Genomic DNA, 72089 nt, shown 5'->3' with positions numbered 1-72089 from the left:
AAACCACAGCAAGGAGGGAAGTTGTCAGATAATTGTTTTTAAAGATCATCGTTGTACCAGAAATCATTTTGAATTGCACATTTCCCTCCAGCGCAGGGAGTTGGTGTATTCCTTGCTTTTGCTCCTGCACTAAGGCTGCTGAACGTCTGCTGTTGAAGTAAGCCATTGCTGGGGCTGCCTGTCATGAAGGTTTGCTCAAAACCTTCATTGCCCTGCAGTATACAACAATCCTCTGAGCTGATTGATATTGTTAAATTGAGAAAAAGCCCTGTGCATCAGATTTAATTTGGGGGACGGCATGACTGAGATTTAACCTCAGAATTTCAACAATACTAACAGGCGAAAAAGAAGGAAGGAAGGAAGGAAGGAAGAGAAAGGCGGGGAGAAAGGTGGAGAGATTCCCAAAGACTGAAATAAGGTGTGTTTACAAAAAGCTCCCTTTACAAGTTAGTAAGATGGTTCTTTGGGTTACAGCACTTGCTGAGTAAGCCTAAGGACCTCAGTCCTTAAGTGTCCATGCTAAAAAATTTCTTTCTTTGAGCTCATAGGTTTGTGTGAGCCATATGAATGTCTATTTGCCCAACTCTTGGCAGAGTGGCAACAAGATGCTTCATGTAACTGGTGGTGCCGGTGTGGCTTCAAGGTAAGAGCATGAGAGATATCTATAGACCAAGTCACCCAAAGTTCTTCTCTGCCAACACCCACCTCTCACCACATAGGCACAATTACACAAGTGTCATCTGCATGCATAGCTGCACACACCCCATACCTATACGTAATACATGCTCTCACATGTATATGTATCCATTTTGCCCATGGGGGAGGCCATTGATGTTTATAGGTTCCAGTTTACTAGCCGTTAAGATCTAACAGTAGTTTCTTCCTACCAAGAGCCACTGTGATGCCCTCAAGCTCTCCGAAGTCATGGTTAACACACACACAATCATAGGATTACAAACCCCTTCATCTGTAACAAATTTTCAATCAAAAAAATACACCTAACTTATTAAGTTACATTTCCAGCTGACTTTGTATTCCATTTTCTCCCTGCATTCTGCTGGAAGCATTCGCAAATAGCAAAATATAATGCTTCCCATGTTATGTGTTGCCAGGCAATCAGGGCAGAAATAATTAACACGAACAAGTGGACTGCCAGTATCCCGCTGAATGGTTCTGGAAAGAGTTCAAATATGACAAGCATTCTTAGCTGTCCCTTCTGGGACACGTGCTCTGAAATCACAGTTTGAAAGGACAACTGCCAAATCCAGTTTCAAACAGTTTGACAGCACTAGAGAATTTCATTCTAAAAATCTAACTTCCTTTTTATTTAAAGGGGAATTCGTCTCAGCGCATTACATCTTTCTGTGCCTACTCCTGAAAGAATCCTTGCTGCTCTCCTGCCACCTCTATCCAAGTACCACTGTGTAATGAAGCTAATCCTGAGCATGAGATCTTTCTACAGATGTAGACCTCACACTGAATTCAAAGAGAAGCAGAGGTCTCTGAAGAGCTCTGTGTCAGGCAGGCTAAAAGAATCACAAATTTGTTTCTTATCCATCCCTCTTCTCTCTTCCTATGCAACTCTGTTTCTAGAATTGACTCGTTTATAACTTATTTAAAATTATTTAAACACTTTCTCATGGAGAAATTCTCAATCAGAGTAAGAGATATGATAGGTATGTAAATGTATTGTTGAGATCACAGATGAACGGCTGGAAGTCAAGTAAATGAACATTGGTTGTGCAGAATTGATGTAAGCTTGAAAGCCCATTTCAACACTGAAAGCTGGTATTAGGTTCAACCATTTCAATAATTAGTAATCTAGTAAATTTCAACATTTTTCTTTTTTTTTATATTTTTTTTTATTTTATTTTTATTTTTTTTTTATCAGCTACATTTTATTAACTGTATCCCAGCCATGTCCCGATCCCTCATTCCCTCCCAGTCCCTCCCTCCCTCCCTCATCTCCACCTTGCCCCTTTCCAAGTCCCCTGATAGGGGGGACCTCCTCCCCATTCATCTGATCCTGTTTTATCAGGTATCTTCAGGACTGGCTGCAAAGCCCACCTCTGTGGCCTAACAGGGCTGCTCCTCCCTTCGGGGGTGGGGAGACCAAAGAGCCAGTCATTGAGTTCCTGTTAGAAATAGTCCTTGTTCCCCTTGCTTTGGGAAACCAATTGGTTACTGAGCTACCACAGGCTACATCTGAGTGGAGGTTCTAGGTTATATCCATACATGGTCCTTGGTTGAATGTCAGTCTCAGAAAAGACCCTGTGCCCAGATATATTTGGTCCTTGTGGAGCTCCTATCCTTTCCCCATCAGACTAACTCCCCTTCTTTCTTATGATTCCCTGTACTCTGCCAAAGGTTTGGTCATGAGTCTTTGCTTTGAAAACACTGCTAGTTAAGAGTCTTTCAGGTGCGCTCAGTAGACTCCTGTCATACCTTCAATGCACATCCCATCTGTCTTTCTAAACGAGGATTGATCATCTTACCCCATGTCCGCTCAATTGATTATCTTTTTTAGGTGTATAGATTTCATTATGTTTATCATACCTTATAGGTCTATATAAGTGAGTATATCCCATGTTTGTCTTTCTCCTTCTGGGATATTTCACTCAGAATGATCTTTTCTAGATCCCACCATTTGCCTGCAAATTTCATGATTTCCTCCTTTTTGATTGCTGAGTAGTATTCCATTGTATAAAAATACCACAATTTCTGTACCCATTCCACCGTTGATGGACATCTGGGTTGTTTCCAGGTTCTGGCTATTACAAATAGAGCTGCTATGAACATGGTTGAGCAAGTGTCCTTTTTGTGTACTTGAACAAACTTTGGGTATATACCTAGCAGTGGTATAGCTGGGTCTGGAGGAAGCACTATTCCTATTTGTCTTAGAAAGCGCCAGATAGCTTTCCAGAGTGGTTGTACCAGTTTACATTCCCACCAGCAGTGGAGGAGGGTTCCCCTTTCTCCACAACCTCTCCAGCATGTGTTATCGCTTGAGTTTTTCATCTTGGCCATTCTGATGGGTGTAAGGTGATATCTCAGGGTCGTTTTGATTTGCATTTCCCTGATGGCTAATGAGGTTGAGCATTTCTTTAAGTGTTTTTCTGCCATTCGATATTCCTCTGTCGAGAATTCTCTGTTTAGCTCTGTTCCCCATTTTTTAATTGGATTACTTGGTTTGCTGCTTTTCAGCTTCTTTAGTTCTTTGTATATACTGGATATTCATGTAGTGAAAATAAGCAAGCGTTTCAGTAGAATCTATCTCAGGCTAATCTAGAAACCTAGATGGTCTGCATTGAGTATAGATGAGGAATTTTTTAGCATCTTCTGTTTTCTAGATGTTGGTATCAGAGAGGAACAAGTTTACCATCTAGAATACCTCAGTCCCGACTGATAAACCGTCACAAACTTTTTACTTGAACTTTTGAATTTGAAAAATTGATTTCAAGGTATGTATGCGTTTTATTCATTTGTCCATTTATTCATTCAGGACTTACTGTGGTGTGGAATAAAGTGAACAGATTGACATATCAGTTCTAACTCATGGCATGGTATGAAAAAGCAAAGAGCCCTGGGTGAATAACCTAAAAGTGCATTAGGAATCACCCAAGAGGAGGCAGATTTTCCAAAGTCCCACTCTGCATGTGCTTCCGCATTTGCCATTACTTTCCTTTGTTTATTGTTATTTTATGTACATTTGCGTTTAGCTGCATGTATGTCTATGTGGGGGTGTAGATCCTCTGGAACAGGAGTTATAGACAGTTGTGAGCTACCATGTGGGTGCTGAAAATTGTACCCAGGTCCTCTGGAAGAGCAGTCAGTTTTCTTAACCACTGAGCCATCTCTCCAGCCCCTGCCCATAATTTTCTTTCTTTCTTTTTTTTTTTTTTGCACCACTTACAAACTTTTTTTAATTTTAATGTTTATATTAATTATAGTTTATTTAATTTGTATCCCAGCTGTAGCCCCTTCCTCATTCCCTCCCAATCCCACTCTCCCTCTCTCATCTCCTTCCTGTCCCTCTCTAAGTCCACTGATAGGGGAGGTCCTCCTCCCCTTCCATCTGACCCTAGTGTATCAAGTCTCATCAGGACTGGCTACAATGTCCTCTTCTGTGGTCTGGCAGGGCTGCTCCTCCCTGGGAGGGGCAGGAGGTCAAAGAGCCAGCCAACAAATTTATGTCAGAGTCAGTCCCTATTCCCCTTACTAGGAAACCCACTTACATACTGAGCAACCATGGGCTACATCCCAGCAAGGATTCTAGATTATATCCATGCATGTTCCTTGGTTGGAGAATCAGTCGCAGAAAAAAAAACCTTGTGCCCAGATATATTTGGTCCTGGTGGAGTTCCTGTCTTCTCCAGGCCTTGAAGATTGATAACTGCCCCTTCTTTCATATGATTCCCTGCACTCTGCTCAAGCTTTGTTTATGAGTCTCAACATCTGATTTGATACACTGCTAGGTAGAATCATTATTGACTTCAACTCTTCCTCTGTTTCCAACACCTTCTTCCACTGTGCTCTAAAGACATTGTAATCTCTAGAATAAAAGATGTAGGAGTTTTATGAGGTGTTCTGCTATTTTTTTCTAATTATTGAACTCTTAAAAAAATGGTGTAATAGAAGGATAGACACCTTCAGAGCCCAGTTAATAATAGTTTTAATTTTCAACAACACTCAGTAGCAGAGACATGTCAGGACAATCTGTCAGTTTGCTGAGCCTTAGTTTCCCCAGTGAAGTTAGAATAGTAGCAGGCTGAAGTTTCTGTGATTACAAAAGTTTATAGATGTTTGTAAAAAGTCAGCATCATGTAGTAGCTAACACATGAGTTCAAAATGATAGCTGTGAGAACATGGATTTTTTTTTTAAACTGGCTCCAAATCAAGTGATCTATTTGTCAATCAATTTTCAATCTTCCATTCACTGGAATTTGACAATTGTTGAATGCGTCACATGACCTTTTACCAAGAAATGTATCATGCTATAACGTATGCTGTGATGTAATGTAGATCAAGACAGTACAGTCACTCAGTGCCAGTCTTCAGGAAGGCTGGATTTTCTCCAGCTATTGATCCACTTTCAAAGGGAAACCATACTGGTCCCTCCTTGCTTCTCCAATGTACTTCCATAGAGAACACATGCTGTGATATCTCCTCTAGGACCCTTAGCTGCCATCAGGAAGTGCCCACCACAGTTTCTTTGTGTCATTAAGAAACTCTGCTCTACTGGGATCAGCTTACTTGGAAACAGCTTCTTCTTTTATGCAATCATAGGAAAAAAAAATAGACTAGCACTTTTTTAACCTGAAAACTCAAAAATTTAGCTCAATTGTGAAAAGTTACAACTGAAAATTTTATGTCACTTGAGTAAAATATCTATCACCCTCAGTTGTTGGTACATAATGGAACTGAAAAATCTCATTCTAAATGCTTCCAATGTTTAAGTCTCTAAGGAGGCTCATGTCCTCTTATTGGTGTCTATTTCTGAAGTTTCTTTGTTCAAAGTTCCATTTCTTTAATTGATTTCCAGACAGACAGAAATCATTGGAGTCACTTTTATCTTTCCCACATCAACAATTTTCTTTTCAACCATTTGCAATTTCCTAAGAGATTCATAATCAAAACATGCATCCTAATGGATTCCCTCGGACTACTTCCAGTTACTGAATGGACATTTTGCCTCAGATTTAATAGTTGCAGGCTCCTCTATCTGAATTAGTCAAAGCTGCATATATGTTTCATTGTGATAGAATCTCATGCAGTATTTTTGAATGAACAATGAGTTATTCTTTACAACGATTTTCATTTTTTTTGTTTTGTTTTTAAGATATGTTGGCTCCAATTTGATTCATTTTCTCCAGGTAATATGGTTCCTACTGTTTGAAGATTGATAGACGGTTGTTTATACATGTCCCTGTGGGCCAGACTATCAGTGGGTTGCACTGGTCAATGAGCCCTGATGAAATGTGATCAGTAAATTCTCTTATCACCATGGTAACTGGTGTACTCCTTAGACAGTGTCCTTTCTTGGTATCTTGGGGATGGAGCTTGCTGATGCATCACTGTGATCTCCCTTGACATTAACCTTGTTGTCTGATTCACAGTCTCTGGTGATATTGTTTTTCAGCCAATTACAAAGCTATCAAAATGTCCACATCCATCATTCCACATCCTATCTCAAGTGATACCATAAGAGAATCTGACATAAGGATGACTAAAGTCATTGCAGCTGGTATCTTATCTTATTTTAATAATTCTTTACAAAAACAAATGAAATATTTTACGAACTCTGAAACCTTAAGGTAAATCTTAGTGTTTCCTAAGGGTGAACAAAACATAGGTTTAATTGTTTTAATGTTTTCAGTTTCTGCTTCATTCCTGACAGTACACAAGCTCTTCTTCATTTGATTTACAGCTTTCCCTTGTCTGTATTCCCTGAAATAATCAATATATTTAGCCCATTTTCTAATTTGGTGGATAAACTGGTTTTCCATGTCAGTTTCCACATATGTATATATCACTGCATGTTACAGCCCAATTATATTTAGAGATGATTTTAGCCACTCTCCTCTTTTAGATCCAGTAATTTGCAAAAGAATGTGGTAGGGTCATTGTAAGGTATTTGCTGGCTCATTATATGTTGTGGGGGTGGGACAATTGGCTTTTAATTAACTAAGCCAATAATCTCTAAGACTCCAAACCATTGTTTCTCAAATGACGAATAACCTCCAAAAGTTGTATCTGTTTCCGAGACAGTGACCTTATGCAGGCTCTTTCTTAAGGGCATATCTCTGGTGGAAGATAAGCAGTGCACGGGTCTTGGGAGTTCACATTTTGTCAGCATGATAATGTAGGAAGCAATATACTTCACCAGGACTAATGGCTTATCTCCTACAAACCATAGATGGGCATTGGCAGCTTTTCAGCTTTCCACTCAACATTTTTGCAATTTAAGGCAGACTCCCAGCATCACTTGAAGGCACTTTTGGCAGTTTACTTTATTGTTATACAGTGCCACGCATCTTCACGTCACAGCCAAACAAGGTCAGTAATGGAACTCGCATTATTCTTAGCCACATACATAACTCAAATGTTCTGGGCCTTGACCCACTTTGGGGTGTATCCACAGGGGGTTACATTAAGAATGCCAAATGATTTGGTTTATGACTCAAGTTTAGCCACAGTCACAGCTATTTGACTAAATCTCATGGTATGTCTTGAACACTAATGACACTGATCCCTTTGATTCTCTGCAGTGGCCATACTTGCTGCAAGGAGTCACCTCGCCAACGACAGTGTCCTCTCTGAGAAGTAACTTGGCAGCCATGTTTCTATCAAGAGACTGTAGTATTGAAAAATGCAGACTTTTTAAAAATGCACAATTCTAATAGAATTTCATTCTGAGTTGTGCTCCTTGCTTGTTCTTTTATTATTATTAATTAATTAAAATTTCTTCACTTCGTATCCCTGCTGTAGCCCCCTCTCTCATCCTAGTCTCACACTACCGCCCACCCCACCCCCCATTTTGCTCTTCCACTAGTCCATTGATAGGAGAGGTTCTTGGAGATAACCGGTGATTCATATTTTAGCAACTGCTTAGACCTCACCTTAAGATCCTGGGTCCATAAGAAGAAAATTACCTTAGATTATATCTTCTGTATCTATGCCCAAAATCTTTTTCACAAAAATGTGTTCAAATACTGTTATTGCTCTCATAGATACCAAGGAATCGGAGAGGGTGATACAAGCTACTAAGCATCATTACATTGTCTTGCTTTGTATTCTGTCAGCACAATGGATGCAGAATAGTCTTTAGCAAGAAAAAATAATGGGGAAAACAGCAGAAAATTAAACCAATTTTTTCTTGCTTTTTTTTCTTCCTCAGACAGGAGCATCCTTCCAAAAATAACCAAGGAATAGTGATGCTTCTATCTCCTCCAAAGATGGAGGTCACAGCTACACAGGCATCTCTCATGGCCGAATTGTTGCTCAGCACAGGTCTGTTTCCTTGCTCCTGATGAACCTTGGATTTTAGAATTACATGAATTCACCCAGCAGAAGAGAGAACCTAACTCACGCACTATTTGTCAATGAGTGAATCACCTCCACTCGAGTCTAAATTCTGTAATTGTGTCTGATGGATGCCTGAGTGTTTTGTGAGTGGGCTCTGAATATCAGAATCCCATTTGGAAGCCTTGGGAAGCACCTGTAAATGGCTGCTGTGTTACTAAACACACATTTGTATACTTGAAAGTAAGCTCAATTACAAGGAATGGCGTGTGAAACACAGAGTGGTAACAGTCAAAATGATAAACGTTTAAATTACTCAAGATTACATTAAATAGCTGAAATAGTAAATTTTCTAGAAGAAGAAAGGAATTTTTCTTTGAAATGCATCTTAGTGAAGAGAAACGTATTTTTCCCCCTTCAATGTACCCACAGGCATCGATACCCTTGTTTCCTGAGCAATGGATCAAATGATGTATCCCTAGTATGCATTGAGACTATGTTGAATTCCTATGTTCTTTACCCACTGTTGAAACCAAAGAAAGTCACATTAAATGATATGCAAACAGGTCATGGATGCGTGAAAGCCAGAAAGACACAGAGGAAGATAGCCCAACATAGAGTCTGGTCCATGCCTCCCTTCCCAGCATGCAATAAAAAGTAATGGTATTAAGACTGCAGTCTCCAAAATCAGTAAGTCTATAGCCAAAGGTTAGGTCAGCCTGACTAGTAGCTGTCTTCTCATACTGAAATCACAGGTCCTTATGCCAGCCACCATCAGGTGATGCTTTACTGTAATTTCATGCCTCTGCCCCATTTTCAGGGAAGTGGGTCTTCCTCTGTAGTAAGCTGCATTCATTCTTTCATATCTGTAAGGTAGAATGTATATTTTATATCTACTTTTCTAAAATTTCTTAGGAGAAAGGGAAAAACAATAATGAAATAGAAGTACAAATAGTTAACTAAATTTTACTCAGGCTTGTTTATCATTTTGAATTTCATTAAAAAAGAGAGAGAAAAGAAAAGAATTCTTTCATTCTATGTGTGTATGAAAAGCTGAGTCATTGTTAGATTCAGAGACCTGAATTTACCTTGTCCAGAAACTGCACATTGGATTAGCAGTAAAGCACTGTCTACTAGGTGCTGCTTTCTACACAAAAACTGAAACTTTTGCAGTCTATCAAGATAGTCATCGCAGGAAAGTGGTTGCCTTCCAAGCATTTTTAAATTATTTATTTATTTATTTATTACAATTTATTCACTTTATATCCCAGCTGTAGCACCCTCCCTCATCCCCTCCCAATCCCACCCTCCCTCTTCTCCTCCCATTTCCCTTCCCCAGTCCACTGATAGGGGAGGTCCTCCTCCCCTTCCATCTGACCTTAGCCTATCAGGTCTCATCAGAACTGTCTGGGTTATAGTCCTCTGTGGTCTGGTAAGGCTGCTCCCCCATCAAAAGGAGATAACCAAAGAGCCAGCCACTGAGTTCATGTCAGAGACAGCCCCTGGTCCTATTTCTAGGAAACCCACTTGGACACTGAGCTGCCATGGGTTTCATCTGTGCAGGGGTTCTAGGTTATCACCATGCACAGTCCTTGCTTGGAGTATCAGTCTCAGAAAAGATCCCTGTGCCCAGATATTTTGGTTCTGTTGCTCTCCTTGTGGAACTCCAGTCCCCTCCAGGTCTTCCTATCTCCTCCTTCTTTCTTAAGATTCCCTACACTCTGCCCAAAGTTTGGCTCTGAGTCCCACCATCTGCTTTAATACCCTGCTGGGTAGAGCCTTTTTTAAAGCTGAAAAAGGTGAAGGCTGAATTGATACGCTCCCCAGTTTGCACATTTTACAGGGTTTAACTAATTATTTTAGCTTTTACACAATTCTTTAGAAATAGAGAGAAGGGCTCGATCTAGGAACAGTAATGTGGTTTCTCAAATGATGTAAGCCTCAGATATTATTTTTCTATCTTACAGTTAACCTCTTAGAAAATGGTTAAGAATAATGAAATGGTTCAGATGGCAGGATGAAGTTTCAAGAAATAAGTGAATCTGCCATAAATATTCATAATCATGTTAGCTTCACTTTTTAAACAATTTCCAAGATGTTAGCTTGCTCCAGTGTAACTGCTGGTCAAATCAGAGGCACAAAGGTTAGGTTATGCTTCTTTCATTAATGATTTGGCTCAATGCACACAACAGTATAATGTATTTTATGGGTAAGGGAAATGATATTGGTTTGAGAGGTCTCATGTAGCAGTCATATCCTGTCCAAATATAATTTTGAAAACAATCAGAACCATTATGGCTCATCCAGAAAGAATGATAAAGACAGATAGCTGTATATGAGTTTTTAATAAGTAATTCACCCTGGGTCTTGAGACATCAGATTGCCAAGTAATGTTATTAATGTATAAGCATGTTGGTAAAATTGTGTATTCTTTCCATTGGTTAGCTTTAGATATGTTTCCAATGCAAATATTGTGTCAATGTATTGAATCCAAGTTATGCAAATCCAGACTGTAATTCATCTTTCAAGAATGTTACTTGATTATTTCAACATGCCAAAGGAGCATTATTCTGGCAACAGTTTACTGACTATTTATAGCTAACATTCCGCTGGGGAAATTATGTATCTTTTGCTGAATATTGGATATTTATTGTTGAACATATTGATCTCTCAGTCTTTGAGGCTAGTGTCTTGTGAAAGTTTTTATTTATAATAAAAATGCACAGCAAGGGACTTGATATTATTGAGTTGTTTTTTTTTTTTTTCCAAAAAGAAGAATGTGTGTTGAGAAATGAGAACCTAAGCAGAGGCTTAAAAATAAAACATCTTAGATCCAGAATGCTTGACCATCCATCATGTTTCTTGAACAGATTTTAAAGCTTCTCAAGCCTCCATCTGGCCTGAACTCCTGTTCAATAAAACAGAGGGTCCCTGAGAAATACTGGGTCTTCTTCTTAACACTAAAATCTCACTTTGGAGCCTGATTGTGCCTGTTTTCATATTTAGTACCTACTTAATTTATACCCTATGCATGACCTTCAAACTACACAGATAATTTTGTATACAATTGGTGTGTGTGTGTGTGTGTGTGTGTGTGTGTGTGTGTGTGTATGCATGTGTGTGTATGTTTCATTGTTAAATCGTAAGCTCTTTTTGGGCACTTTTCAGGTCTTATTAATCTTTGATGTTTTGCTTCTACCCATGTCTTCCACACATGGTCTTTTTTTCTTTTTTAATTCATTTACTTTTTCATTAACTACAGTCTATTCACTCTGTATCCCAGCTGCAGCCCCCCTCCTCCCCTCCCACCCTCCCTCTGTCCTCTCCTCCCCTGCTCCTCCCCAAGTCCATGGACAGGGGAAGTCCTCCCCCCTCCTTCCAACCCCAGTCCACCGGGTCTCATCATGACCCCCTGCACCGTCCTCCTCCATGGCCTGGCAAGGCTGCTCACCCCTCAAGGGTTGGTGACCAAAATGCCAGCCACAGATTCCATATCAGAGACAGTCCATGCTCCCATCACCAGGGAACCCACCCGGAGACTGAGTCACCATGGGCCACATCTGTGCAGGAGCTCCAGCCCATCTCCATGCATTGGCCATGGTCGGAGCATCAATCCCAGAAAAGACCCCCGTGCACATGCTTTGTACACAGTTAGTAGTCTGACCAAGGTGACATGTATTGAGAAGTTACTGTGTATATTACCATTTTGCTGAGTATTTCAACAAACTTTGGAAGAGCCATTTTACAGATGAGATACTGAACCGCTACCATCAGAATCCTACAGTTGTATTTGAGAGTTTGTCTCTAGGACTTTTACTCTTAGTCAGGAATGCTGATTGTACTCACCATATCCAAACTACTTTAAAAATATACAAACAGTATTGATGATAGCCAAAGCTACATGATTGTTTGCTTTTGGAACCATCTTCAGACATCTTCCTATCACTATTTAGGTAAAGTCATAGTGCAGAATGGCTCCGGGCTCTTCTCATCTACGGGCTGGCCTCAACTCACACACTCATACATCTCTCTATTAAACACTAATTCGTGGCAATAAACTACTGGATTAGTGGCAATACTATTTGCAGAAGAAGAAGGTAAGAAAGCAGAGAAAACAAAGTCATTATGATCAAATCAAGATTTAAGGCTTATATCACTTAAATCTTGCAAGGTGTTTATCAACCTAGAGAGAGCTGAATGTGGAAATCTCAGCTTCTGGATGTTGCCTGGACTGCCCTTGGGTAGTCAGAAGTATGGGATGGCTCCTGTTTTGTAGTACAAAAATCTCAAAGATGTATCTTCTTTTCTTCAATTCCTGCTTTTATTAATGAATGAACATATTTGATATGGCAAGAAAAATATGCCTAGTACCCTAGGGGTTGGCAAGAGAGCTCAGTGGGTAAAGGGTCTTGCCACCAAACTTGGAAATCTGAATTCAATCCCTAGAACACATGTGATGGAAAGATGAACCCTACTCTCATAGTTTATCTTCTGCTTTTGTGTACACATTCCACTCCTAGCACAGGGTGTATGGAACCATGCATACACACCCCACTACACCTCCCCATACACACTCACTCACAGAGACACTAAGTAGACAGATGATGATAGACAGATAGATAGATAGATAGATAGATAGATAGATAGATAGATAGGTGTTATTCTAGTACTTATAGTTAGCCACTTTTCTCAATTTCATGCTGTCAAAAACACAAGAAAATGTAATTTTTTTTCTCCTTCCTAGATATTGGAGGTAATTTTTTTTTTGTCCTGATCTGACTGAGATTCAAGGATCCTTGCTTGGGCCTCCACTGTTACTTAGTTTCTTTGAGTCTATGGATTTGTAACATGGTTATCCTGCATTTTAGTGGCTACTATCTACTTATAAGTGAGAACATACCATGCTTATCTTTCTGTATCTGGGTTACCTCACTCAGGATAATATATTATCATTCCACCCATTTGCCTCAAAATTGCCTATTGTCTTTGTTTTTAATAACTAAATACTATTCTGTTATGTAACTATGCCACATTTCCTATATCCATTCTTATATTGAGGGACACCTAGATTACTTCCAGATTCTAGCTATTATCAATAAAGCTGCTATGAACATAGTTGAGCAAGTGTCCTCGTGGTGTGGTAGTGCATCTTTAAGAGTGGCATAACTAGATCTTGAGGTAGAACTACTTCCAATTTTCTGAAAAACTGCCAAATTGAGAAAAAAAATAGACATCAGAAGTGGATGGAGAGCTGGGTAAGGAAAGGGGTGAGAAAGGGAACAAGAGGAGTCAAGTGTCGGGAGGATAGCAAGAGAGAAAACTGGGAAAGAGAACTGAAATTGGTGGAGAAGGAAGGTCTGGGGTTAGCCAGAACCTTAGAATAGGGAAACTCCCAGGATTCTATGAAGATGACCCTAGCTAAGACTTAGCAACTGGAGATCTGGAACCTGAAATGGCCACTTCCTGTAACCAGACAAGACTTCCAATGGAGAAATGGGGACACCAACCTACCCACAAAACCTTTGACCCAAAGTTTATCCTGCCTACAATATGTACAGGGATAGAGTAGAAGTTGAGGAAATGACCAACTGATGGCTAGCCCAACCTGAGACCCATTCTATGGAAGAAAGCCAACCCCTGACACTATTAATCATACACTGAAATTCATGCATACAGGAACCTAACATAACTTTCCCCTGAGAGATTTCACCCAGCAGCTGATGGAAACAGATCCAGAGATCCACTGTCAAATATCAGGCAGAGCTCAAGGAAGACATAGACAAAGGACTAAAGAAACAGAGAGGTCAAGGACACCACAAGGAAATATATAGTATCAACTATCCTGGGTGCATGGGGACCAACAAAGACTGAACCACCAAACAGAGAGCATAATTTGGATGGACTTAGACCCCCCTACACATGTGTAACAGATGTGCAGCTCGGTTTCCTTGTGGGTCCCCTAACAACTGGAGCAGGCAATGTCTCTGACTCTGCTGCCTGCATTTCCCCTAGTTGAGCTTCCTTGTCAGCCCAGCTAGGGGAGACTAGGAGAAGATGTACCCAATCCTACTGAATCATGATATGCCCAGGCAGGTTGATATAAATGTCTGGCCTACCTTTCTCTGAGGAGAGAGAGAGAGGAAGGAATGGCAGGGAAGGGAGGTTAGAGGGAGGGACTAGGAGGAAAAGGAGGGGAAGTGGCAATCAAGATAAAAGTAAAAAAATAATTAATGTATATTTAAATAAACATTAAATATGTGTGTTCATATGTGTTTGCCATTTACAGGATAGGGTTCTACTTTGTATAGTCACAGTCATTTAGAAGTCTCCCTTCCAAGTTTATTATATCTGCATTTTATTTTGTTGTTTGCTTGGTTGCTTGTTTTAGTTCACTGTCTCTTGAATAACTCCTCATTATACTTCTCACCCTGATGTTCTACACTGAGTGTTCTTGCTCATTAGGTTTAGCTACACATAGTTTCTGATTTTCTCATTTGAACAATCTCTGATCTAGGTTATCAGCAAAAACCTGAATTGTTTTACACTGTGATAAAAATATAGAAACTCTAATATATCTTGAATATCACTCTGGAAGCTATGTATGGATATATGGTTGGATGGATGGATGGATGGATGGATTGGTTAGATGGATGGATAAGAGAGAAAGAGAAAGAGAAAGAAAGAGGGAGGTATGCAGATAGATGATAAGACGCTATATGTTATAATACATGCATTAAATATACACTTATCAGATGAAAAATTAGCCTTTTGTTCAATAGTACTTTCATAACCACATGTCAGTTTTAAGAGGTGTATGTGGAGAGCCGGGGTTTGGTTGCCATGGCGCTGGCTTCTGCCCTCAAAACTGGTAAACCGTTATGACCGTTGGGCAACTGTCGTCACGAGCCCAGCCCGGGGCATCATATGGGGTGATGGGTGAGCAGCCAATCAGGGGATGATACGTCATCTCACACCATGGATGAGCAGCCAATCAGGGAATGATATGTCATCTCACACCACTCTGGTGAGAGCAGGGCTTATATAAACAGTGCCACTTCGGGGCTCGGGGTCTTCCTCCTTTCATCGTTTGACTGCAATAAAGCTTGCTGCAGAAGGATCCTGTTGTCCACATGCGTTCTTGCTGGCGAGACGATTATGCGGCTCGCAACAGGTGTGCATGCCTATGGATACTTGATTTTTGGTAATGAAGCCAAAACCATACAATGGAAAAAGACAACATCTTCAACAAGTGATGGTGGTCTAACTGGATGTCTGCATGTAGAAAAATGCAAATAGACCCATATTTATCACCCTGTACCAAACTAAAGTCCAAGTAGATCAAAGACCTCAACATAAAACCAAACACACTAAATCGGTTAGAAGAAAAAGTGGGAAAGAACCTAGAACTCATTGGTACAGTAAACAACTTACTGAAGAGAACACCAACAGCACAGGCTCTGAGATCAACAATCAATAAATGGGACCTCATTAAACTGAAAAGCTTCTGTAAAGCAAAGGACACTGTCGTCAGAAAAAAACGACAGCCTACAGATTAGGAAAAGATCTTCACCAACCCTATATCTGACAGAGAGCTAATACCCAGAATATATAAAGAACTAATGAATTTAAAAATCACCAAATCGAATAATCCAATTAAAAATGGGGTACAGAGCTAAACAGAGAATTCTCTGTAGAGGAATATAGAATGGCAGAGAAATACTTAAAGAAACGCTCAATGTCCTTAGCCATCAGGGAGATGCAAATTAAAAAGACCATGAAATTTCATCTTACACCCATCAGAATGGCTAAGATTAAAAACTCAAGTGGAGAGGATGTGGAGAAAGGGGAACCCTCCTCCATTGCTGGTGGGAATGTAAACATGTACAATCACATTGGAAATCAATTTGGTGCTTTCTCAGAAAATTTAGGAATAGTGCTTCCTCAAGATCCAGCTATACCACTCCTAGGCATATATCCAAAAGATGCTCAAGTACATAACAAGGGCATTTGCTCAACCATGTTGGTAGCAGCTTTATTCATAATAGTCAGAACCTGGAAACAACCCAGATGTCCATCAACAGAGGAATAGATACAGAAATTGTGGTACATTAACACAATGGAATACTACTCAGCAATTAAAAACAAGGAAATCATGAAATTTGCAGGTAAATGGTGGGAACTAGAAAAGATTATCCTGAGTGAGGTATCCCAGAAACAGAAAGACACACACAGTATTTACTCAGTTATAAGTAGATACTAGACATATAATATTGTATAAACCTACAAAAATCTGTACACATATAGAAGCTAAGCTAGGAGGACCCTGGGTAAGACGTTCAATCCTCACTCAGAAAGGCAAATGGGATGGACATTGGAAGGAGGAGAAAACAAGAAACAGGACTGGAGCCTATCATGGAGGGCCTCTCAAAGACTCTACCCAGCATTGTAGAAAAGCAGACAATGAGACTCATAAGCAAACTTTGGTCAGAGTGCAGGGAATCTTAGGAAAGGGGGAAATAGTAAGACCTGGAAAAGACAGAATCTCCACAAGCATAGAAAATATCTGGGCACAGGGTTCTTTTCTAAGACTGATACTCCAGCCAGGGACCATTCATGGAGATAACCTAGAACCCCTGCTCAGTATCCAACTCAGTTTCCAAGTGGGTTCCCTAGTAAGGGTAACAGGGACTGTCTCTGACATGAACTCAGTAGATGGCTCGTTGAGCACCTCCACCTGAGCGGGGAGCAGCCTGGCCAGGCCACATAAGTGGACAATGCAGCCAATCCTGATGAGACCTGATAGGCTAGGGTCAGATGGAAGGGTGGAGGACCTCCCCTATCCTTGGAATTGGAGAGGGGCATAGGAGGAGATGAGGAAAGGAGGGTGAGATTGGGAGGGGAGGAGGGAGTGGGCTACAGCTGGGATATAAAGTAAATAAACTGTTATTAATTCAAAAAATAAAAATTTAATTAAAAAGAGGCCTCTCTGTGTGTGTACTGAGGCATTTATTTATGGGATTTTGTGGTTGTTATTTGTTTAATTTGAAGATTGGGGGAGGAAGAGAATATCATATCTGAGTATTATAAGTAATCTTTGGTTCTATGAACCTGTGACCACTAGGTGACAGAAATTGTTTCTTAACATTAGAAATCACCTTCTTTTTGCCGGTACCACTCATTTTATCTTCTTACCAATAATCACAGCTCCATGCCCACCTTCATTCTCAGCTAATGTCTCTTTGGTTTTTCTGTGGATTCCATTCCCTCCTATTTTCCATTTGATTACTTTTCAGCTTACACTCTGCTCTCAACACTGGACACTCATGCTTCCTGAAATCCACCATTATAAATTCATTCTTTTGGATTTGAAAGCTTCTGTTTTCAAGAGTACTTCACAAAAATGAAAGTTTTGAGGTAGAAGAAATTCTTTAGAAAAGCCCATGAGGCCACAAGACAAGGTACAACATGGTGTACAAAAGAGAAGGCCAGATACAACCTCACTCACTCTGACAGTGATTCTCTGATCATCAAATGCCAACAATAAAACTCATCTTGTTAACAGGATGCTTCTACATGAATATGCATAAGTTCTAGAATTTTTTTCCCTGTTGATATGATAAAATACCCAACCAAAAAACAGTTTAGAGAAGAAAGGTTCATTTTCACTCATAATTCCAGGTTATAGAACGTTATTATAGGAAGTCAGAGCAGCAAGAAACTTGAAATAACTCATCATAACAATCAAGAGGCGAGAGAAAAGAATACATAGATAGTAATAGATCAGTTTCTATACTCACACACAGTTTATTTGGAGCCTAGGAATTGTTGCCTCCCATACCTGGCTGAGTCTTTCCATAGCAATTAACATTACTAAGACAATTGCCCCACAAAGATACCTACAGGCCAACCTAAAGTAGACAATCTTTTATTGATCTTTCATTGACATTATCACCCCAGGTGAATCCAGTTTGTGGCAAATTGGCAAAGCTAAACATCACTGTGGATTTTGCTAAAATTAGAAGAGAAAATCTAAAAAGGTCTCTATTTCTCGTTCCCTTTGCAACGAAACACAGCAAAGTATTATTGAAAGTACTTGGACCCAGAAGATGAGGCCAGAGTTAGGTCTTCATGTCTTTGCCAAATTATGAGTTTGGGGGCTGGAAGCAATGTTGGAAAATATCACAGAAATTTTATCTTCCATTCACAACAGGCACTAGCATCCAATTTTGTTACATGTACACATTTAAAATGAGATGAAAGGCTCCAACCTTCCACTATACGACAGCAAGGGAGATTCCAAAATCTGAAATTTAAATAAAGTAAAACAAAATCTCAAACACCTCAGCTGAGGTTGCAATGATCTGGAATTCTATGCATATGCTGGTTTCCTGTGTTTTAGGTTTCTGTTTTGTGTTTGTCTTATCCATCCTATTAATAGTAGAATACATGGTGCAAAGGGGGGTGAGGGTGGGAAGAGGCTTGCCCAGCATGTTCCTAGTTTTCTGAGGATAAAACTTCAAATTGGTCATAACAGAAACTGCAGCCTGTAAAGCTTGGTACAGGATACAGACAGAAAATGGAAAACTAGGAAATCTAATTGCTGTCTTTTTTTAAGACTAATTCTGTTGCAGTTGACTATAATAAAGACTACAGCCTCCCCTACTATTTTATCTACGTGCTCACTTGGTGAAAGATAATTTTTCATTATTCATGCTATACTAGGTGCTGCATACACGCACCTCTACTACACAAACACACACAATACAAAAATAGTGCAGTGTTCTTCATTAAAAGCACAACTCAGTGGGAACCCCCTTTGGAAAGCTTCTGGAGCTACTCCAAGCAGAGCCAGTCCGTGTTTCTTCTAGAAAGCATGGTCGTTCTCACAACTTCCTACCACGTGCTGTCATACATCAAAGCTCTATGCACTTAACAGGTGTTTAAGAAATAGCTCCTTCGGGGATTCTGAGACAATTCATCAGGTAAAGGTGCTTTCTGCAAATGTCTGGTGACTTGACTTTGATCCCCAGAACCTACAGGAGATAAGGAATAAACTGAATCCACAGACTATTCCTCTGATCACTACATATGCTCTGTGGTACACATACCTATACATAAACATAGCACATAAACACAGTAATGAATAAACAAAAAAATAAATTTTAACTAGATGACAATATAGCAACTAGATTTTTGATGACATTTTTATGTAACAAAAAAAAAACAAAAAAAAACAAAAACTCAAGTTTATTTTGCCAGGTAAGTGAAAGTCTTAGAAGATAGCTGAGAAAACATTGGCATTAAGAGACTGATGGAACAATTTGTTATTTTAGCTTAAGAAGCTTCTTGGTCGTAGCATAAGTTTTATGTCTTTTGCCAGAGTCATGGATTCCAAGTTTTGTGGGACTGGAAAAGGAAGAGACATCAGAGTTCAAACTGCTCACAGATGAGCAGAGACGATGGATATTTCTGGAAAAAAAAAAGAAGAAGAACAAACACCTTTCTCGCTTGGACTGGATGTGTTTCATTCAGTATCCATGTGTGAATAACAGGCATCTGTGATCTTGAAAGAAATGTCCAAACAGTAAGAAACCTGCAGGACTCTCATCCTACCCCCTCATGTTCACGATGTGTATGCAATGAATGCAAAATCAACCGCGAATACCCTTGAGAAGATGATGCACTACAGCCCTGCCAAATGCATTCAGCTCCAAAGTGAAGAATCTTTACTGTTCTTCCTAGTTCATTGACTTAAACCTTTCAGGATATCTGAATTAGCATAACTGTATGTTACATATTCCCCCCCCACCATTCTCTAATTTGTTAGAGTTGTGTTAACCCTGAAGGACACTTGACGTCTTAGTGACTTTTCCAGTTGCTGCCACAAAATAACCCCGCAAAAACAACTTACTGGAGAAAGGGCTTATTTTGGGTACAGTTTGAGGGTGTAGTCTATCATGTCAAGGAAATCAAGGTGGGAGGAGTTTAAAGCCAATGATCATATTGCAGCTGCAGAGAGAAAGTAGACAGCAGTAAATGCTTGTGCTCAGTTTATTTTCTCATCCTTACAGAGTGCGGGATTCCAGCCAAGTGAATGGTGCCACCACATCTAACCTAATTAATATAATCCCCAATAAGCATGCCCAGTTTCCCAACTCCTAGGTGATTCTAGAGATTACCAAGTTAACATCACAATTTACATAACTTACTATAACTGAAGACTTGTGAAGCAAAAATTTGACTTGAATTTTTAGCCAGAATTATATTCTATAACTAAAAAGAGAATGGTTTCTTTCAAGATGGATAATTTTATTTTACCTTTTAAAAGGATTGTAGGCTCAGAGATTAAAGTGTTGGCCACACAAGTATGAGTAGAGTCCTCAGACCGTGAACCCACATGCGTGGTGGTAGTGATCATGGTGCCCTTCCTGTAATTTCACCCTCCGAAGACAGAGACAGAGATCCCAAGAGAAAACTGGCAAGCAACACTACTCACGTTGGTGCACTCTGGATTGGATAGAGGGAACCTTTCTCACTGAATAATGTGAAAGGGTGATCAGGGATGATGACTTCCATCAACCGCAGGTTAACATGCACACATACATGCACACTCATGTACACAGTCACTCACACACACACATTGCAAACATATATACCAAGGTGCGTACTGACACAAAAAAAACAGGAAAAGAAAGTAGAATCTAAACATCTACATATCTGTATTACCAATCACAGTAACTCTGTAAGCAAGGGAATCAAGACAAACAGTGTGGTGGCAATTCTATTGCATACACTCTAAAATTTCCTTGGGAGTTTACTTGTTTATATTTTTAACATGGCCTAGAGAGATGGCAAAGCATGGAAGCAATGGGCTTGGAGCAAGCTTAAAGCTGGCACACTGTGAAAGTGCACAGCAGTGAGTCTCTTTTAGTGGCAAATGCTTCTTTGGGTATCACTTTTAGTAAATTTCCATACATGAGTTGATGCATTCTCCACATAACCAGCAGTGTCTCTGTCTATCAGTGGCTGTATTTTCATCTCTCATTTATTTACATCTAAAATCTTAGTCACATACACAAAGGTTGAGAGTTTAACACGGACAGAGTGCTACATTATTGAATGATTCACCATGCAAAAGAGAAAGGTAAGTTGTAATAATAATGATGCATTGAGTTATACAGCTGCAACATAAACTTCAATTCTGCTTATTTTAGGCAAGTGTTTAAAAGTTACAGTATATCTCGTTGATAGGTACAATGAAAAAGTACAGGCAGTCTGGAGAAGCTGGAGAGATGTCACAGGATTCTCAGGTTCAGAAGGGAAGTGACATCTCTCTTGCCTTAAAGCAGGCAGATGGCTCAGAGCCCTGGACAGTTGTCTCGCTGCAGCTGCCAATGCTGAACCCGTCCTTTCTGTCTCCCCCAAAATGTGGTTCTCCTGACTAAACAAATAGCAAGCAGTTTGCACTGTGTTAGTATCCCTGTACATAGTGTCTTATCTGCCCCAGGAGAGACAAGACCAACTGCTAAATGTTTGCTAACTTTAAAGACAGTCTGAGAAGCAAGATTTTTTAATCATTGGGACACTTACATAACGCTACATTTTCATAACATTTTAAATGATAGCCTAAAGAAAGGAGAGAGACTGTCTGCATTTCTGAACAAATAAAACCACCGTCCCCCAAACCATGTTTTAGGTTGAGACACTGTGCTTTTCTTTAGATAAAAGAAACTTCTGATTGAAACGATAAGTTTTATGTTTATATTCATATTGTCTTTGTGAAAGCATAGATGAACAATTTTAAAGATTTAATTGTCCACTAAAGTAATATATTTAAATGCATTTATTTAAGATGCTCAATATTGATTGTTTTTAGTGAAACACACATGAGCCCTTCAGGACACCTGAGAAACTGCTGTGGCAACCCAAGCTGGCTTGGTGGTGTCAGTGCAGATTGTACTATGATGGAGCTAGAACCCAGCAAGAACTGGAGCTTCCAGTAATCTCAATTAATATCCCCCAAATATTGGTTTTTTTTTTAATAATGAATTTTTAGCAAAATCGACTAATGAACAGCAGGCCAGAATGTCTTACATTTTTAAGAAGATACAGACGATATGAACATTCCTTTAGAGACTCAACTTTGATGACAAAAGAATTGTTATTTATGTCAGTATGTCCTTTTTCTCTGCATGTCTGGCTGTGCTATAAAAAAATAAGTCATTGCATGCAAGTTTTATGTAGAGATGAATTCCCATTTTAACATCCTTTGCATCCGGGGCTGGAAAGATGGCCTTGAGGTGAAGAACATTTGCTGTTCTTACAGAGGACCCACATTCCATTCCCAGTACTCAGAAGGTGGTTCTCAATCATCTGTAATTCAAGTCACAGGGAGTTCAGACCCTTCTTCAGACCTCTGCAGGCACTACACGCACATGATACACATATGTACATGCAGCTGAACGTTAATACTCATAACACTGAAATAAATGAATATAAAAGAAAATCCTTCTACCTTGTGAAAATTGTTACAAGGGAGCTTTATACATTATCCCAACCAAACTATGTCAGTTTAATGATGGTGGATGTGTATTTATTCCTGTCAATAACATTTAAAATGTGATTCTCTTCATTTTAAAATAGTCAATATAACTATTCATTCGTTAATTAACATTTGGGTTATGTACAAGTTCACATGATGAAAATATTTTTTGAAAAAGTTGACAATGGAAATCAGTACAAAGCTTCCATCTCCCTTCACACCCACTTCCCCTCCCCCCCCAAAAAAAAACAGAATTGCCACACAATCCTACCATATACCACATATGGGTACAGAATTGAAGGATTTAATGTTCAACAGAGACACTTGCACATCCATAGCTTCACTATTCACAATAACCAGGAAGTGAGATCAGCCCAGATATCCATCAATAGATGAATTCAAAGATAATTGGTATATATATACACAATGGAATTATAGTCAGCATAAAGATGTCATATTTATTCTTAAAAAAGACAGATTAAAGACAAATACTCTACACTTCCTATTATATGGTTAATCCAGACTTAAAATTACATAAAATACATATAAAACATAAGTATATAATGTAGATATATAACATGGTAGAGTTGTGTGCGAAGGCTATCAAACTAGAAAGTCAGGGTTCTGAAAAGGAATAAGGGTGGCAATGGAATGTATGTGATGTAAAACCAAAAGCAGGGTAGGAGGAAAAGAATCAGCCTAAGTGGGGCAGGGCGCTGGTGGAGAGGAAAGTGAGGACAGAGTATGAATGACAATAAAGTGAGAAGACAGATATGTGTGAAGAGGCATAAACCATTACTTTGTATATCAGCTTAAAGACTAAAACTGTTTTAAAGGCTGAGAAGGCTGAAGGTTCTCAATAAGCTTTTCCATAGCATTAAACGATGGTTATCAAAGCAGGGATGGTAGGATATGCCTACCAGTACCTGAGGCAGGAGAATTACAATGAGTTCAAATCCTCATTCACTTGGGCTCACATAATGAGCTCCAGAACTGCCACAGTTGCAGAATGAGACCCTGTATTATGAACAAATAAGTAAGTGAAAAAGGCTGGTCATTTACCACAGTCTAGTTATAGCATCTCCAGTCAGCCAATTCATCCGAAATTGGAACAAGTCTGTGAAAAGGTAAATATAGAGAGACTACGATAGATAACTCAAAGAGCTGTCTCCACTTCCATATGAGTCTGAGGTTTGCCAGAGAACTTTGGGTGAAGAAGTCTTGGTCAAGTGCCAGTTTTGCTTATAAGCCATGTTTGCAATTTGCCCCTGAAACAAGAAAGCCTTGAACTGACAACGACTTGGAATTCTCCATCCAAAGGAGACCTTCATTTCTAGAGACACAGGGGGCTTCTCTGATCTTTCCAGAGGCTTGTTCTTAATTAAAGCCCAGAGGGGTTGAATCAAAAAGTGTGATGTAAGTAAGTGTGAGGTTTTTCAGTTAGTCATGACAGACAATTTTGGTGACAAATTCATGTAACTTGTACTTTTTGCTCTGCTCACAGGAACTAATTATCTCTAACAGTGGAAATTCTTCAAAGCTTGTGTGAAAGTGGCACAGGGAGGAAATACTTGTGTTTCTTTTCTCAGAGATGCTGTTTACTTGTTTGTTTGCTTGTTTACTGTGAGTGTGGCATACCAATAAAGCACATGTTGCAGGTCAGGGAACAACTGATTTATGCACGTGGGTTTTGAGGATCCAAATCTGCTTGTGCAGCTTAAGAGAAAATGGAATTTCTCTGTCTCTCTGTCTCTGTCTCTGTCTCTGTCTCTCTCTCCCTCTCTCTCTCTCTCTCTCTCTGCGTGTGTGTGTGTGTGTGTGTGTGTGTGTATGTTTGTGTACATATACACCTGTGGGAGTGCGTGAGTGACCAAGGACTCATATCCATGAGAACTCCAGATGTAGATGACCAATATCTTTCTTAGTTGTTCTTCATGTTATTTTCTTTTTAAAGAACATATTTTGTGTATATCAACATAGAATAACCTGAAATTTTCCAATTTTCTTGCATTTAAAGCTATATCTAATCAACCTTTTACAGTAGTACTTAATGTGTGAACTGCATGTCTATGCACCTTATTTTTAAGCTGAAGTCTCTCACTGCAGCAGCTCACTGATGAGGTTTAGCGATGTGGGCAGTGAGCCCTGAGACTCATCCCACTTCTACCTCTTTCCTTCCCAGAACTGGGCTTGAAAGCATTTATTACTGTGCTTTGATTTCTATACGGGTGCTGGGGATTTGAACCCACACCAGAACTCCTTCTATGCTTTGTAGTCATGGTTCGTTTCTGATTATCTGCAACTTGTGTAACGATCCCTAATTTTTCCTCTACATAAAGACAGCTTTAAACCCTTTTGGAGATTTTTAATAGCTGCACACCAGTAGGGCCCAAAGTATTGTACATGAGGTGGCTAAAGTATGAGAAAAAACATTTTAATTCAATGTAGTGAGATCTGCATTGCGTGAGTTTGCTCACGTGTAATTGCTCACACATTCTGAAAGAGTATGAGGCCGTGGTCAACTACATAACTCATACCTGATTCCTTGCATATCTTTAAGGAGAGAGACACTGAAGAAATGCTCATGGTGTGCATTATTTTAACACATTTAAAAATAATAAGTTAGCTCTAGGACATCCCATGCCCCTTAGCATGTGAATTTCATAGCAATAAACACAAAATTTCTTTTTGGTTAGTTGGCATATGTTGCCAGTAACGTATCATAAATGTGGGGTAAGTTTTCTCTAGTTGATGCCATTCAAGAGAAGAGCTATTCCAGACATGCATGACAATTGCAAGCATCCAATTTAAAGACATGTGACTACAAAAGAACTGAGATGAGAAATACTTTTGGCTCAGAGAATAAAGAGAGATTAATCAGCCATCCAACATATCAATCAGCAATTCCATAATAACAGCTCTTTGAAATTTTCCCTTTGTTTTCACCTGAAGATTCTTCATCACTTTGTCTTGGAGCTTCTAGGATACTAATATGTGGACTTAAACACTTAGATAATTCTATAACTAAAATTTCAAGTTTCATGATGGATAGTGTCACCATCATATTCATACTAGATATTTTTGTCAATGAACAAGCATCAGTCAGAATTCCAAAGATGTGAAATGATTTATGACTGTGCCCCAGTGTCACATTTCACATGTTCCATGAAAATCTATGTCTGAGGATAACAATATTACAGATAAAAGTTCTTTCTAATTATGCAAAATTGATGTAAAGCAATCTGGAGAGCAGAAACTGTCACTAATGCTTGACCTAATGTTAATCTATGTTTCTTAGATGAATGGCACTAATTCATTTACTTCTTCACACTTTTCAATTACCTCATTTATATTCCTGCTCTACGCCATGCTTAACAATTTAGCTATTGAAAAGTGTCCTGAATTGGGGCAGAAATTATGATGTCAGAGGTAGTCAGAAAAACTTAAGCTAGCTTTTTCATTTGTTTGTTTTTTCATTTGATACACCAAAGAAAAATGACAGGAGAAACAAAATTTCAGTCATAAAAAATTTAATAGCCTTCTTCATGAAGACTACCCAGGCCTGTCATCCCTTCATAGACTTTCTATAGAAAATCTTTCTTGAATATAGAAAACTTTATACGTGCGTACTTCTTCTTGCCCCTGGGCACCACAGACTCTCAAAGACACCCCTCGTGACTTTGCATGAACCACGCTTCTGAAATTCTGGGTGTCTGCTGCTTGGACTACTGTTTTGTGGAAGTTCATTTGTACCTTAACTGAACTTGTAAAGCTCTCTGTACCTGACATCCTGACACCAGAGTCACATCTCTTCTGCATCCTACGTGCTTTGAGAATTACAGAACACACTTTGGAAAACAAACATACAACCAACAAACTAAAAACAGACACTGGTTTCACAAGAAATCCTGGACTAATCAGCCAGCAACGTCAAGTGGAACTAAGGAAAAGAAAATTGGATTTTTTTTATTGACTTATACATACAATATTGTTCAGTCTCCTCAGAACTTTCTCTCCACCCTTTTAGTATCTAACGTTGGCTAATCTATTACGTTATCTTGTTGTTTCATTTTTGAAATATACGATTTATAGAGTGTTTCTCTGGAAATAGAATTCCAACCTTCCCGAACATAAAAATAGAAATGTTGCTTCTGGGTAGTAAATAAATTTGCTTATTCATGAGAGTCATATCTTCTTTTAGAGCATCTCAGTAGCGTTTTCCAGGTTCTGGTTGAGAATAATGTTTGCTTTCCCCCCTTTGACACCTCACTACCAGGGCTTTACGGCACAACAGGGTACGCTCGGCTGGTGTGTTAATATCACAGTTTGAATGCAGCAAGCCATGAATTCAAAGGAGAGAAACTACAAAAGACCAAAAAGTGTATTACTGGTTGAATAAAGCACATCCTGAAGTGGTAATTCAAGTTTTATTTTGTCACTTTATTAACGATACTCATTACATTATAGGGTATTACAATACATAAAAGGAATCATATGCCCTCGACTGTAAATGGATAAGCCTGTAATTCCATCAAGGCACTCAGCAATGCTGCAAACTACCTGAACAAAGCCTTCATGGCTTGTTTATTAACACCAGAACCCGGGACGGAATAATAGTTCTGATTTCGTATACATTGGGGATACATTCTGTACCACGATATAGTTTTATATACGTCAGATACACAACATGAAATTGTGCAATAAAATAATCAATCACTGCCTTATAAGAAAATAGCCACACATCTCTTTGGAGACTCAAATCATTTGCTGTTTCTGACCGCCAAAAATCAGAAGTGCCAGAGAGAAAAAAAAAATAATCAGATGCTTCCTGTCCGTATGAGAGAAGAGAAACTCTGTCCCCACAACAACAATCGTAGTGGGTCTGGAGCTATGGTTTTCTGCACTGTGAAGAGAGAACACCCAGGAGTGTGTTGAGTCTTTGCGTGCTTGCGATGATGCTGCTGCCACCAAGGGGCCTTGCATAATTTGGGGGACCAGAGAGAGATTAACATATTTCCCATCAAAATCTCAGACAGCTTTACTGAGTTGAAAAATAAAACACAGCACCCATTAGGAAGGATTGGGAAATAAAAGCAAATTCTTGCTGTAGAGCAACAGCAGCCTATGGCAATACATGGAAAAATTATGGAAATAGAAGCTAGCATTTGTTGAGTATATATGGTGCCCTTCAGAGGCCTAAGTGCTTTGTATGCCTCATCTGCTTTAATCTTTTAACCTCACGAGTAGGTGCTATTAATAACCACACTTACTAGAACACCAAAACACAGCCTGAAGTGGTCACATGGCTGGGCTAGCACTCCAGTGCCTGCACACAAACATTAGAGTCCATCACTGCGCACAACCAACATCATCACTGCGCACAACCAACACTCTTCTGGCAAATCAGGGAAAAGTGTTTTCTCAGCTTTTCTATATAGAGGAATTTCTCCAAAGGAAGAATGATGAGCACTTTTGTATCCTTTTCTGGAAAACTTCTGTCTTGTACATGAGTGCTGGAAAACATTGCATTCTAAACTCCAAGAATTCTGGATTATTTGAGGAAGCCACCCTTTGATCTCAAGAAACTTAAAGCAAAAAAAAAAAAAAAAAAGAAATTAAATAATTAATTAATTAAAATCTATTGTGACTTCTTTCTAGAGGTGTTTAAACAGAAAGGAGAAGTAAAGGGAAGAATATTTAGGAGGCAGAAGCCAAACCCAGATGATTGGACCCAAGCTCTATGCTGAGAGAGTCCTTCAAGGAAACAGACTGAAGAGGAGGAACAGAACAGTACATCACTCAGAGCCAGAACAGGTCAGAGATAGGTTAAGGACAGATATGCCTTTATTTTTAGACAACTCTAATAAGCACAATGCATACACCATTAGGGATATTCTATAGTATGTCCAAATCTGTTTTATCAGTCTGTGGCACCCCACAGAGTTGTCCTCTGGCCTCCATGCTACAGCAAGCACGCCTACACACACCCATGTGTGTGCACGCACACTAAATAAACAAACAAACAAACAAATAAACGTTAAAACTGCAATGCAAATATCTAAGACTGGAAGAGATGTTTTCAGTGAAAATGTTTAGCCAATGTTTAAGATTTTTTGCACCCACTCAATGCTACTCTCCAAAGCCATCCATGGGAATGAGAAATCAGAAGGAGTAAACTCTAGCATTAGATTTGTATTTCTGGTCTATTTATTTACTAATATAATACTGTGAAGCCATGCACACCATTGCAATACTCAAAAGTGGTCTCTCTCCACATATATGTACATTTCTGCTAAATATGAAGATACTACTAGACCCATCATCTGATTTTTTCATATTAAGGTAGAAAGCAATGTAATAAAAAAGATGCAAAATCTGGATTTCAAAGCCAAAGAAGAGTTCACTGTGATTCCTGGTATTCTTCTACTTCTGTCTCTGGAGATGCAAAGTTCCTTTTGGAGAGGGCCTAAAATAAGTACTGAAATGATGAAGAAAACATTCTGTCTTACAGTCCCATGCCAAGTCCACAGAGAGCACTAATGGTCTGATACAGAATTACAGCCAGCCAAGCCTCCTTTCTCTCCAGGTCTCTGGTCCATAAATTTGGTCTAATTCTAACCTAGAGCTGGTGAGTCACAGTGGACAGCCCACATGAGCCCATGGACCACAACCTTTTTCTGATTTTATGCTAGTTGAAATGGCAAGGCAGGGAGTTTGTGGCCATACCTGAGCTGGATCAGAAGCCAGAGTCATACCCTGCCCTCTCCTGCTTTGGTGAGTAATTGGAATAGACTGGTCATTTAGAGAATTGAGTCTTCCCCTACCAACCTGAGGATCTGTGAGGGTGTTAGGCCCCTTGGTTTATCTCTAAGAACTTTGCATAGTCATATCTGCTGATCAAAAACAAATATGAACTTACTCTTCTGTATGATAGATTTGTTCAGCTCTTGAGTTCCCACACGATTAGACAGACTTGCAATGCAGTATTTCTCAGACAACACAGAGAGTTATCAGTGCCATGCAGAAAACTGAAGAACACATGTTGAATCATGTAAACATTCCAGTTGGGGTATTATAAAAATGCATACAATTTTTCTACCTCTAGCTTGCCTAGTAGTTTAAATATGTGATTTATATGACCACTTAAATCATATCATTAAAATTTTAAATGTAGAGACTAGGTTAAAGACAGTAAAATTTAAAATTAATAAATTACTAGATGTGCTGTCATATGACTCAATTCCAGCATCTGAAATGTAGAGACAGGAGAATCATTTGATTGTCTTTGGCTGGTTGGTTGGTTGGCTGGTTGGCTGGTTTGTTGGTTGGTTTTGTTATTATTGTTATTTTGCTAGGAGAGTCTAATTAAGAATCCTCTAGGAAAACATAAAAGAATCTCAAGGCTATCCTGAACTCTATGAATTCCTGTCTCAAAAAAGCTAGTAGCTAAAAGAAAATAAATACATTAAGCAAGTACTGATCAAGAACAATCTCTAGACTGCCAGATGGAAATTAACATAAGTATTTTCTTTAAGTTCCCTACCTACAGGAGGAAGAAGAAGTTTGTAGGTCACCAGACTAGTTATGTGACTGAATGAAGGCAATTCAGGTAGCTTTAAGTGATTTCCAATGATTGTGAACTTCAATAATTATCACAGCTTAACAGGTATATATAAACCAAAAAGCCAACCAAAAAAAAAAAAAAAAAAAACATTCGGCAAGTGACCCTTCATGGACTTGTTTTTCCTTTCAATTCCATTGGAGTGGGAAAAAAAAGACTCCAGACCACTAAAGGTGGTTTCTCCTGACTTTTCATTCATAAAACCACAAAGTGGCTGTGGGTTCACATCATTTGGTCACTTGCCCCCTCTATAATCTCAGAAGTTGTAGTGTCACTACCACTGACAACTATGAAATCCATCCTTCCTTCTCCTATCAAACACATTTAAATCAACTATCCACTTTCTCTAATTCTCCCTTTCCCCTATTTATAAGAAACATTCGAGTTTCTTGAGTTGAAAAAAGCTAAAAATCTGTGTGAGTTCACACACACTTATCTGTAAAATTTTGCCCCAGATTCACAAAAGTTCAACCTGCCCTGCATACCATCTTAACTCCCTACCCAAGCTACCTTCCTCACAGCATGACTGAAGATGCTCTCCCACATTCACCAACAAGCCAGAGATCTCCCAGCACAGTGGTCATCGGGCCAACTCTTTGCTGAGGTGTCTGCTGCATCTGTCAATGCTGGGATTCTCCTTCTGCAATGCTCTAGTCTCTAGTCTACTTCTGAGACTACCATGCCTCTCTCTATGCCTCTATGTGGCTCCTCTGATTTCACTTGGACTCCTTTCATCCATCTGCCATTTAAATGTCGATGTTCCCTAGGGTTTTGGCTGTGCTTCTAGCTGCCTCGCCTCCCCTGCTCCTGACTGTTTTCTAAATTCCAGGCTTCCAGTTGCATCTGTGAGCGCTACAACACCTTTCAACAACTACTTTTATTTTCTGACTAAATTAGCCAGAGTTGGTTGCTGTTGCTAGGAACAGAGAATGGAGGATATTTGGCTTAAGTGCAAATCAGGTAAAAATAGAGCAGGAATGCAGTCGTATATGAGGAAAATATAAGCAAACTAGAACCACCATATTAACCAACACTGAACAAGAAAGCAAAGCAGCAAGCATCCCCTTGGACACTCAGTGTTCAGATGTATCAGTACCATATCCCCACTTTGCTATGCAACATGGTACGTGGCCAATTTAGGGCCTTGGAGTTAAACAACTATGTATTCAAAAATGTGTATTGGATTCTTTGTGAATTATCACACTAGTCTACAGGAATGCAAACTAAGGAGCATCCTGATATTCTGAAATTTACAGCAAGAGAAAAAAATATATTTAAGTCTTTGAGTGTGAAGATACCAGTAATCAAAAAGCAACAGAGAAATATTTCTTCCTTGAGAAATATTTGGGGAGTATGTCAATGGAACAGAATAGAAAGGGGACTATTCTCAGTAGAGTCAATGGATTCGGAAGAAAATGAAACAACATGTGGATGAATGAATAGGGTTTAGGAGACCAAGGAGACCCAAGAGGAGAATGAAGAGGAACAGTGCCATCTTACCAGCAAAGATCCACTCAAAGTCAAACCTTCAACATTCATACTTTTCATAATATCCAAAGACCTAGAAACCATTTCAGGTTGGTCAAATGAGGAAAATGGGATGTTCTTAACTGTAAAGAAATATAACCACTATGGAGTGTAATCTGATAATAAAGGCCATCAAACGCTTCGCAACATGTTTCTATGATTCAGAAACACTTTATCAATGGTTCGCTCCAAAAAAGGGGAGAACATTTTATGAAGGAATTAGGTTCTAAGTCACTTACAGCATTGCACAAACTGTCTAGAAACGTCCAAAGTGAGTTATTTGAGTAGAGATTTCGATTAGGTGAACTTGTTTATGCTGTTTTTCTACGTTAGGTTTGTTGAGGACCTATCTGTGTTCCTCTGAACACATTTCCCGCTGAAGCGGTAGTTCCTAAAGCACTGTCTGCTAACGTGACGAGAGCTGGCTCCCTTTAGCCATGAAAAGGAGCGTGCACAGTGCATCATGAGTTATTCATGTAGCATAGGTGTGCCCAGTTCCTAAATGAGCAAACAACTACATTTCTGCTTGGGCTGAGGGAGCCAAGGTTGTGGATTATGTGGATTCTTTACTGGCTCAACAAGCCATGTACAAACAAACAACAATATCAATAAAGATTACAGCAGTCTCCAGTTCCAGTCATAAGATCCATAAGGTCCCACCCACCCACGATGCAATACTAGTATTCCTTCCCTGGGGGTCTTCAAACTCTCTTGAGCTCTTTGTAACCTTTCCTTTAACAAAATCTGTCTCAGCAGCTCCACTCACTCCCAGTCTTAGTTTCATTATTATTTTTTTCTTTTCTTCTTTTTTTCTTTTTAAATGTGAGACAACTAACTATGAAGTTGCTAGCTTGGGTTACCTTTGAATGGCCTTAGCTAATCTCAGACCCCAGGGTAAGCACACCAAGATGGAAAAGGGCTCCACTGTTTTCAAAGAATCCACATCACTAAGATGTTGGGCAGCAGAAATAGCTAGAAGAGCCTGTTAATCATTTCTCCTATAGGAAAAATTCCTTCCGGCTTCAGACAGGAATCCAGACTTCTAACAAGGTTTAGCTTTGACCCTTTTCCGCTGATTGCTGCCTTTACTTCAGCTAATCAAATCTTCCTATCTTGCTATCTTCCAGAATCCCTCTTAGTCTGAAGGAATAAAAACATCCATACATTGGCATCTCATCAGAAGGTTTCTTACACCTAAGTAAGTTCCTTTATTCCATTCAAATTTCTGTCTTACTAATTTTCACTTTGTTTCTTCAAATGCAGCCTGTCCTAGGTTGTATTTTCAGAACTGGAGAATCTAGCCCCTCCTTTTTATTTATTTATTTTTTTAAATTTCTCTTCAATTAAGTGTATCAAGTAATTCTAAACCTAAATTAGCCATGAATTCTGTTTTCTATGAGCTTGCAGCTTAAACCCTGAAATTAAAGAAAGCTGCTTCGGTTTGTGTTTAAATAACCACATCAGCTGATCATCCTGAACTCTGTTTGTGTCTCTTGTCACAGTCATTAATTTTCTTTAGGCAGTTCCCATTCCTGGGTTTGGGGAGGGGGGTGGACAGTTCAAGGTTTCTCTCTGTTCAGTTCAGGAGTCAAAATTTTCCCAGATGATCTTCCCTTATATTTATAAGAAAACATGAGAAGATACCCTTTCTCTCTACATTCATCTGTAAGTCTTTGCATTTTGGCCAAGGGTGTGATTTTAAGTCATGTTCTTATCATTATTATGGCTTGCATATCTCAAACTAACATTTCCCCTGAAATTAAGAAATGTTCCAGGAGTGTTGGCTCAGTGGGTAGGAGCTCTGGCTGCTTTTGCAAAGGACCAGAGTTCGATTTCCAGCACTCCTACAAAGACATGGACCTGCTGCTCTTCAGAGATATGACCTCTATGGGCGCTTACACTCATGGGCACACCAATACAGACACCCAGTGTACAAATAGTTAAAAATAGGAAAATAAAATATTAAAAAATATTTAGGGGCTGCAGAGGTGACTCAAAGGTTAAGAGCACTGACTGCTCTTCCAGAGTTTCTGAGTTCAATTCCCAGCCACCACATAGTGGCTCACCACCATCTATACTGTGATCTGTTGCCCTCTTTTGGTGTGCAGGCACACGTGCAGGTAGAATGCTGTATAAATAGCAAATAAATAAATAAATCTACAATTTCCCCATTTCTATATAGAATATATTTAGGTGTGTGTATCATATATATGAATATATATATTGAAGAAAAAAAATTTAAGGTCATAAAAAGACATTAAAGGTGGCTTAACTTGTAGGAAGACAAACATAAAGGCTTGAATTAAAAAAAATTAGTAATGGAGTAATGGCAAATAGTAATAGCAGAGAGGTTGAAAAGAATCAATGTCATGACTAATATTGACATGCCTGACCTCAGGCACCTGGTTCCTACTGCTTCAAACGCTGAATAGCTCAACTGAACACACTGAAGCTGATTTTCCAAATCTCTTTTGCAGAACAAATGTCCTCTGTCTGTCTGCTTCAGGAATCAGAAACGTCTGATTTAAGGTCACGTATTGGTGCATCTCATGGGCCAGAACATGATAAGATATTGCTTTCCAACTCTTTGGAAAAAGTGTCTTAGGAAAGCAAATCTTTAGCTTTTTTATTAAATGGCTTCTACCATACCACTGGGAGGTTAGATCTCGGAGGAAAAAAAAATATGAACATGCTTTATATCCAGCCTATGGGTTTCTGAACATGAAAGTCAATTTTTTCTCTCAATTTTTATTAAATAGATTTTTCAGTTCCTGTTTCCCTTGCCATTTCTCTTACTTTTTCTCACTTTGAATGTATCTCATTATTTGTCACTCCTTAATGTTTAAGCTATCCACAAATTCAACACAGATGTAAATCTCAACAAAACACCTAAGACAAAGATAAGATAACAACAATGCTCTACAAACACCAGGACACAAACTCCCGTGCCTGATCATACCAAGGCTTTATGTTTAATTTATGTATTTTAATCAAATATCCGGAACTTGCCTAAGTGCATTAAAATCTGTGCCCACCATAATACGTGTTCTGTTTTCATTGTTATTGTTTATTTGGTTGCCTGGTATTGTTTCCACTTGTTTTGTTTGGTTTTGTTTTATCTTTGAAAGAGGGTTTCCACATGTATTTCAGGTCAGCCCCAAACCTATGGTCCTCCACTTGCATATCTATAGTGATATAATTACAATGTGTGTGTCATCATACCCAGCAAAACTACATTCATTATTTACAGGGCTGGTAAATGAGCTATCACAAAAGAAAATGTATGGATAATTTTCAACTTGGTATATTTTTCTTATTATTAAACCAAGAAAGGAAAACGTAGAAGAAAAAGGCGGCAACTCATGTCCTGGGGGAACTGTGATAGCAATTACAACAGCTGCTGGGAAACATCAGTCCCAATAGATAATTACTGAGACTACATGATCTAATGATCTATAGCTTCACCCACAGGCATAAAATGACAGGAAAGGGGTGTAACCAACACAGAGTGTAGGTAGAGGCACTACACCAGAGTATTCACAAGAAATGATTTGCCCCAAATTTATTACTTTGAAACCAACAGGTGTCAACTAATACATAACTTCAGAGGGGAATCCAGAACTGCTGGCAAAAAGCCCTATACCTTCATACTCAACGATTTGTCCCAACCGGGGTCCCCTGCAGCTTCAGAGCTGGCATACCAGACAGCAGCTCAGTAGCAAAAGGCTTTTTCAAACTGCATTTTTTCCCCTGCAGTTAAATCTGAGCTGTAACATTTGGCAGGTTTCCTTGCTAACATTTGGCAATAATTGTTTATCAAATGCTAACAAGGAATGCTGCCAAATGTAACAGCTCTGACTGAACCATCTAAAATATAATATTGAGGCAGCAGTCCATAGACATGTGCTCTATCTTTTCTGACTAATCCTAGAATGAAATCATGTGCCATTGGTCATCTGACCATAGTGGTCCACAGCAGGGGGACCAGAAGAACAGATTCCCTTTCTTCTGCATAGCATACCCTATATATGGATTTCTAATGGAAGGGGATGGCGTGGTGATAAACACAGGCAAGGACAGCTATAGCAGGCTAGGGACCTCATGTGTGATAACTTCCTCAATCTGGACCCAAAATTTGAAAGACGATCAGTAAACCAAGACTGAATTACTTTTGATGGGCAAGTCATTTTCAGTCATCCTAACCCCTGACTGTTTCTGTTATCCTCTCAAAGACTGTATTCTCTGTCCATTTGGTTCCCTTTTTGTTTCTTCTTCTTCTTCTTCTTCTAGTCTCTCTAGTCTTTGCTAAGCCAATCTTTAAAGGACTCTTTCAAGTTACACCTCCTTTGCAGTAAAGGCTTCTTTACTGAACCTTGACATGATTATTTTCTATTTCTCAGGTTCTTTTTGTTTTCCATCTCTATTGCCTGGGGTTGTTTTGGCATTTAATACTATTCCTTACCACATGCAGAAAGCTGAGTGTCTTGATTTTTACATGGCTCTTGAAAGCAGCCTTTGGCTGTATAACTCTCCCAAATCTTCCGAAATGGAGCTGGCTATATAAAAACCCTCTGCTTAATGACTGAGTGACAACTTGGTACCTGATACCAGTCAGAGTAGAGCAGATCATCAAATTCTTTGGAAGTACTCACAGCCTGATGGGCTCACTCTGAGTTATAGTCAGTTATGATACTTCCCAGGATAACTGTATCATATATACGTTTGCTAAGTTTGGCTAGCTAGCCATACCTGAAAGGAAGCAACTTGTCTTCTTCAGAAGAGTTCTATGATTCAAATGCATAAACATTCAGCCATATCCTGTTGAATGTGAGCTCCCTACTATATACTGGACCATTGAAATGTAAAAACAGCAAAGTCACTGCTATATTTCCCCCTCCTGAGAAACTACAAATGAAGGCCAAATATATTAAATAATAAAAATAACTCAATATTAGTTGAGGGATCAAAAGAGCTCACAATTTCCTTTTGGTGTTTATTAAAACAAATTTTCACTTAAGATCTGCCCTAAGTAATCTTGACAATATACCTTATTTTATAAAAATATATATGTCACACAAACTCTAGACACATAAACCAGTCACACACACACACACACACACACACACACACACACTACTCCAAAGGACCTACAGAACAGCTTGGAGCAGATTAAAAAAGAAAACACATAAGAACAAGAGAAATGCAAGTTCATCTCACTTTCTAGTTTAGATTTAAAGTAAAAAATAAAACATCCCAGAGATCCCCGTAGTGTCAGCTTTTCTGTCTCCTCCCTGAGAAACAGAGCATTTTATTAGGTTCTTAGTTTTCAGATCCCAGACTATGGAAAACAAGGATAATCTGTGTCTTTCTTGATCTAGGTCAAAGGCTCCTGTCAGATTCTCTTCACATGTATGAGCGTGTGTTTCTTTATTTAGAAAACCAAGTAAGATGAGCTCTATAAAGGTAAGAGTCATCTAAGGACGGGTGATGATCACTATTACATTTTATGGATGTACTCTAATCCTGAACTTAGCCTGGGAATAAAAGCAAATTCCCTTTACCTCCATAAAGAGAGAATTGGCTTTGCAGTTTACCTTGAATTTTCCAAGTCATGATTAACATAGGTCATAGCTGGCTACCTGCCATATGGATACCTGCTCAGTGCCTTGATCAACCTTAATTCCCCATGAGAAAGGCAACAAGTCAGTGACAACTAGGAAAAAAAGTGAAATCTCACACAGAGATTTTATTTTAATCCAATAAAGCACCGAATTTGAGCAAGACTTTTCAAATCAGTGGCAATATGGACTGATTAAAACTTGTAAGATGGAATCTCATAGTCATTTTTATTTGCATTTCCCTGATGACTAAGGAAGCTGAGCATTTCTTTTTTTAATTATTTTTGGTTTTTTCTTCACAATTTATTCATATATATTACAATTGAAGCCCCCTCCCTCAACTCCCTCAGTCCCATCCTCCATCCCTCTTACCCTTGTCCCCTTCCACATGATCATCTCTTTAGATGCTGAAAATGCATGTGATAAAAATCCAACATTTGTTCATGTTTAAAGTCCTGGAGAGATCAGGGATACAAGGCACATACCTAAACATAGGGAAGGCAACATACTGTAAGCCTATAGCCAACATCAAACTCAACGGAGAGGAACTTAAATCAACCCCACTGACATCAGGGACACGTCAAGGCTGCTCATTCTCTCCATATCTCATCAACACAGTTCTCGAAGTCCTTGCTAGAGCAATAAGACAATTAAAAAAGATAAAGTTGATTCAAATCAGAAAGGAAGAAGCTGAAGTATCACTATTTGCAGATGATATGATAGTATACATGAATGACCCCAAAATTCTACCAGGAAACTCCTACAGCTGATAAATGCCTTCCACAAAGTGGCTGGATACAAAACTAACTCAAAACAAAACAAAACAAAAAAACAGTAGCCTACCTGTATACAAAAGAAAACTGGGCTGAGAAAGAAATTTGGGAAACAATACCCTTCATAATAGCCACAAAAGATATAAAGTACCTTGGTGTAACTTGAACCAAGCAAGTCAAAGACTCGTATGAAAAAAAATAAAAAAAACTTCAAGTTGAGCATTTCTTTAAGTTCTTCTCCACCATTCAAGATTCTTCCGTTGAAAATTCTCTGTTTAGCACTATATCCCATGAATTATTTGGGGTGTGTGTGTGTGTGTGTGTGTTTAATTTCTTGAGTTCTTTGTATATTCTGGATATTAGCCCTCTGTCAAATGTAGGGTTTGTAAAGATTTTTTCCAAAGCTGTAAACTGCCTTTTTGTTCTATTGATAATGCTCTTTGCTTTACAGAAGCTTTTCAGTTTCAGGAGGTTACATTTATTAACTGTAGATCTTAGAGCCTGTACTGTTGGTGTTCTTCTCAGAATGTTATCTCCTGTGCCAGTGAGTTCAAGGCTCTTCCCCACTTTCTTCTCTAGTGGATTCAGTGTACCTGGATTTATGTTGAGATCTTTGATCCACTTGGGCTTGAGTTTTGTGCAGGGTGATAAATATGGATCTATTTGCATTTTTCTACTTGCAGACATCCAGTTTGACCAGCACCATTTGTTGAAGACACTTTTTTCCACTTTATGGTTTTAGCTCCTTTGTCAAAAATCAGATGTGCATAAGTGTGGGGGTTTATTTCTGGGTCTTGGATTCAATTCCATTGATCAACCAGCCTATTTCTATGCTAGTACCATGCAGTTTTTATTGCTATCTTACACCTATCAAAATGGCTAAGTTCAAAAACTCAAGTGACAACACATGCTGACAAGGATGTGGAGAAAGGGGAACATTCCTCCATTGCTGGAGGAAGTATAAACTTGTACAACCACTTTAAAAATCAATCTGGCACTTTCTCAGAAAACTGGGCATAGCCATACCTCAAGACCCTGCTATACCACTCCTGGGCATACACCCAAAAGATGCTCCACCATACAATATGGACATTTACTCAACCATATGCATAGCAGCTTTATTCACAACAGCCAGAAACTGGAAACAAATTAAATGTCCCTCAACCAAAGAATAGATAAAGAAACTGAGGTACATTTACACAATGGGATACTACTCAGCCATTAAAAACAAGGAAATCATGAAATGTGTAGGCAGATGGATAGAACTAAAAAAGATCATCCTGAGTGACATAACACAGACCTAGAAAGATACACATGGTATATACTCAATTATAAGAGAAGTTTAATCATGTAGTACAGGATAGATATACTATAGTGAACAGACCCCAAGAAGATAAGTCTGATGGGCATCTTAGGCTTCTTATTGGTCCATTAGTTAAGTGAGTAGGGGATATCTGTGACATGGAATATGTTGACTGCTATTTGATCACTTCCCCCTGATGGGACTTCCCTATCAGGCCACAGGGGAGGAAGTCAACACAGTCTTCATGTGAATAGATGAGCAGGGCTGTCCGGGTAGAGGCGCTCCTCTATATTGCGGAATAGGGGAGAGGAGATGTGGGAGAGAGGGTGAGACTGGGAGAACAGGGATAATAATAATAATAATAATATTAATAATAATAATAAACTTGTCAGGGCTTGACTTTCTCACAGTTATGTAGGTTACATTTTTCAGTATACATAGGATATGATTTCTTCCTGAACCCCTTGAACCTAATAAGACCCAGCAGTCGTATGTGCTCTCACACCCCAGACTGCCCTTATGGGTACTGCAGAGTAGAGTCTGTGCTAGCCTGCTGACACCTGGAGACACCTGCCTCTTTGCTATAAAAAGAGACCATCACGGTTTTCCAAACCACGTTTGGTAGAAAGACCATCTCCTCATTATTTTTTCAACACATGTCTTAGTGAAGCGTATTTTACTATTTATGTTAGCCTGCTATAAAACATCTGAGAAAACTCAGAATAACAATGAAAAATGATTGTTCACAAAATCAAGTAAATCCAATAATATTTCTGACAGAATTGATTACAGTAATGTCAAACACCCCTCTCCTCTCTTTTCAAAGTTATTTCAAACATAAAGATAATGAAATATGTTGCCTGTCACTTGTAAATTGTCTGCTGAAAGACTAAAGAGATAATTTAAAGATTTCCAGGTAGAACAATGTACATACTTTATTGTATTTGTCAGAGAAATATATTAGCTAGGAACTTTACACTGTACAAAGTTGGGAACCCAAAAGGAGGAACAGATATTTCAATTAGAATATGAAATTTCTTCATGAGTCACAATTCCTGAATCGCAGAGGCTTTATTGGTGTATGTGGTGTGAGCGAACTGAGCGAAAGCTGACAACTACGGTAACATTACAATATATAATTCTGATATAATTGATATTAAGGTGGTATTGCACAGTGGTTCTGGACATGGATGTTAGTGTTAAAAATCTGAGAGCACTTATTAGCTGTGGGATCAGAGAAAGTGTTATAACTCCCCTAGTCTTCTTTTCAACAATAATCACTGTCATTGTTGCTTGGAATGGCACTTTTGTTTGTTTTCAAAAATAGTCTTCTAAACGTATTTCTTCAAATATCTTTTCATCTTAGCTTTATTTTATTAATTCTAGTGGTGGGGTGGCGTTTTAATGCATGGATGTGTGATGCATGTTGGGTCACAGGTGTGGAAGTCAGAGGACAACTTGAGGAAGTTCTCCTCCTGTGGGATCCCGGTATCAAATCCAGGTCATCCAACATGTGCAGTCAGCACTTCCCCTTGAAAAGCCATCCCACCACGGCCTTTGTTATTGTTGTTGTTTTAATCCTATAATTAGGTAGGACAGTTGCATCTGTATGAATGAATTGCACATTGGTGGCATCAAAAAACTACAAATTGAAAATATTTTACTTTCAGAAGGTTCTGAAAAGTAAAAATGGAAATTGTCTGATGTAGAGCATAATGGTGAGATGGTATGGATAAGGTGATGGGTAGAAATAGAGACCCCTGCCATTTCACAGGCCCTCAGTCTCTTTCTGAATATTTAAGCATCATTTACCTACCACATACATAAGCGTTGAAAGTTTGTATCAATACCATACATGTACAGGCTATTTTCTTGTCATTATTCCCTAAACTATTTGCAAACTACTCACACAAAATTTGCACTGTGTTTGGCACAATCTATTTGAGTATACAGAATGATGTGTGCAATTAATATGTAAATGCTATTCCATCCATTTGTATAAGGAACTGCAGCATGCTTGGATTTTTCAGAGAAACAGACTTTTTTTTCAGCCGGAAGATATACATTTATTATTAAATGCTAATTGTTTTTATACAGTGAAATCCAAATAATTAAGATGTATCATATTTTCATGTGGCTATCTATGTAGGTGAGGATCTGGCTTGCTTCCATGTATGTGGACCTATCTGCATTGCCCACGTGGCACGCTGGGGTTGGCTACCCAGAGGCTATTTAAGCTGTGGGCTGGCTTTCCCCAGGGTCAGATGATTGTTCAAGGTTCCTGAATAAACTGCATTGAAAAAAAAAAAAAAGAAAGAAACAGACTTTTATAGAGCAACTGTACATCCCAAAACCGTTCTTCTGAACTTATATGCCTTATGGATAGTAATAAAAGATATAGTTTCTTAATTCTGTATTAGTGAAGTACCTTATTTTCTGTCATTCCCAATACATATAAACACTTCTTGGAGCTGTCTCACCCACATGGCGAAGTGCCCTATAGGCTAAATAATTGTATATCATTAAGCTTTTGCACAGATGAGGAAACTAGGGCTCTGAATAATTTAGTAAAATCAATTTTTTCAATTACTAAAGAAAGGAGCACAGATGTGATAATCCACCTTCCTATCAGATACTTCTTCTCTCCCTAACCCTCACTGTCCTGTTGAGCTTAGAGTTTCAGAAGATGCACTCTGCAAATTCAACTCTCATGCTTCCCTAAAATATGTTCAAAGCACACCTTCATGGCAAACAAAAGGGGCTACAATAAATCTCTGTTAGTATAGTCCTTTGGATACCAATATCTGACATTCAATCCATTAGGCTATGATTACCTGGGGTCTTCTGGAACCAGTGACTTTGCCATCAGGGGCAGGTAAGAGGAAAGTAGTCAAATGGCCAGGCAAACATATGGTGATGAAATGATAGAAGAGAACGAAAGGTTTCTACATCGTTCTCTTTGGTAAGAAATAGAAAGGGGATTTCCTCAGGAAGCCATGGGACATGGTGGGGAGTAGAGCCAGTTTATTTATGAATGCTCATGCATTTTGTTGTCAACAACTAAATGTGTTACACACTTTGACGCTTCATTGTCTAGCTTTCTTTCTTCCATATATTGGATCTCCATTTCAATATCTTTACCTTTGATAGTAACAAGAACACACAGTTGGTAATAGGTAGGTGTGCTTCTCACTATTAGTATCCATCTATTATTTTGTTTAAAATTCATCATATCCTCAGGTAAGCAAAGAAAAGTCTAGTGTGACCCACCTCATTTTCCAGATGACGTCATTGGAACAAACAAATACTGTGTGAGTACTCTGGTCATCACTAATCTGTGGCTGCAGATCTACATGTCTGGAGATCAGCCCCTTCTTACTCCACCCACATCAATCCAAACCTTTGGCAGTTCTACTAACAAACTGACTTAATTCCAAAGCATTCTAAAAATCAGTCAGATGTCTGGTGTTCATCAGAGAGTGTGGAAAGTGGACATAATGCTAATTTCGCATAAGCTTTTGTTTTCTTATAATAAATTCCTCAGCTAATATCAGCAGACAGGTCACTTAATCGCCTTCATATGCTTATTTGAGAGTTTCAATTTTTCTCACTTTTAATAAAGTTCTATAGATTTTTTAAAGAAGAAAATCACCACACTGAGAATACTTGAGGGTCAATCTCTAAATCTAATTAATATTCCCACATGAACACATCCACTGATTTCTGGGACTAGCATTAACTCTATTTACCCTGCTTAGAGCCTCACTGTCCACACCACTCCGGTTGTGGATTTTTGCAGGTCTGCTATGAATCACAGTGAACCCATTGGGTGCCAGTCAGTATGACCTACTGTTTATTAAGCAACCACAGCATTTTGGCACTGACTTACAATATAAAACTCATTCTGAAGAAATTCTTTTCTGCTCTTTTGCTATTCTTTGCTCTACAAGAAGAGTTCCTTCAAGAAAAGATTATTTCGCTGGAGAATCTGATTCATATTCAAAAAGGCAGCATAAACTGATTAGAAATGTTAAGAAACAAAATACAACGTGGTCTTCCTGTGGCTGTGTTCATGGCAAAACAGAGTTTTTCTGTGAACCCCTGAATTCCTTTAATATAGGGAGGGGAACCACAATCGGGATATATTATGCGAGAAAAAAGATTTTAAACAATCGATTTTCAGTTAAAGGGGGAAAAAACCCACAACAACATAATATCAGTGTCCTAGAAGAAAACATCAAGATACGACATGCATTCCACAAATGTGGTCAAATTAATAGCTATTTGATAGGATACCAAAAGGCCACTTGGTTTGCTCATTTCTTCTCTGCCCACTGAAGAGAACAGGCTTTCAGTATCACAGCACAGTTTCTTATGAAGTTTTCTATTTCCTTTAAAAATGTGTTTTGTTTTGTTTTTTTAAGAGGAAGGATTGGGACATCAACCCAACCACGAAACTTTATATCTACACTTTACTTTGCCTGCAGAGTGTTCTGGAACCAGAGTCTAAGCAGATTCCTCATCAGAAGACTTCATCTAGCAGCTGATGGGAGTAGATGCAGAGTCCCACAGGCAAACGTTAGGTGGCGCTCTGGGAGTCCTCTGGGGAAGAGGGGAGGGAGGATCTGAGGAAGCAGAGGAGGCAGGGACACAATAAGAACATAGCTCACAGAATCAACTGACTGAGACTAAGGTGGGCTCCCAGAGATCAAGGACCTTGTAGGAGTCTCACCTATGTGTTCTGCATATATGTTATGGCTGATTAGCTTGATGTTCTTGTGGGAATACTAACAGTGGAAGCAGGGGCTGTCCCTGACTCTTTTGCCTACTTGTGCGACCCTTTTTTCCTCTTGGGTTGTGTTGTCCAGCGTTCAAATGATGGCATGCACATGGTCTTATTGTGGCTTGTTATGCTGTGTTTGGTTGATGTCCCTGGGAGAAGGTCTATTCTTGTCTGAGGGGAGGCAAAAGGGAGCGTGTATCTGGAGAAGAGAAAAGATGGAGGAGGGGGAATTGAAGGAGGGGAAACTGAAGTAGGTATGTCATACATGAGAGATGAGAAAATAATAAAAAAAAAAAACATTAAAAATGCGAGTTTGGGGTTTGGTTTGGTTTGGTTTGGTTTAGTTTAGTTTGGTTTTGGTAGGGGAAGGTCACAAGGATGGGGGAAGGCAGAACTTTGAGGACTGGGAAGTGAATGTGATCTGGGTGCATTGTGTGAAATTCCCAAATAATCAATGAAATATTATGTTGGGAAAAAAGAGAAGGAAATCAGCTCCAAAAGGAAGTTGGTGAGATTTTCAGTTGCACACCACTATACTCACTTTGGAGGCTGAGGGACTATGAACTATTCACATAACCTCCCTATGCTAAGAGGATACTCATATTTAAAACTTTTTTTTTTTTTTTGCCTGAGGGGGAAGCAGCCTTACCAGTCCACAGAAGAAGACAAAGAAGCCAGTTCTGATTAGACCTGATCGACTAGGGTCAGATAGAAGGGAAGGAGGACCTCCCCTATTGGACTGGAGGAAGGAAGAGTGGAATTGGGAGAGGAGGGGGAAGGGGGCTACAGCTGGGATACAAAGTGAATAAATTGTAATTAATAAAAATTAAAAAAAAACACTTTTCTCAAGAACTAACTTTCTTGATACCTGAATACTATATATAAGCTTCCTAAAGAGGGAAACAACCAAGACTTGTACACAGCTATGACACCTGTGAAGCCCAACAATGGACAGCATGACACAGTAACCCCACAGGTTCACTGGTGGCCACATAACTTGGTGATAAACAACAGCTCTTTAATTGGACTGAAGATCCACTGAACAAGTAGGAAACCATGCCTGATACTGGAAACTTAGGAGACAACACTTTCATAACAAACTCCTAATGCCCTATCTTTTTCAATCTCCACACCCCCTCTTTGGCAACAATCCTCAAACCCTGGGTATGGAAGCTGTTTTCTAGATGCATCCATAGGGGCTGGGCTCCACAACTGTGCCTTTCACTAAACCACTTTACTAAATTAACATAATTGCTACATTCTAAATACACACACACATAACTATTATCAGCAACAAAAAAGTTTTTTCTCTTTGCAACAGACCCCACAACCAATCATAGTGCAAGTCTATGTATGTCTATGTTACATACATATCTGTGTATGTGTGTTCATATGTATTTATATGCTACATACATGAGTATATGTATGTAACATATGTGTATATGTTTGTAACAACAGTTAAAATGTAAAACAGAGGCCATAAATTTAAAAGGGAGCAAGGATTGATATACAGATGTGTTTGGAAAGAGTAGAGAGAAGGAAAAAAATTGTATCATTATATTATAATCTCAAAAAATAAAGCTTTTTAAAGGTTACATATTTACATATGAGAGAAGAGTTCATACCTGATGTATTCATGACCACAGAGAGGACTGACTTTACTTACATCATTCGTATTCCCCAACACCTGGTTGGAGCTTTCAATTGGCCATTGCTGTAGCCAACATGCAATGGAAGGGAAAGAGCACAGTTCAGCTCCCACAAGAGTGCAGTGGCAATTTCAACCCAAGGAGCAGGCCCCAATTAGATTAATTTGCAGATATGAATGTAGGCCATTCTGTTGAAATGGTCAATTAATTCCAAAGATCTGCGTCTGCAGAAGGACAAAACTCCACCAGAAAATAAAATCCCCTTTCATGTTGCTCTTAGCCAGGAGCAGATGTCTGGCCATATGAAAACATTGTGGATATTTTTGCAAATGAGATCTTTCTTTCTGCGGGCAGCACTGCAAAGCCTAGCTGAGGGAGATGATTAGGATCTGTGTTGTGTTTACAGCACTCTTCCCGCAGCTGCCTGAGCAGACACTACGACCTCTTTATAGGTGGAGGACTTCCTCAGTGTGCAGTTTAAGGGGGTTACAATTCATTGGTCTTAAACAACAAGCACGCTCTCACACTCTCCTTTTTAGAAGTCCACTTAGCTCCGATTGTCTTCACACCAATTGCCTTCTGTCCTCCTTCCTCTCCACTCCTTTTCCTATAACCATAGCTACGCTCTACTATTACACCACCTGTATTGAATTTGTCAAGCCATTTTCCCACCTAATGTTCCACATCAGTATTCATTTGGAAAAGGCTGTGGTGTAGCTGTGCCCACTTACAGTAGCAAAGAGTTGCTTTGTCTAGAGTTCATTAGATAGTAATTCCAAGCACTTTGTCTGTATGCATTATTCAGTGTTGCCTTACTTATTGTAGTGCAGACCAAATTACCTATTACCTGAGCTGAGGAAAACATCTCAAACAAGAGCGCTGACTCACAACACACATGCTCAGGCATACTCATCAGCCCCCTTCTCAGACACCGCCTGGCACTGCTACAGAACACAATGCGATTTGCTTGTTTTAGTCACTTCTCTTTGGTGCTAACCTTTGACAGACTCTGGATTCTGTAGAGAAGAAAGATAGCTGTGAGCAGGAAAGAAGGGTCTCATGTCATCCGGTGTGAAAAGAGGGATTCACAGAATCGTGACCAGAAGGGTCGTAAAGCTGAGGTATAATATAATGTTCCCTCTCTCGTGCTGTATTTCAGATCAGACCTTTGCTAAACAAATTCACATAGCAAATGTCTAAACCTTGAAACTCCCTGCTTTTCTCCACAACCGCCATATTCCAACAATGATATTTCTTTTTAACTCCTAGGACTGGATCTATGGAATCTTTAGGTTTCAGTTTCTTTATTATTTTTATCAAGGTTGTAACTAAGAAGTTGACTTCAAAGGCAGAGCTGATATGTCTTAGAACGTAACAACCTTGTATGAAAACATTATCCCTAGATTCTACAAAGCACTCACTACAGTGTCCATGCCACTCAAAAGCTCAAATTCATTGACAAATATGACAAATGTAACATTGGATACCAGACCCTGAGCAAAGCAATTTGAATTTTTGTAGATTAATTTAAAAAACTCAGCCTCCAAATTTCATGATTTCCTTGTTTTTAATTGCTGAGTAGGATTCCATTGTGTGAAAGTACCCCAATTTCTGTATCTATTCCTCCTTTGATGGACATCTGGGTTGTTTCCAGGTTCTGGCTATTAAGAATAAAGCTGCTACAAACATGGTTGAGCAAATGTCCTTGTTGTATACTTGAGCATCTTTTGGATATATGCCTAGGAGTGGTATAGCTAGATCTTGAGGAAGCACTATTCCAATTGTCTGAGAAAGTGCCAGATTGATTTCCAGAGTGGTTGTACAAGTTTACATTCCCACCAGCAGTGGAGGAGGGCTCCCCTTTCTCCACAACCTCTCCAGCATGTGTTGTCACTTGGGTTTTTGATCTTAGCCATTTTAATGGGTGTAATGTGAAATCTCAGTGTCATTTTGATTTGCATCTCTCTGATGACTAAGGACTTTGTGCATCTCTTTAAGTGTTTATCTGCCATTCTATATTCCTCTACAGAGTATTCTCTGTTTAGCTCCGTACCCCATTTTTTTCATTGGAATGCTTGATTTACTGCTTTTCTAACTTCTTTAGTTCTTTATATATTCTGGATATCAACCCTCTGTCAGATATAGGGTTGGTGAAGATCCTTTCCCAGTCTATAGGCTGTCATTTTGTTCTGACAACAGTGTCTTTTGCTTTACAAAAGCTTTTCAGTTTCATGAGGTCCCATTTATTGATTGTTTCTCTTAGAGCCTGTGCTGTTGGTGTTCTGTTCAGGAAGTTGTCTCCTGTGCCAATGAGTTCTAGGCTTTCCCCACTTTTTTTTCTAATCTATTTGGTGTATCTAGCTTTATGCAGGCAAATGGTGGGATCTAGGAAAGATCATTCTGAGTGAGAATGATCTTCCCAGAAGGAGAAAGACACACATGATATATACTCACTTATAAGTGGGTACTAGATCTATAAGATAGGATAAACATACTGAAATCTGCACATCTAAAGAAAGAGGACCTTGGTTAAGATGATCAACCCTCACTTAGAAAGACAAATGGGATGGACATTGGATGTAGGAGAAAACAAGTAACAGGACAGGAGCCTACCACAGAAGCCCTCTGAAAGTCTCTACCTAGCAGTGTATTAAAGTAGATACTGAAACTCATAACCAAACCTTTAGCAGAGTACAGGGAATCATATGAAAGAAGGGGGGTTAGTATGACCTGGAGAGGACAGGGGCTCCACAAGGACCAAATATGTCTGGGCACAGAGGTCTTTTGTGAGACTGTATCTCCAACCAAGGACCATGTATGGATATAACCTAGAACCCCTGCTCGGACATAGCCCATGGTAGCTCAGTAACCAAGTTGTGTTACCCTAGCAAGGGGAACAGAAACTATTTCTGACATGAAATCAATGGCAGGCTCTTTGACACCCCCTCACACCTGAGGGAGGAGCAGCCCTGCTAGGCCACAGAGGAGGACTTTGCAGCCAGGCCTGAAGATACCTGATAAGCTAGAGTCAGATGAAAAGGGAGGAGGTCCTCCCCTATCAGTGGACTTGGAAAGGGGTAGGGAAAAGATGAGGGAGGGAGGAAGGGAGGGAGGGACTGGGAAAGAATGAGGGAGCGGGATACAGCTGGGATACGAAGTTAATAAATTGTAACTGACATTAAAAAATAAAAGTTTAATTAAAAATAAAAACTCAACCTCCCTTTTAAACATGCAAATATTGGTTGCCCAGCAGGGCTGAACTAGTTTCCAGCCACCCACATGACTGAGTTATTTCAATCAGAATCTTTTCAGATATCTACTGCCCAGATCAGTTTTGCTGATAAGAATATGGTTGTGAAAAGGGAACAAAGAATCATAGAAATTCCAGAAAGGAGTCATTGACTAGAAATAGGGAAATAATCAAATACAAGGTGTCTTCCCATCTCAGTTTTCTATTTGATGATGTCTAGAATAACCTGAGAGATGAACTTGTAGGTCTGTCTGTGGGTGGTTATCTTAATCACATTAGCAGAGAAGGGAAGACTGGATCACTGATGGAGGTGCTATTCCCTGCACTGAGACCCTGGACTGTATATAAAGGAGAGAGTGAGCCAGGCACAAGTATTCATTGCTTTTTTTTTTTTCCTCTTAAGTGCAGATGCAATGTAATCAGCTTTCCAAACTCTATGACTTCATGTATGACTTTCTTTCCATGATGGACTAAACTGGAAAATGTGATCCAAAACAAATTCTTTCCTTCTAAGGTTTGTCATGAAGGAATTCTTTTACAATGACAAAAAAGTAACTAAGATCTAGGGTCAATATTTGACTGAGTATGATACAGAAAATCATACAAAGAAAAGATAAAAATATACCAAGAAAATAACAGCTGCCAGTTTATTTTTACAGAATAAATTGTATTGTATAATTTAAGGTACATAATACAGTATTATGGGATCCATATAGGATCTACAGATGGCATAAATCTTAAAGGTGTTTCAGTTTTACTCTCTGACATCTTGTCACAGAGGAGACCTATAAACGTGTTCATCCTGAATCTGCTGCTTGGTACCTTTTGATGTGAAATGACAATTTAATCATTTTATTCATCTCAGAGACAAGCAATTTTTCTTCTACAACGTCCATCCATGTCCTGCTTTTAGAACTGGTATCATCGGCTATGACTTCAGAGGCTCTAGGAGATTTCTTCTAACCTTCATCACTACTTAACTCATGCACCAAACACACATAGTGAGTTATATTCCTACCTCTCGATGAACACACATGCATATATGCAGAGTCCAATATATTTCCAAGCTAACTATTCATGAAATTCATTTAAGATTTACAAGATCTCCTCTTCACCAGTAAGTGTATCACAACAACGTTGACACTAAAAGCCTAAAGAACAATTAATTCACTTATGGGCCTCTCTGTAGGTTCTTGTTTCTGAATTCACATTTAATACTGTTAATATGCGTCCCTTAAGCCAGGTGGTGCTGGTGCATGCCTATAATCCCAGCACTCGGGAGGCGGAGGCATGTGGATCTTGGTGAGTTCCAGTCCAGCCTGGTGTACAGAGTGAGTTCCAGGACAGCTAAAGCTACATAGAGAAGCCCTGTCTCGAAAACAAAATGAAACAACAACAACAAAAAACTTGTCACTGAATTATAATACATTGACAGTTCTCAATTTTCTATGACAATTCATTTCAGCAAGGAGATTTTAAATTTATAGTTTCACTTTATACACTAAAATATCACTGACATATTCTAAAGGTACCGCCAAGTCATGCTCAGAATTAAATGGTTTGGAATTCGAAATCTACATCCTCACTAAGAAGTCTAGAATTGTCAAGTTTCTGTGCGAGGAGCACTATTTTGGAGGGACAGCTACCAGTGTGGCTTCCTTCCTTAGAAGGATAAATGGAAACATCCTCTCTACTGTCTCAATAACAGCAATGTGACTGCTTTGTTTCACCTGAAGCTTGAAGGAGAAGTGGGCCTGTATCTGTCTGAGAGATTTATTGGAAAGAGTCTTAATGTGGGGCACAGATAATTAAACAGATGGGTATGGGCACACCACATGTGACTTTTTCAACTGGCTGTAAGAGCAAGAGTTTTATAACTGTGGTACAAACTAGACAGAAACTGGTGATAATTTGTTTAGAAGACTGTCGAGAACAGCAAGTTGACTCCAAGTGATGTAACATAATGTGGTAGAATGACAACATAATATATTGTCCAAGTGTCCAAAGACCCAAGTCTTAGGAAGTAGTGTCAGTGGTTCCCAGTAAAAATGTCTAAAGAATGAACATAATCTTCTCAGAGGAGGAAATCTTCCAATGTATGCCAAAATGGATGAGGCTAAATGACAATATTCTAAATGCAATAAGCCAGGCACAGGGAAACTGCCATGTTCTCACCTGTATGTGGAACCTATTGTCAGTCACAGAAATACTGGATGGAATGCAAGCTGATGGAAAGTAAAGGATAGAGAAAACAAAGCTAGGCAACAAAGTAGAAAAAGTTCAAATTAGATAAGTTTTGTGATCTGCTGCACTGCTTGTAACCATGTGTCACATATTTAAAAATTACTTCAGAAGATTTGTGATATTGTCACTACACATGTGCAGATGATGAATGAGTGAAGTGACCGCTGTGTTAAGTAGGTTTGGTCAACTCTTTCTGTTGTGTCAACATACATCAACCTATCCTGTTTTACTCCAGCAATAAGAATAATTAATAAAAACAAGTGTTTTTCTAAGATTAGTGAATGGGAGAAATAGACTTACACCCTCCATGTGACGTTAGATCAGTTTCAGCCAAGTGTTCTGTCTAGTTTTGTGTCAACTCGATAATATAGGTTAGAGGGGAAGAGGAGACCTCAGCTGAGAAAATGCCATGTAAGCATGTAATACCTTTTCTTATTAATGATTGATGAAGGGCCCACACCACTGTGGGTTATACCATTCCTGGGCCAGTGGCTCAGGGTGCTGTAAGAAAACAGTAAACAAGCCATGAGGAGTGAGCCAGTACGCAGTGTTCCGCTATGACCTCTGCATCAGTTTCTGCCTCCACTTTCCTGTCTTGAGTTACTACCATGACTTACTTGCTTGGATGATGGAAATAAACCATTTCATTCACATGTTTCTTTTGGTCATGGTGTTTACGACAACAATCAAAACTGTAGCTAACATACCAGGTAAGACTTTCTTAACCTCCTCCTCAAATTTCCTTCTAGTACAGCATTCTAAACCTATTCTCAACCCTTTAGAGGGCAAATGACCCTTCCACAGGGGTTACCTAAGACCATTAGAAAATGCAGATATTTACATTATGGTTCAAAATAGCAGCAAAATTACAGTTATGAAGTAGCAATGAAACAATTTATCGCTGGGTCGTCACAACAAGAGGAACTTTATTAAAGAGTCACAACATTAGGAAGGTTGGGAACCACATTGCTCCAGAGCATTAGCTCTGGCCAGATAGCCAAAGAGTATGTAGCAGTAGCAATCAGAGAGGTCAAAAACTGGGCACATTCCACTTGGAAAGGAAGAATGCCTATAACCATGAAGTTGGGAGTTGCTTATTACATAGAGCTGTAGGCATTTCTGACTAATCAGTGGGAACTGGGATTTCTACTTAAAATGTCTCTATGCTTTTCAGTACCTAAGTATAAGTAGAACATAGGATTGTATGGCTTTCCATATAGGGTCAGAGGTGTTTGAGTTTATACACAGGGTTAGAGAACTAACTTCTTCCCACCGAATAAATTTTGTTAATGTAGTAAGAAACAAAGCAAAGCTTCTTTCAATTACATCCTACAAGTCATAGTCACTGAATAGATCAGTTATGCTTTTTAAGAGAGAGGGGATTGCTTTAGGGAATACATGATTATTCTTCTCAATAACATATTTAGAAGCCTCTAATTCATAAATTCATTAATGGGTGAATCTTTCTTGCCAGAATTAACAGTGGAAAAATATCTCTGCTTGGTCATTAGCTGTAATTTAGATATAGCCTCACAGTATCAAGAAACATTCAGAGGACAGTCAAATGGCTCTAGACTTTATTAACATCATTCTTCAATAAAATATTCTGAAAGCAGAGCCCTTTAGAAAAAAATGCTGAAAACAGAGAATGAATGCACTTTCTTAAAGGATTTGTCCAACTCTTGTTGTCTCTTTTCCCAGTTCATCTGCATGATCTACCTCTTTTGTCTTTTACTGATAACAAATCTTTGTGAGATTTGCTCAAAGCTAGCAACCCTATTTTTAAAATAACTTATTTTATTATGTAACATTCATCCCTGTCACACTGACTATGCCACCATTACTTAATAAGTCCATGATTTGTTTTATTTTTATTTATTCTCTCTCTCTCTCTCTCTCTCTCTCTCTCTCTGTGTGTGTGTGTGTGTATGTGTGTGTGTGTGTGCTTGTGTGTGTGTTCTCTTTTGTTAATTGGAAAAGTTTTTTTGTTGTTGTTGATTAGAGTGATATTTTTGTTTCTTCTCTGAGAGATAATCTCATATAGCCCAGGTTGGCTTCTCACTCATTATACAGAAAAGAACTCCCGATCTTCCGATCTTCCCAACTCTACCTCCCAAACATTGGTATTATGGACATGTAACACCATGACCAGCCTACATTCCTAAACAACAAGGCATCAGTACTAGGATGATTAGAAACTGTGTTCCCATGGTTAAAATATGGGACTAGAGCTATACAGTGAGAAAATTCCATTGAGGAAAAAGATCAAAGAAATATGTGGTGGGAACAGAGAGCTTAAAATGACCGACTCCTCTTGGAGAGTCAAGGAATAGAAAGCTCAGAACATGAGATCATATGTTTTAAATCTTGACACATAAGTCAGGGCTCATCAAGGAAAGAATGGTCAACTTATATTTAGGGGACTGTGTGAATGAAGGAGTCTGAGAAAGAACATGGATATTCTGCACACTAGATGGGACTCCAAAACTAATAGTAGCAGGGGACATACATTGAGGTGACAATGATAACATTAGTTGTGTTGTCTGTCCTGCAGGGTGGATACTCTATCCATCTTGTAAAAGAAAGGGTGTCACTGAACATGAATATTAAAACCATGCAGTTGATGGGACTGAGAGACACAAGGGAAAATTAGTAAAGTACACATCTAAGCATTTCTGTGAGGATATTTCTATTGACTTGGAGAATAGAAAAGAGAGAGATCTGCCCTGAGTGTTGGAGGCAGCATGAAATAGGTCAGGTGCCTATATAGAACAAAAGCAAAAAAGGAAGCTGGATGATACAGGCATGTTTTCTCTTCTCTCTGTGTCTCTGTCTCAGTCTCTAATCTGTCACTGTGCTTCTGTCTCTGTCCCTATGTCTCTTTCTACTCCCTGGGTGCCACAAAGTGGTAGCTACATCTTTCTGCTGCCGTGATGTCCTGCCTCATCACAGATGCACAACCACAGAATCGGCTAACCATGTACCCAAACCCCTAAAACCATTAGCCAAAGCAAATCTTTCCTCCCTGTAAATCGTTTCGATCAGGTACCCTATTGCAGTGATGTTAGCTTGACTAACCTAATCTGTTACTGGCTGACAGTAGACCGCAGGTGGAAAAGGTGGTGATGACTTTTCGCCCATGACTAACACCCAAATCTTCTCAATTTCTTGTCCTACTTTCATTTCTGTTGCTGCGATAAAACACCATGACGAAAAGCAACTTTAGCAATAATGGCTTTATTCTGGCTCACAAACTCAGGTTACAGTCCCATCATAGAAGGAAAGTCAAGGCAGGCCGCTGAAGCTACTAGTCATAGCCACAGCCAGGAGCAGAAAGAAAAATTGAATGCATTCACGCTTTTTGCTCAGCTAGATTTCTCTACTCTTGCAGCATCCATAGCCCCAAATCCTGGGTTAGTGTTGCCTACTTTCAGGTGGGGTCTTCTCACCTCGGTTAAGGCAGTCAAAAGAAGGACCCACAGCCTGGCTCACAGGTCAGTCTAATCAAGACAATCATTAAGGGAGAGTCTTTACCCAGGTGTTCGGATATTGGATTAAGTTTGTTTGTTTGTTTTTTTCCTGAGGGAACATGCAAGAACGATATCAAGCTGTTTGAACATGTGAGCATGGCTGTACACTAGCTTCCACCTGTAGACTAACTCAAAGAATGATCTAATTTCTAGGTAACATGAAAAAGAATGAAATTAGTGCACTTCACTTGAGACCACCGTGTACATTCTTTTAGGACAACACGTGTGTGTGGGGGGGAGGTTATTGTCATGTTCTCATGGCACAGGCACAAAGCATAAAGTCTAAAACACAAAACCTGACCCTCTCCATGTGATAATAATGTACTCAAAGGCATCCAGAGAGTTGTGTCTTGAACTTTTATGCTTTCTTGTGTCTCTCTCAGTTTTGTATCTTTCTCGATAACTCTTGCACTCTTGTTATGATTTGTAGTTTCTTTGCAGTTTGGCATATGTCAAGTCTTGTCAACAAAGTCAAACTTTTGTTCTACTATATATGGGTTTACGAAGTATTACCAAGTTGTTTTTTCTAGTGTATCAAATTGCATACTTTTGATCTCCCCAGCTCCCTAAAATGTTACATTATTAATTATTTGTAATAATACTATAGATGTGAACTTTAATAAAGTGACAGGGATTTTCTCATATTCTCATTTTCTACAGTTTCTCTTTTTCTACAATTTAGCTTTTACGTCCATAACAATCAAATGATTATATCAGTTTTATATATTAAAATCCTTTCCTGCAATATAGTTTCATTATTTATGGGTTTCTTTCCACTTTAAGTAATGTCAAAATACTTTAAAAAGATATTTATCAGATTTATATTTTGGTAGGTCCAGATGTGATCACAGGTTTCATTGTTTACTGTGATTTGGGGGAATCATTTAACTTTAAAAATGTATGTATTTGCAAACACATGTGCAAGTCCACTTCAGAGGCTGATAACAGGCATCTTCCAGCATCATTCTTCACCTTATCTTTTGGAACACAGTCTTTCATTGAACCTAATATTCACTTACTGTCTAAACTGGATGACCAGTGAGCTTCAGGGAACTATCTGTCTCTGGCCTCACAGAATTACAGACAACGATGCTTGGCTTTTGATTTTTTGTTGTCGGTGGTGGGGTTTTGGTTTTGTTTTTTTTATATAATGTAGTTACTACGAATCTGAACCCCATGCTTGCATGGCAGGTACTTTAACTACTGAGCTGTCTCTGTAGTTCCAAATCAAGTGTTTGTACTCTGCCTCACTGTATTTTTTTGTGAAGTAGTAATGCCAGTGTTATATTCGCAGGGACACTAGTAACTTGTCTTGTTACTAGGATGAAATTCCTGGCAGTAAGCAACTAAAGGATCCCTTTTTTTGGTTTATAGTTAGGGAGTGGATACAGTCTATTAAGATTGGAAGGAATGGTGGCAGCAGCAGGAAAAAGGTGATCCCATTGTGTCTGTAGTCAGGAAGAAGGCAGAAAACAGAAAGTTGAGCTGGTCTAGAAAACTGGAAGGCCTATTCCCAGTGGCCCATTGCCTCCCACTGTGGCTCTACCTCCTAAGGGCTCTACAATTATCAGCTGGGGACCAAGTGTTTGAACACAAAGGATTGGGCAGCATTTCATGCTCAAATCATGCACAGTGTTTTGTGAGAACTGAATCACACAAATAGTACATTCATTCCAAACATATTCATTTGACACATATATTATGGCAGATACATATTGTATAAATGGTACATTGAAGTAAACAAAGAAACAGAAAGCGGTGAAAGAAATCATTTGATTACTTAGGTGTGTCAAAGGGAGATGAATATATCTTTCTATTTGGCTTCTGTGATTATTTGGCTTGAAAATATGTATTAAGGATATAGAAAAATACTTGTTTTTTAAATCATGTATACATACTTAAAACTAACCTGCTCTCTACGACATCTCTTCAATTTTAAAGAAAAGTTAAATGATGAAATTTCAAAGTAAGACATGCAATTTCATCATACATTTGTTGCAGAAAATAGGTAGTAGATCATGGCATAGTAGTAATTGTCAAATAGTAGTTATTTGACAATTAACAATCTGAAAATAAATTAATAGGTCACCAACTATAAAAATATGCAATAAATAACCACAATATTATGTGATAATTTCCTTACATGTTCAAATCAGATTATTTTTAGTCCTGGAGTTATCACTTAAATTATCTTTAACTTGTCATCATTTTCTTCATTCTTCTGCAGTATCAGTAGTCCCCAAAATATGAACTACCACTGCAGTGACTATCTAACTTTTTTCTCAAAAGTTTTTAGACTAACAAAACTCATTTACTTATGTAGAAATTAGAGATGATATCTCTTGTAAATCCACATTCATAGACATATCTCTATTCATATTGTTGTTAAAAATATGAAACATAGATGGTGATAGAAAAATTGATATTAGCTGAAATAAATTGATATTTGCCAGACAAATGTGAAGTCTTGCTCTGTAGCCTGTGAAATCTAAGGAGAGACTGGTTAGAAGGTCTTTAAATCTAACCAGTTACTCTTTAATAGTGATTTGTCACTGTTAGAAAAGATATTTAAACAAGTTTGAAATAATATACTTGGCATGCTCAAAATGGATTCTAACAGAATTTAGTATGACACAGTGTTCCTAGAACACATAAACATGCAACCAACATAAGAACTCTGGATGAACATTATTATTGTCAAACATTGCCAGATTGCTTATTTCCTTTATTCCCCATCTCAGACAGTCACAGAGAAGAATACCTGGAGAGTATGCAGGAAGGCTGTGGGTGGTGACTGGGAAAGTCTGCCAGAGTAGCATTATTCCATGAATCATCCTATACATATGACACCCTAGTGAGAAAGATGCCCCCACACACACACACACCTCACAAGCCAGGTGTCTGCTGTCCCCATGGATTCATGCATTTTTCTCATTACTTGCAGAGGAATCTTACAAACTTATCCATACCCTCTTTTTTCGTCTCCAATTGTCATGGCTTCTTCACCTAGTTTGAGCCTTTGTTGCTTACCTATTAGTGTAGCTTCAGGTTTCAGGGATGGTCCACTATGGTGACAATGTCAAGGTGACAAGAACTGATGTCAAGCTGGTCATATGACATTCACAAACAGCAAGCAGAGAGCAAAGCATACATGCAACTCGATGGCTCCCATTCCCAAGTGAACAGTCTAAGATCCCAACCAGGGAAGGGCACCAATCACACAATATGCAGGTCTTTCCGTCTCATGTAACAAAATTTACCTAGTGCCCTAGAAGCTCATCTCCACTGTGACTCTAGATTCTGTCAAGCTGACGATGAACACCTATCGCAATCAAACACCTATCCATTCTTCATTTAAACGAGAATAACTTGCTCCTTTTAATCCTTCAACTTCTTAGGATGCAAGAAGTTGTACCCCCCAAATTTTCAGAAGATTCGCTGACATTTTAGTCTGAAGTATGAAGGATAACGAGGATGGGCAACATGCAGGGTCATTAACGTATTTAACACTGGGCACCTGTGTCATGGATACATTTGTTTAGTGAACCTGTTAACCCACCAACTCTTTTTGTTTCCTTTAAGATGGCAAACATTCTCAAAGATTTGCAACATTAGGCTTACATTTCTGATGTTCTTATCCATCCTTCAACTTTTCAATAGAGCACACCTCCCTCTCATATATATGTGTGAGTGCACGTGTGTGTGTGTGTGTGTGTGTGTGTGTGTGTGTGTGTGTGTGTAAGACATGGCACTCAAAGAAAGCAAATTGCCAAGTTTTGAAAGATGAGCATGAATCTGAACAAAGCAGATTTCTTATACAATGAACTTAAGCATTTTTCAATACTTCCTTAAATTTCATTCAACCATTTTTGCAACATTAAAATTAATATTACTGAAAAACTATTCTTAAATCACTTTCTCTCTTCTGCTTTACTGTTTCCTTAAAACTAGAGAGGAAATTCTCTGCTCTATTAGAATTGAAAAATCTTCTATCTATCTGCAATCATTCTTAGGAAGAATGTATTTTAGACATCCCCATGATGCAACTATTTTAGTATTTAAACCCCTGGGAAGTTATGAAACTCTTCATAAACCTATGAATCCAAGATTCCATCCCCAATCAAGTAAATTTAATCATTCTGGGCCACAGCTTGGGAACTGGATCATTTCCCAGGATCACCAGGTGACTTGAATACACTACCACTCATCAATGTTCTCATCACTGCAAAATTGTATCTAATGTAGGCATAATCTGTTTCAACAGAAAAAAATGTCAAATTAATCCTTCAAAGAACAGTACGTTAATCATGTCTGATATTCAGAACTTTTAATGTCCAGCCAACCAGATTGAAGAAAATGGGAACTTTATCAGGTTTCAGCAACACAAAATACCATAAAATTTTGGGTTCTGACAAGTCTTTGTTCCTTGTGCCTTCCTCCCTCCGTTCAGTCATATAATTAGCCAACTTTTCACATCCATGTGTCAGGGCGAGATTATTGACAGCACTTAGTTTTTCATCTCAGAAAGGATCAGACATCATGGAGGCACATAAAGGTATGTGTCACCACAAGTATTAAGACTGAACAGAAGGTTCTAAGAGAAGCAAAGGTGACTTGCCTAATTCAACTAACTTTAACATGAAATGCTGCTAAAGATTTCTCAGATAAAATGACAAGGAGGAGAGACATCCAAAAGTTAAGGCAGCATGGCCAGCCTGTGATGGTTAAGTGAAAGAAATATCGTCATTTTTTAAGTATGGAAATCATCACATTTTGCAAGGAGGATAGTTTGTAAAATACATATAATATAATATATATTATATATATTAGGTATATTAAATATCAATGAGACCAGACCACATTCAGGATCTCATCTTACACACTACACCTTAGTAACTCCTCAGTAACTGAGAAGCTTGGACATTATCCTTATATTCCCATCAGGGGGTAGTGACAAAAAGAAGGCAACATAATCTGTGTCCAAGATATTTCTGACACCCCTAACTAGTGAGCTAATATGAAGCCTAAGACGCCTGTTGGACTTATCTTCTTGGGGTCTGTGCATTGTAGTATGTCTATCCTGTAATATATAAGTAAAATCCTCTTACAATTGAGTATATACCATGTGTGTCTTTTTGGGTTTGTGTTACCTCACTTGGGATTATCATTCCTAGTTCCATCCATTTGCCTGCACATTTCATGATTTCCTTGTTTTTAATGGCTGAGTAGTATTCTACTGTGTAAGTGTACCACAATTTCTATATCCATTCCTTGGTTGAGGGACATCTAGAACATCTGTTTCCAGATTCTGGCTATTATGAATAAAGCTGCTATGTACATGGTTGAGCAAATGTCATTATTGTATGGTGGAGCATCTTTGGAGTCTGTGCCTAGGAGTGGTATAGCTAGGGCTTGAGGTGGTGCTATTCCCAATTTTTTTTTTTTTTTTTTTTTTTTTTTTTTTTTTTTTTTTTTTTAGAAAACACCAGATTGATTTCCAAAGTGGTTTTACATTTTACAAGTTTACACTCCCACCAGCAATGCAGGAGGGTTCCCCTTTCCCTACTTCCTCACTAGCATGTGTTGTCACTTGAGTTTTTTATCTTAGCCATACTGACAGGTGTACAATGGAATCTCAGGGTCATTTTGATTTATATTTCCCTGATGACTAAGCACATTGAGCATTTCTTTAAATGCTTCTCCACCATTCAAGATTCCTCTGTTGAGAATTCTCTGTGTATCTCTGCATCCCATTTTTAAATTGGATTATTTGGTTTGTAGGTGTTAAATTTCTTGAGTTCTTTTTATATTCTAGTTATTAGCCCTTTGTTGGATGTAGGATTGATGATCCTTTTCCAATCTGAGTAAATGGGCAGGAAACAATTTTTTATTCATTTCAAACCATGTGAATGAGTCGTTTATCCATAGAGATGAAAAACTATTGAGCACTTATATATTCTATGTGGTGGTTTGTGTATATATAGGTATCATTTGGGATAATGGGAAAAAGCATTTTCTTTTGGAAACCAGGGAACTGGTTTTAAGCTTTTACAGGGAGTTATATTTCATTGCCTCTAGTTTTTATTCTAGGTTACATAAAAATAAATAAATGGCAAGTCTTTTGCCATTTTAATAAAATGATTGATATTTTAGTATTTTAAACAGACTATAACTAAAGATAAAATAGTTTAGAGTATATCTGAATTGGATAAGAATGAATAGGAAGTCTATAAGCAGATAGAGTAGATTTGGTAGAAATAACGAGAAGCCCAGAGTTAGAAAGGGAACATGTCCCTAATCTATGTAGGGTCCAGCTCAACACGTGAAATTGTTGATTGTGAATTGGCCCCATTGCATTAGGTTTTTCTTGAATTTGAAAATGTGGGAGGACTGTTCACTCATTATTGAGCTTGCTAAACAAAGTGTTATTATAATATGGTAAGTGATTATTGGGCTTGACTAAACATTGGCCAAAGCTTTGCACTGGAGAATAATAAGGGGGCAACAGAAGATTGAACAAGTAAAAATCAGTACATACAAAGTGTGTTTTGACACAGAGTGTAGAGGGGCAGTTCAGTCATGGAGTGTAGGTTCTATAAAGAAAGGGCTCAGACAAAGCGTAAGGGAGTTGGAAATTGTTCAATGACATGCATTATAAGAGTTCTGTCCCCTGACTTCTCCACGTTTGACCCAGTGCCCCAAAGACAGGCTTCATTTTGATGTCTTGGGATCTGATGCTATTCCTCCTTCCTGGGTTCAAAACTGTCTCTAGGGCATAGTTCCTTTATAATGCTGGAAAAGTCCCTATGCCAGCTTCTTCATTTATCATCTCCAGAATCTAGGGAAGCTGCTTCAATTTACCTGTCTATTTTCTATTAATAGCAGAGTTAAACAATTAAAATATGACAAAATGTGTTCTAATTTGGGGTTGTGAATTCAGGGATGCTAAAATGTGAGAAAATACATGTCGTTGATTTTTTTTTTCATTATAAAAGCTTATTTCCTTGTCATGAAACCTAGACCTCCATTAAAATGCTTTTACTTATTTAACTTATTTTTAGTTTAACATTATTTTGGTATTAGACTAAAATCTTTTTTTATTTATTAAAAATAGATTCTTCTCTCATGCAGTGTATCCCAACCACAGTTTCCTCTCCCCCACTCCTTCCAGCTCACCTCACCACCTCCCCTCTTCTCCAAATCCACACTCTCTCTTTTGTTTCTCTTCAGAAAAGAGCAAGCCTGTGAGAGTCAACCATCAAACATGACAAAATATGATATATTCAGACAAGGCAAAGGCCCATATACTCAGGTTGGACAAAGCAACCCAACAGGAGGAAGAGAGTCCAAAGAGCAGACAAATGAGAAAAAGACACACCTATAAAGCCAGATTAAAGATTATATATAATAAAATTATACTCCAGCCATGATCAAAACCAACCCTCACTCCTCCCTAGATTTCAGTGTAGAATAGTGAAATACATTGAACCTAAGTACACTCCCTTGAATGGATGCAAAATATTTTCATGACTTTGTTTTTAAACAATACACAAGTTTGTAGAAAATTATCTGTTCCAAATTGCCCTATTTTTTTTTCCTTTTCTTGAGATGATTGTGTTTATGTATGGCCCTTCATGAACATGCACAACAAAACAAAATAACAGGATTAACATGATGCGAACCTCCCCAAGTCAATAACTGGATGTAATTGGAAGGGAGGGGAGAGAACATGAATTTATAGTTAAGCCTATCTGTATTTTTTTTAAAGTTTTATTTATTTTATTATTTTATGTTTTGTATTTTTGCTTTGACTGCATGTATGTCTAAAGGTGCCAGATCCCTTGGAGTCTGAGCTACAGACAGTTGTAAGGTGTTATGTGGGTTCTGGAAATTGAATACAGATTCTCTGGAAGAGCAACCAGGGTTTTTAATCATGTCTCCAGCCTCACCTTTCTATATTCTTAGTTAACTTCTGTTGTCTTCTGTCTGTATAAATTTGTATAAATCACTAATTTTCCTTACATCTATTTTCTTATTTTTAAGCTAGGTTAAATAATGAGATTTGATGAAATTATAAAGATGAAACTTCAAGATTTGCCCAAGATTAAGCCATACTAAAATCCTGTCATAGAGACACACGATAGACTCTAAATTCAACCCCTAGCCATGGAGATATTGGCAATTGATAGCTACTGAGAGACAGAAAGTCAGTGATCTTAAAGATGTGGCCTCAGGTAGATCAACCAAGCAACAATGGAAGGTCACACATCCAAGAGTGTATAGGCAGCCAAACTGTACTTGATGGGTTTAAAAGGAAGAAAAGAAGGATAAAATTGAGTTGGTGGGGAAGATAGTGGATTTTGGAGGAGTTGGATTTACTATTTATGATCAAAATATACTGTGCAATATTCTCAATAAAACTAATTTTAAAAATGAGGAAAACACAATTAAATAACATGTTATCTATAAAGTACCTAACCACACAAGGCTTAAATTTTGTTTGCAGTTGCTCACTTTGATTTGTCCTCTAGCATCTCCAGAGGTACATGGTTAAATAACAAGGAAGCATGAAAGGAGGCAGACTTCGTTCGAAATAACTCCACACATACTACTCTCCTCGTCTCCTTTCTGACTTATGTAGTCACTTCCACATTTTTCAATATTCCATTAAAAACAGTCTTTTCCTCTTTAGCTGATGATTGATTTTCTATGGAAGGGCCGCTGATGCTTTTTGTGAATGATGCTACATATCGAATTGAAAACAAAATAGCAGAAAACAGTCTGAGGCAGGTATAGTTGGCACACAGATCAATTGTGGATCTTCATTTAACAGAAGCCAAAACACAGCAGTTGTGACAGAAACAGCTTTGCCTTTCGCCTCTTTCTGGCAGAAGTAAGAAATATATAGATTTTTTTTTTTTACATTGTCAACCTAGTTCATCAACTTGAACTGAAAGATGGGATATAAATATTGCCATTTTTTCTGAATTAGAAAAAGTTGTCTCATTTATCTAGTACAGTATTTCTTTTCTGGCAACAGGACAGAAGTTGGTCTCTGTACCTTAACAAGGTATTATTCCATGAAAATGCCAATGCTTGTGGAGCATAGGAACTTCCGGAATAACTGCTGGTGTCCAGTGCTAGAAATTGAGGACCTCTTTTCTTGATGACATTGTTATTGTTTCCACCAAGAGCCAGAAAAAGGCAGAGTCAACCTCTCTATCTACTTCTTTGAATAGGCCTTATAAATGGCTTTGATCAATAAAGCAGACTGTGACCACCTTGGACCAAGGGAGTCCAAGCTTTGCATTTTCTATTTCTATGTCCTTGGAAACCAAATATCACTTTGTATAGAAGCTAAAGTTAGTCAGGTCCACATTTCAAGGGGGTGGGTAGAGCCCTGCCAACAGGTGGAAGAGTGGGTGAGGCTGTCTTTGGCCATTATTACTCCCTATTACTTCATTTGTATGACTGACTCTGATAGAATGCCAAGCAAAGCACACAGAGGATCCCATCTGAGATAAAATTAAGAAAAACTCTGCAGCTACAGAAATTTTAAAAAGCTAAGGTATTTATTGTAAACCCTTTATAAGTGTTCTTTATGAAACAAAAGGTTGTATATTTTATTTATAGTCAACAACATCCTTAAGCAGACAATAATAATAATATAGTAGATCTTATCAGAAATCCTAAGGGTTACGTCAAAAGAAAGCCCAAGTAATACCAAGACAAGGTAGGTGTTTTTTTCTCCTGATCCATTCCTACTGCAGAACTTAAGTTCTGAGGGACTGTTTTAGTTCTGTTTGTTTGTTTGTTTGTTTGTTTGTTTGTTTAAGATTTAACAAGTCTTCTAGGTAGGAATGGTCTTTCACATCTCTATACAGCATACTCTCAAGTCCTATACAGATCACTTCTCCATCTTCTTACAGATTTGCGCATATTCAAGTTCCCGAAATTCCTTCATATTGCCAATACTTCCTGGTTTTCTTATTGACATGGTGACTAAGTGGGTATTTGGGGAAGCAGTCATTATGTATGTTGGCTGAGGGGCTGGTTTTCTACATAGAAGAAAACAAATAATGATGTAATCCTTCACTAACACAGCCACATAGTAGTGGCTACAGCTTGTACAAGCTACCATTGCATTGAATGGCTTGTTGCACAGCAATAGGAGACTTTTTTTTAAAAAACATTTTATTAGTTTTTAATAGTTGTTTAACATGTTTTTTTTTAAATTTTCATCAATTACACTTTATTCATTCTGCATCCCCCCATAAGCCCCTCCCTCCTCCCCTCCCAATCCCACCCTCCCTCCTCCCTCTGCATGCATGCCACTCCCCAAGTCCACTGATAGGGGAGGTTCTCCTCTCCTTTCTGATCTTAGTCTATCAGTTCACATCAAAAGTGGCTGCATTGTCCTCTACTATGGCCTGGTAAGGCTGCTCCCCCCCCAGGGGGAGGTGATCAAAGAGCAGGCCAATCAGATTATGTCAGAGGCAGTCCCTGTTCCCATTACTATGTAACCCAATTGGACTCTGAACTGCCCTGGGCTACATCTGTGCAGGGGTTCTGGGTTATCTCCATGAATAGTCCTTGGTTGGAGTATGAGCAATAGGAGACTTTTACAATCACGGAGACATAAGCAAGCTTTAGAAAAGATCATTGGCAAGAAGATAATTAAGGTCCAAATCCTGACTTCACCGTTCACTGACTATGTGAAATTGAATGAAACTCTTTCTCCTCTGCCCACCTTGGGTTTCTTTTTAACTTCTTTTTAATTTTTTTTCTGCCATGTTTTTTTATACAAACAGAGAATATTGCATTAGACAGCCTATTAAGTTACCGTAGGTACAAACTTCAAATTTATAAACCACTAAAGCTGACAACTATTATTCAGCCAAACTATTTAAATCTCTGACTTTGTAATACTGCTTTTCAACTTTAGGAAAGGTTGGAGTCTCCCTCACATCAGGAAGATGATGCCTCTTACATTTCTCAAAACAAAATTTTATAATAGAAGCTCTCAGTTAAAGTAACATTTATTGAAGAATCAGGTACCCAAAGTGTGTACAATTTCCTTCTTATCTCTCTGACCCTGAATGAGCCATTAACCTTGAGCCACCACGCTTTGTGCTAAATAAGAAGGCATGATGTTGCTTGGATGTTGATCAGTGATGGGGTGCTACATGTAGCATGTGGGAAGCCCTCATTTCAGTCCCTGGCATATAAAAGGAAAATGAATATGATGATTAAAAACAAAGAAGAAGCAGTGCTAAGATAAAAGCTCATAGCACTAAGCACCTTCATAAATAAATTGGAGAGATCCCATACTAGTAACTTAACAGCACACCTGAAAGCTCTAGCACAGAAGAACACAAACAGGAAATAATCAATTTTGGAGCTGAAAACAATAAATTGGAAATGAAGAGGACAATACACAGAACCAGTGAAACCAAGAGCTGGTTCTTTGAGAACATCAACAAAATAGATAAACCATTAGTCAAACTAGCTAAAACATAGAGGGATAGTATCCAAATTTTAAAAATAAGAAAGGGGGGGATCCAAGATGGCAGTGTCAGGAGGACACTCTTTCTGACCAACAGCACAGCAGGGTCTGTACAGTGACCAGCAGATGAAACTCTGGCCTTAAACCACCAGCGATTGTGTTTCCCAAGTGAGAGGAAGCCCCACTGTGTGAGATTCAATTGGATCCAGGTCACCCAGCTAAACCATGGTCCTGCCAGGCACTAGGTCACCAGCCCAGAGCCACACACCAGCTCTGATCATTGTCCCAGACTGAACTGTGGGACCCACAACACCATTGACTGGGATTTGAGAAAACCCCATGGTGCAGAAATCGATCGGGACCAACCTCAGATCACCCAGACAATCCCTGGAAAAGGACCCAGGTCTGGCTGGCACCCAGCAGCCAGCTCAGAGTGAGGTGCACAGCCGCCAGCACAGAGTCCTGCCTGTACACCTGACTCAGCATCCCAGACAAAACTTAGGGCCCCAGGGCACCAAACACTGAGTTTCTTTGCCAGGTAGAAACCTCACAGTGAGGGGGAACAGCAGGTCTGACCTCAGAGCACTCAGCCAACACCTCCTCGCCCCCCCCCAAAAAAAGTTCCCAAGTTCCTGCAGGTGCACAGGTGCCCAGTGGCCAGCAAGGCAGAGCCATGTGTCTGTGCCAGCGTGTTCTCGCAATCCCAGACAGAACTGCAGACCCCAAAACACCACAGACTGGGTGTCCCTGTCGGAAGGAAACTCCACAGTGGGGAAAACATCAGGTCCAAACCTCAGGATACAGCTCCAGAAGAGTTTCTGGGTTCCCACATGCTATAGGCTCTGGACTCCTACTGCACAAGTGCCGTGCTCACCTGCCATTGATTACAGCTAGGGTACTAGGGCACACAGCTCCAACCTCAGACCAATAGAAGCCTGAAAGCCACTGGAACAGCTCTCAGATACTGCTCCAAGGTGCGACCAATTATCCCTAGCTAAACTGATGAAACTGAAGGACTCCCTGGTTCTTCAAGAGGGCTGCACCCAGCAAATACAGCTTAAGAGCAGTAGCAGCAGCTCATTAAATTCAGAGCATGAAACCCAGCAGCAGGGCAGCTGTCTCCAGTACTTCTCCTGATGAGAGGAGAGCCTCCCTGAATACTAGAGTTACCACACAGGTCCATATGCCTGAGGTGAACTGTGACAATTCCTGAGAAGCACCACCATTCAGTTGACCATACCCAAAAAACTGAGGAGACCTACTTCAGATCCCTGCCAAGGGAATTCTCCCTACTGCAGGACTCCAGCAAGCACCAGAAATTAACAGTTAATACCTGAGACAGCCACCTGGGTAGAGGCCAGTGTAAAAGCACAACTAACAAAAGGGAAAGCAATATGGCATCCCCAGAACCCAGTTATCCAGGGGCAAGTAACCATGGATACCCTAACATAAGTGAAATTCAAGAAGATGACCTTACATCTATGCTTATGAAGAGTTTACTGGAGGAAACAAATAAAATGGGTAAAGAATTAGAGGAAGATAAAGTCAAACAGACTATACCCATCTGTAAAGAAATACAGGAAGATCGAGACAAACAAGTTTGTGGCTTTCAGAGAGGAAATGATTAAATCACTGAAAGAAATAAAAGAAACAGAGGAATGTTCAAACAGGTGAAGGAATTGAAGGAAAAACAGGAAAACAGTCAGACAGGTAAAGGAAATCAACAAAACAGTTCAAGATCTGAAGATAGAATTAGAAAAATTAAAGAAAACACAAACAGAGGAAATCATGGAGAGGAAGAACCTATGAAAGAAAACAGGAACTGCAGAGGTAAACATAAATAACAGACTTCAAGAGATGGAGAAAGAATCTCAGGTATGGAAGATAGAATGGAAGAAATCAATGTATCCATCAATGAAAATTATAAATCTAAGAAATTATTGACACAAGCCATCCAAGAAATCCAAGACAACATGAAAAAACAAAACCTAAGAATAATAAGAATAGAGGAAAAAGAAGATTCCCATTTCCATGACCCTGAAAATATTTTTAACAGAATCATAGAAGATAATTTCCCCAAATTAAAGGAGAAGCTCATAAGCATACAAGAGGCCTATAGAACCTAATAAATTAGACTAGAAAAGAAAATCCTCCTGCCAAATAATAATCGAAATAATAAGTATACAGCACAAAGAAAAAAATATTAAAAGCTGTAATGGAAAAAGACCAAGTAACATATAATGGCAAACCCATAAGAATCACACCTGACTTCTCAACAGAGTCTACAAAAGCCAGAAGGGCATGGATGAATATCATGCAAAAATAAGAGAATACATATGTCAGCCTAGGCTACTATACCCAGCAAAACTCTCATTCTTCATCGATGGAGAAAACAAGATATTCAATGACAAAAACAAATTTCAGCAATACCTACACACAAATCCCACATTACAGAAGATACTAGAAGAAAAAATACAACTGAAGAAAACTACTTTCAGGAAAACTGAAGAAATAAATAACCTCACTAGAGCAAAACTAGAAGTAGCCAAGCACACAAACACATTACCACAGCCAATACCAAAATCAAAGGATCTTACAGCCACTGGTCATTCATCTCTCTCAATATCAATGGACTCAACTTTCCAATAAAAAGACACAGACTAACAGAATGGATGTGTATATAAATCCCCAAAATCTGCTGCAGAGAAAACACACCTAAGTCACAAAGATAGACTTTAGCTGGGACTAAAGGGCTAGACGACGGTTTTCCAAGCAAACGGACCCAAGAAGCCATTGGGAGTAGCCATTCTAATATCTAATAAAATAGACTTTCAACCAAAATTAATAAAAAGAGCTGGGGGAGGAAACTTCATACTCATCAAGGGAAAATTCCACCTGGAACACATTGCAATCCTGAACATCTATGCCCCAAATACAAGGGCACCCGCATTTGTAAAACAAACACTAATAAAATTTAACCCCACATAGATCCTCACACATTAATAGTGGGAGACGGCCGCCATCACAGCCAAGCTCCTGCCACGCGCAGAGAGCTTTGCGCTCAGCTCAGCAGTACAGACAAGCTGCGCGCCCCAGTACAACAGGGACTGGGAAACCCTGTCTGGAGAGGACCCCACAGAGAAGGAAGAAACCGTGCTCCTGGGGTCACCTAGGGAAAGTCTAGCAGACTTCAGAGTGCAAACAGGTGAGTACGGCCAGCCATCACAGATCTGGGCCCAAACAGGGAGCACAGAGTGATTGGAAACTCAGCTCCCGCAGACTAGCAGGTGGGCGCAAGCTCCACCAGCTCAGAGGCCTGCTTCATACCAACTACTCCTTACAGACAGAACTGAGTGCCCCAAGACACCAGAGCAGTACTCACCCGCCACAGATTACCTCTTGGGTTCTGGGGCACAGAGCCTCAACCTCAGACCTACAAAAGACCGGGAACCCTGAGATCAACCCGCAGATACTTCTCCAAGGGGCAACCAGTTATCCCTAACAAAACCGACCAAACCACAGGACACACAGGTTACAGCAGCTGATCACTAAATTTACAGCAAGAAACCCAGAAGGAGGGCAGCTGTCTCCAGGACTTCTCCCGGTGAGAGGAGAGCCCTCTCGACTAATCAGGACCACAGTTACCACCCAGGTCTCTATGCCTGAGGTGAGCTGTAGCAACTCCTGAAAAACACCAGACATCCAGGGACTATACCCAAAAAGCTGGGAAGGCTTCCTTGAGGAAAAACCATCTTCCTGCCAAAGGGATTCTCTCCACTACAACAGTCCAGGAACAACCAGAAACTAAATTCAAACAACTAAGATAGCCCAATGGGTAGAGGACAGCGTAAAAGTTCAACCAACAAAAGCCAGAGCATTATGGCATCTCCAGAAACCAGTTATCCCGGGGTAAATAGCCCTAGACACCCCAGCATAAATGAAATTCAAGGAGACGACCTAACATCTATGCTCAAGAAGATGATAACAGAGGAAACAAATAAAATACAAAAAGAAATAGAAGAAGCTGCAGCCAAACGGTATGTGGCCTTTAAAGAGGAAATGCTTAAATCACTGAATGAAATAAAAGAAACAGTGGATTGTTCAAACAAACAACTGAAGGAATTGATGGAAAAACATGAAAATACAGTCAGACAGGGGAAGGAAACCAACAAAATAGCTCAAGACTTGAAGATAGAATTGGAAAAATTAAAAAAAAAAAAACACAAATGGAAGAAATTGTGGAGAGAAAGAACTTAGGGAAGAAAACAGGAACTACAGAGGTTAGCATAACCAATAGGCTACAAGAAAGGGAAGAAAGAATCTCAGGTGTGGAAGATACAATGGAAGAAATAGATGTATCTGTCAAAGAAAATGTTAAATCTAAAAAATTCCTGACACAGACCGTATAAGAAATTCAAGACAACATAAAAAGACAAAACCTAAGAATAATAGGAATAGAGGAAAAAGAAGATTCCCTGCACCAAGGCCCAGAAAATATTTTCAACAAAATCATTGAAGAAAATTTCCCCAACTTAAAGGAGAGGCCAATAAGAATACAAGAGGCCTATAGAATACCCAATAAATTAGACCAGAAAAGAAAATCCTCCCGCCACATAATAATCAAAACTGTAAGTATACAGAACAAAGAAAAAATACTAAAAGCTGCAAGAGAAAAAGGCCAAGTAACATATAATGGCAAACCCATTAGAATCACACCTGACTTTTCAACAGAGACTATGAAAGCCAGAAGGGCCTGGACAGATATCATGCAGACCCTAAGAGAACACAGATGTCAGCCCAGGCTACTATACCCTGCAAAACTCTCCGTCCTCATAGACGGAGAAAACAAGATATTCAATGACAAAAACAAATTTCAACAATACCTACAAACAAATCCAGCATTACAGAAGACACTGGAAGGGGAAATACAACCCAAGAAAGCTAGCTACATTCAAGAAAACACAGGAAATAAATAACCCCACTACAGTAAAACAAAAAGCAACCAAGCATACAACCATATGACCACAGCCAACATCAAATTCAAAGCATCTAACAGCCACTGGTCATTACTCTCTCTCAATATCAATGGACTTAATTCTCCAATAAAAAGACACAGACTAACAGAATGGATGCATAAACAAAACCCAGCAATCTGTTGTATACAAGAAATACACCTAAGTCACAAAGATAGACATTACCTGAGGGTAAAGGGATGGAAGACAGCTTTTCAAGCAAATGGACGCAAGAAGCAAGCAGGAGTAGCCATTCTAATATCTGATAAAATAGTCTTTCAACCAAAATTAATCAAAAGAGATGGGGAAGGACACTTCATACTCATCAAGGAAAAATTCCACCAAGAAGACATCACAATCCTGAACATCTATGCCCCAAATACAAGGGCACCCACATTTGTGAAAGAAACATTGATAAAACTTAAACCACATATAGATCCCCACACACTAATAGTGGGAGACTTCAACACCCCACTCTCAACAAAGGACAGGTCAACAAAACAGAAATTAAACAAAGAAACAATATCTCTAACAGAGGTCATGAATCAAGTGGACCTAACAGACATTTACAGAACCTTACACCCAAACACAAAAGAATTTACTTCTTCTCAGCACCTCATGGAACCTTCTCCAAAATAGACCACATAGTTGGTCACAAAGCAAGCCTCAACAAATACAGGAAGATTGAAATAATCCCTTGTATGCTGTC

This window comes from Meriones unguiculatus, chromosome 10 (genome assembly GCF_030254825.1).
Source record: "Meriones unguiculatus strain TT.TT164.6M chromosome 10, Bangor_MerUng_6.1, whole genome shotgun sequence".
NCBI classification, from domain to species: Eukaryota; Metazoa; Chordata; class Mammalia; order Rodentia; family Muridae; genus Meriones; species Meriones unguiculatus.
The sequence above is the reverse complement of the archived record's forward strand: the minus strand, read 5'-3'. Positions refer to the sequence as shown.